Consider the following 72,089-nt stretch of genomic DNA (forward strand, 5'->3'; position numbering starts at 1 on the left):
TTACGGGGGATGGGAATCCCAACTCGAAAATAGAAGGCAATTAATGTAGGTTATAGTGCAGGCTGACCTCGCACTCTACGAAAGTATAAGTTCATATGGGTTGTGGTAGATAATCTGACAGAATCAACTCATTTTATTCTGGTTAGGAAGATATATTCAGCTAAGGGTTATGCGAGATGATATAGCAAGGAAATAATAAGATTTCACGGGGTTTCCATATCTGTTATCTTAGACAGGGAAGTTTAATTTACAACTAACCACTAGAGATCATTTCGGTATGGATTAGGAACACAGGTGAATCTTAGCACGACATTTCGCCCTTCGATTAATGAATAGGCCTAGAGGGGATCCAGTAAATTATTGATGAATTAAAGTTTATTCAGGGATAAGCTATCGATTAACAGCCTAGAGTCGGCAAGAAGGGGATACATTGGTCCTTCTCAAGTTATTCGTAGAATAGATAAAGCTACTTATGATTTGGACCTACCGTCTGATTTGAAATAATACATTCAATTTTTACAGATCAATGTTCCGCGAATATATAAGCGACCCTTCCAGAATATTCTTCATGGGTGAAGTCCACATAAAAGGAAAGTTATCCTATGAGGGGCAACCTATTGCCATCTTGGATCGGCAGATTAAAAGGTTGCGAACTAAGGATGTAGCTTCTGTCAAGGTGCTGTGGCGGAATAAGAATCGTGAAGAAATGACATGGGAAGCTGAAGAGGACATGAAACATAGGTATCTAAACATATTCCCGATGTCTACAGGAAACCCCCACTCCTGGAACTCGTATATTAATTACTTGGATGAAAATGTATGTTATCGCAAAAGAAAGGAATCTCCCTATAGTTTGTATAAAGTGTTAAGGAAAGTTTTATTCAACATTCAGGGATGAATGTTCTAAAGTAGGGAAGGATGTTACACCCCACACTCTTAAGTTCGGAATGTCTTCTTAAGTTCCTTAGACATTATCATATGATCCGGATAAGTTACGACACTATCAAACGAATTTAAGGAAGGGAGAATGTGATACGATACCCCAAAGGAGGGAAGGTTGGAAATGAGGTCATGAGAAGTCTAAAGAAGTTGGAGGCCAAGTAAAGAGTCGTAGGACTCAATTTACCTACGTAAGCTAGTAATTTGGAAGCCTTACATACTTAAGTTACGTGAGTACGTACCAAGCTTACGTAGCAAGGACTACATAGGTACGTAAAATAAGACGAGATTACGAATGCACGAGGTAAAGGGAAGAATGACACGTGACAGCATAGGGAGATGACATGTGGCAGCAGATGACCCACCTACTTGGGGTCAAGTAGGTGACCCACCTTCTTTGGGGGGGCGGACCCTACTGCCACATGGCAGCCCCTAGTTGGCAGCATGTTACGGTGGCCAATCATGGCTTGACACGTGTCACCCTAAGGGGCTGACATGTGTCACCTCCAAGGCAGCCCATATATACATGTTAAAATAACTCTTAGCTTCATTTAAGTTATCCAAAACCTGCAGCAAAACACAAAAACTTCAGCAACACAAAGAAAAAAAAACTCTAAGCTAAGAGAGAAAAGGGTGACGGCCTAGGAGGAAAAATAAGGTAAGTCATGATTTTGTTCCATAGATTAATTATCTAGTGTATACCATGATGGTATGGAGGTATTAGAAGTATAAAATCATGGCTTGGTGCATCCAAAATCGACAGCAAGCAGTCCATGCAGTTTCAGCTCGACTAAAGAAGTTCCGAGGCGCAATTTTGGCGAGTTTTGGCCAATTTCGGGAAAGGTAAGCTCTTCCTTTATAATTTGAAGTTTATGGGGTTTTTATGTAGTATATTATATACCTTTATACTTCTTTAAGTATAAATAAGGTCTTGGAAATGCTCGATGATAGAAACAATCAAAATTGAAGTCGTCGTAGTTAAATTATAGTCGACATGAGGCGTTGTGTGTGTGGAGGCTATTACTGGTTGTGTGGTGTGTGTTGCAGGGCATAAATGTTTCCTAAAATAGGTTGGGGAGCTTCTTTGTTTATCCACATGACCCCCCTGCTTCGTACGGTTAAAGGTTTCACAAAATAGAAACTAGAAACCCTATTTTGGATATCGTAATGTCAGGCGAGTCGTTCGAAGGTTGTAATGTATAATGTTGCCATGTTTTATATATATAGGAGTTACTGGTTATGTTGTTGGTTGGATGTAGGTATTAGGAACGTGATTGGGAATTCGGATAGGGTACATTATAGGGGAGGTGCTATCCGATTTTCGTTAACGCCTTAACTAGTTAAAGAACTAGTCGAGAAGGCGAGCGAGGAAATGGGTGTTATGAATACTCGTAAGTAATGTAAGATGCTGAAAGATCTAAGTATGTTGATACTCATATTGCTTTCATGTTACCTAGGTTCACGGGACAATGAGGCGACCGGGATAAAGAATAACCCGTAAGAGGTATGTAAAGCTATTCCTTCTCTTTGCATGTCTTTGGCATAAGTATGTAAAGTTTATCTCTTCTTTTCCTTTGGGAAGGTCTTAATCTTAAGCGGATTGTGTATGTAACGTGGGAATAATTCCATTTCATAGAACCCCGAGTAGGGTTCATCAATCTTATTCACTTTTCGATATTAGAACCCATGTGATAGTTGAGTTATGGACTTGTAAGTCTTCTACACAACGAAAAGTAGTACACGTGAAACCTATCCCTTCCTTCTCTTGAAAAAGTTTAATGTAAGTGAAGCGATATATGATATGAGTTAGAGGTGATTCCATTTATAGGTTTCGGGTATAACTCATGACTTGTACTCACTTCTTGAGGTTAGGCTTCTTAAAATGGTTAAACTCCTATTCCTTAGAACCTTTTATAGGCTGAATAGTGATCGGATGTGTAAGCTCCTATACCTAGGGGCTCTTGAACATACTTTATGATAATATGTTGAGAGATATATATAGGGATCGGGTCGAACATTCCTCGGAACTAACGTGTTATATGTATAGGGATCGGGCCGTACGTTCCTCGGCACTAACCTGTTATATATATGGATCGAGCCGAACGCTCCTCGGCACTAACTTGATATATATGGATCAGGTTATACGTTCCACAATGCTAACAATATGCATATGCCTTTCATGATAGATAATGTATTTATAATACTGAGTCCCCGAGAAGGCCGGATACGGTACGTGATACTTGTATACAAGAATTTATTTTATAAGGTGCAGGTACAGTACCCTACTAAATGCTATACTTGATTTCCTGCATCCCCATTTCAGTTGTTATCTCAATTATGTTATGCTTTATATACTTAGTAGATATATCGTACTGACCCACCGTTCTTCGGGGGGCTGCGTTTAATGCCCGCAGGTATAGATGTTTATTTTGGAGATCCGCCAGCTTAGGGTTTCCACTCAGCGATGTTGGGAGCGCTTCACTGTTCTGGAGCCTAACTTTTGATAATAGTCATGTAATATGTATATATTTATTTGTCTAGGGGTACGGCGGGGGCTCTGTCCAGCCATATATTGTTGTTACTATTCTTAGAGGTCTGTAGACATATGTATATGTGGGTTGTTTATAAGTTTGTTTCGATTGTGCCTATACGGCATGTTGTAAATGTTTTTATGTTATGGAAGCCTCATCGGCTCGCCTACCCTTTCATGATATGATACAAATGAAAGAGGCTACATGTACATGAAAAAGTTTTAAACTATTGAGGTTTTTGTGTATAGTGTTACATCACACACGGTTCAACTTAAGTGTAGCTGGTAGATACGCATAAGGGGGTCCAGATCGGAACCCAGTCGCGGCTTACGGGGTTGGGTCATGACAAAGTGTTACCTAGAAAACCTCTTTATATGCGAGAGTTTTGAGCACAAGCAAATCGCCTAAATTACTTTTCCAAGTTCTGTATGGTCAATTGATTATTTCGAACATCTGTAGCTAAATTAGCCTGATTAAACATAGCCTAATAGCCTCCTATTCATAATTATGGCGAGCTTCATACATATGACCAAGACTCTATTTAACATGGCATGTTAGACTCCTTAGGACATATTAAACCTTGTGCTTTGATACCAAGTTAGTCATGACCTAAGCTGGGCCCTAGGTGTGACACAGAGATTAGAATATCGAGAGACTCCAACCAAGCCTCTTAGCATATCATTCATGGTCATACATAAGGTAAGTAAAGCAATAAATCCAAGACATAGATGCAGAAATAAAGTCTTAACAAGAACCATCTCAAAATCAAATTTGAAAGGACGACATAGACTCCATGATATCCAACATGCCTCTACTATTCTAGATGGGGGCATAAGACAAGCTCCTAGCTCATTCATAAGAACATAAGGAAAATTAAATTGTTGTGTCCTTGGAACATTAGGACTCACCACAAAATGGGAATAGTAAGCTCAACTCTAATCACGAAGCGGAGGTGCACGATGATCCTTGGTCCCTACATTATGATACAATGTAGGCAAAAGTATGTGTTAGTAGATGGAATGCACTAACTATGTGAGAAGTATGCACGAACAATGAAAATAGGATATAATTGATATGAACATGGGATGCATGACCAATATTTTAAAAGCATGAGTTAAACCTTGAAAACCTTAAAACAACATAATCATGTGGTGAATGCATCAAAACATCATCATGAAAACCTCATACCTTTTCATAAACCTTTTGGGTGGAATATGACCTTTAACCGACATGTAAGACCATGCTAGCTATAAAATGGAATCTGATGTAACTCCCACATCGACAAGGAAAAGGCTACTTTGCCAAGGTAGACTCTGTGAGAACATCATAACATTATGAGCTATATATGGATTCACTAGCTAGTCTATATTAACATAATAAACCTACATGAGAAACGTAGTTAGGGACTAAAGGTTGCTACTAGGATTCACTTGGGTAGCTACTTTGCTATCGGACTGAACCCCACATTAAAGTCCTCTCGGTGCTTAGTCATTATCCCAATAGAAGTCATAAATCATGGTCATTAATCATTATTAGGAAATACAATAAAAGATATCAATCCTCATCATAAAATAATCATAAGATCATTAACATGATTGATGTATAAAAATCCATGAGTTGGTGAGAATGTCCTTTCACCTCTTTAACATGATTGTCTGAGAATTACCTTTCACACTATGATTATTCGCTTGAAACATCATTCATAACCTTTCATGAATCATTCATAAACCTTAGTAATCATTCATAAAACATTCATTGAAATGCTTAGAAATTCATGATTGTAAATCTTTGAAATCATACTTGAATATAACATATAACATCGATAATTGAAATTCAACTTGAAATCATGCGATATAATATGAATTATGCATAATTTGATCAATAATCATAAGATAATCATAACTAAGAAGATCCAATGCAAATTCATGAAACTAAGGCTTTTAAAAAAGAAGTTCATAAAGAGAATTTGGAAAGAACCTTAGGATCCATGGGTGAACGGACCCATGGATGAATTCCAGCATAACTTAGACCCTAGAAGCCCTAATTTTCTCTTGATTTGGAGACTTGACCTTAATTTCTCTTGGAATTAGCTTGAAGAAGAAGAAGACCCTTGAGAGAGAACTTTAGAGAGAAGATTTTGGGATTTGGGTGTTAGGGTGAGAATGAGAGAGTTAGGAGGGCTTAGGGTAGTTAATATGATAGAATAAACCCCCTAAACCCGTCCATATTCATTTATAACTTTATAGGAAAAAGACCAAAATACCCCTTAACTTAACTGAAATAGACAACTATACGGAAGGGCCACCACAGTCCATGAGGCTCACTATGGCCCAGGTGATGGTCGTGGTGAGGAGGGGTGACTTCCACGGAGGCCATCATGGCTCGTGGTGCCTAACATGGGTTGTGGTCTCTATTGTGGTCCTCACCCTACCCAAGAGTATAAGGGGGAGGGTCAAATTCATGGAAGGGATTACGGTCTGTGGGGTCCACCACAAATTGTGAACTTTCACCAAACTTCCAAATGCACCAAGGCTAGACCATACTACCTCTTCATGGCTCGTGGTCCCCTTCACAGCCTGTCTCCATGAAGTCCACCTGGTGCCCAAAAAGCTGCAATTTCCATAGTTTCCCTTTTTAAACTTCATTTCCCGTATCTCCAACTTTCGAAGTCCTACAATACTCAATTTGAGGCACAATATCTTGCAGAGCCGCTAGTCACCTTTGATGGTGCAAGAAACGTTCAGGCTCAGCCAATGGCTCTATAATTTCCCCATCTCCTTCTAGTATAGTTACGCGATTTTCCTGCAAAGAATGGCAGCTAAGATCAAGTTGTCAACACTATGCACATATAATCTCGAAACTCAAAATAAACTTCTGTTAATTTTAAAAGTTCCTGGCAACGTCGCTGAAAACTTGTTGCATCCAAATACACACACCAGTGTATGCGATGAACCAAGTAATGCATGACTTTTTTTAGCCTGATTGTTGAACCCAAAGGATTTTAAATTAGTAGATAAATGATTTTCGTTGTCACCAAATTTAAATTCACATGTGCGAAAAGAGTTTGAATAATTTATTCTACTAACAATTTCAGTAATTTAAATCAACTAAATAAGTAGAAATGCTCCATTTCAATTGAGTGTTTATCACAGACTTAGAGAAATTCCATGGTTGTAGCTTAGCATGAGTTCAAGTACAATATCTTCCATTTTGGAATCCGATAGGTTTTCAAGCTATTGATTTACAAGGTTAATTTTATGATCATAATCTCTCGACCTCTAATCGCCTACCATAATTGTCAGTCTAACTACATCGTTGAGCGAGGATAAACTAAATATATCATGGAGCATTAGGTTGTCATCTTTTTTCGTAACCAAACGTGGTATACTAGGTATATCTCTATCCAAAATATAAATCATTCTAAGTTCTAGCCTAGAATGAACACGTTTCTTGCCTTCCCCGTTCTATCCTCATATTCCTATCTCGAGTTCAAAAGAAGACAAGCGATGTATTCTAATGTTGATCAGACATTAAAATAGTAAACTAAGAACATAAGAACAACTTTAAACGATAACCCATCTTCAACCAAAGCAATTGATATTACACCATCACTCGCAGATACAACCCTAGAATAAGGGAATTTGGCTACTCATAATTCGATTTACAATGTTAAATTGTTCAATATTCATCCAAGAAATTAAAAGAAGAAAAAAGTAGAAATAAACCCTTAGGTTAACGAAGAAAAGTCGCCCAAGTTGTCTCTCCACGAATTAGAAAAAGAATAATCTAAAAATAATATCAATTAGTCTATTTATAGTGCTGGAAAAATGCGGTAAAATTTCAGGTTCCAGGTCCATGACGGGAGACGCTTCCTTCATGCATATGTTGTTATTTCCTTCTCCAAGATGCAAACCTGTCAAGGACTTTACTGATTGCAAATTTCTTCTCGTGCCAAATTCCTCCTTCTAGCTCTGTGCAAAGCTGCCACAGACTTCACTGTCGCTTTATAATTTTGTGGCTTTTCCTTGGCTTTCGCTCCCGCTTCATCACTAATTCCATGTTGCCCCTTTTTGCTATTTTTACATGCTTTCCACCCTACAAACACCTAATCACATTGGTTAGTATAAAAAACATAAATATTATTGAAACACTATCAATAAAATGGGATTTGCTCTCGAAACTAGCCAAAAACATGAGTTGCTTTTGGCTTTTAAGTGTATAAATATGCCTATGATCATGCATATTTCTCATATACTTGGAATGTACTAACACATACTTTTACCTATATTATGAAATAATATAGGTCACGACAATCTCGCCCATCCACGTGGCTGGTTTTGGTTCCCATTAGGAGTTTGCTATATTGGTAAGTCCTCATGATTCAAGGGCGAAACCGCTATGATATTTCTTTATGTTTAGATTACTTTATTTTCTTATGTTTTGGGTGATCTAGAGCTTATCCTACGCCCCCGTCTAAGTTTAGTAAAGGTGTTGTCGGACTGTAAGAGTATGTTTAGTTCATTTTGGCTATTATGTTCGAATTCTCTTATATCGAGATTCATATGTTTGATACTATCTTCCGCATTTAAAAGTTTACTTCTGATTTCATGTTTTGTATGCCATGTTATGTATGCTAAGAGGTTTGGTTGGAGTCCCTCGAAATTCTATTCGCCGTGTCACATCTAGGGTCTAGCTTGGATCGTGACAGAGAGTTTTGTCGACCATGACATAAAATTTTGGTGGACCTTGTTGCATGCCTATGGTTATTCTATCGGTCATGACTGCTACTTTAAGAATACATGGGAGGGGAAGAAAAGGATACATCTTGATGAATTCTATTATTTTGTGTCCATTTGCATCTAAATTCTATAGGTCCAGGAAATGGATACTCTTCCTCCTGGTTATATTAAAGATGAAAGTATTTTTTTTCTAGAAGGTGTCAAACCTATAGAGATTTTGTGTTGTCCTCAACCATTCTTGAATTACTTCCACCCTTATCATAATTCAATGAATTAGATTTGGTAAACATGGGGTTCTCGGGGGAAACAACCCATCTTCTAAGTTCACTAACGACATTTTTTCTCTCCTTTGAAATCCTCAACGAATTCTCTGCAATGACTTTTTTTTGTGTTTTTTTCTCCACAAGGAAATGAAACGCTTTTGGGTGTGAGAGGGAAGGATTAAGAGAGAGAGAGAGAGAGAGTGAGGTGAATTAGAGTGAAAGAGTAAATTAGGGAGATGAATGTGAGATTGATTTGGACTAAAAGCTGATTTATGGAATAAATTATCATGTGATTTATTATTCTAGGCTATTTTTTAGGGAGTAGTGTATCTCAATTCAGTTATGGTAAGAAATTCTTAAATAACCGGATATTAAGTAATTAGTTGAAAGTGTAGGTAATATTAATATATATGGTATGTAAGTATGTTTATTTAGGTAGTTTGGTCTTACAAAAATGGGTAAATTTAGCGCATCTTAATAGTAGCAAAAGACATATTTGATCTCAATTAGACAAATTTATTCTATTTCAAGATTGTGTATTTTATCTTTCTTTTTTTCTGGAGGGGCAACTTATGTAAAGAAAGGAAAACAGAAGTGACCAAGGAAGCATGAAATGGGTAGAATTATAGTTACTCCTTCTTGATCAATCCCAGAAGATGATTGATCCAAAGGAAGCCCAAAACTGTGAACGATTCGCCATGCTTTGAAGAAATCGAACCCTGTTTCCATTGGTTCTTCATCTTTCCCATGGCGAAACCCGAGAATATGAAGTCAAATTCATCGAAGCTACCCCCAAAAATCCACCCCTCTAATGATCCATCTGAATTCAACCCTCTTTCCTATTCCCTCGAAAAGTTTCGCCTCTACGAAACACGAGCAGTACGTTACAATTTCACTTCCTTTGCCTTATTTTATATTTTTTTGGGAGAAAAACCCAATTCCTTGTGAAAATCTCAATTCACGGTTCTTTTATTTTATTTATAGTTCCAATGAAAACCCAACTGGTATTGTTTTTTGATTGATTGCGATTTGGGTGTTTGCAGAGGTTTTATTTAATAGGGAGTGATAGGAATAAGCAGTTCTTCAGAGTTCTAAAGATTGATAGAATGGAGCCTTCAGATCTTAACATAAGTGAAGACCCAGTTGTGTATCCCCCTCAGGAAGTAAAAAGCTTACTTCAACGGATTGCTGAAGGAAATAGAGCTACTGGGGGCTTGAATTTTGTGGCTAAAGTATATGGCATTGCTGGTTAGTCTTTGTTTCATCTGTCTTGCATGTCATAGTTTCTATTTGAAATTTTAGGCTAACTTTTTGTACCTGTTAATGGGATTTATTTAGGTTGCATTAAGTTCTTGGAGTCGTATTATCTTGTATTAGTGACAAAAAGGCGACAGGTTGGATGTATATGTGGTCATGCCATATATAGTATAGACGAGAGCCAAATTATTACAATACCTCATGTCTCGGTCCAAACTGATGTTGCTCATTCAAAAACTGAGTTAAGGTAAGTGGTTTATTTGGTTGAATCTTTGGAATAAGAAGCTTTTGCTGCATACTGTTTCTATGTCTTTTGCTCTAGTGATACAATTTCCTTTCTTTTAATTGCTTAATAGTAAAATGTTGAAACTTTTAAGTATACTCGGAGTGGTTGTGTTAAGGTTCTATTCTTTTGTTGGATATTTTAATGTACGGGTCATTTCAAATCCATCCGCAACATATCTATTTGGGTTTCAATTGTGATAATTTTATTTGCTCTATAGCGCAAAGAAGGTACAAAGATGTACAAAAAGGACCATGCTCTTTAAGGAGTACATGAAGTCCATCATTGTATCCGTATCCATATCATTACATTGTTCATCCTGGACAAAAATGTCAAAAAATATAAACACATGTACTTTATACTGTGCACATCCTCAAATTTATCCCCAGAGCATCTGGGGTTGCATAGCCTCAAGTTTACCCTAAAAAAAATCTATGATTGGTTACTTCCACGCAGTCCATATTATGCTTGCAGGATCAGTTCTCCGAAAAGTTTACCTTGCGTTGTTGATCTTTTTCCCTCGTCAGCTTTCAAACCATCTTTCACTTATTGTAGCATAATTGTACTACAAATAAGTTCAAGAATAAGCACCGAGTCTGCCAGGTCAAGAAAATTTCCATTGCTATGTTCCTTTTAGAGATAAATATTCCTTAAAAATAATGATGGCAAAGCCGTATGTCACTGTTGTACCCCACATGAAGGTACTCGATCAACACCGAGTTTAAGATGTTAGTTTTATACTAGTGTTAATGGAAGAAAACATTAAAATAGTAAATTGGTTAGTTAGTTTGGAAAGGAGTTTCATTAGTTAAATGAATTTGAATATTTGGAAGTTGTAATTTGTAAATACTTTTTTGCTTTCTCTAAAAATAAAAATAAAAATAAAATAAAATAAAATTTTATAGAACAATATTATTGCTTAAATAGTGTTAAATATTTGGAGTGTCCAAGATAGAAAGAGCATCATGTAAGTTTGTAAGGAGAAAGTAGATCACTGGTCACTTTTTATTCCTGTTTACTTTTTAAAATGTTCATATTTCTATTTGGTATGTCTTTTGGGTCTGGTACGGATATTATGAAGAAATCATCATTGCTTTGTCTGGATTTATTTCTCTCAACTTGAATTTTGTTTATATTTATTTGCTCGAAGTTTGTGCCCTCTGTTTGATTTAATGAACGAAATTTTGGCCCTTAGATTGTTTCTTGGATGACTAATTTTCAACAATTGCAGGTACAAGAAGCTTTTGTCCAGTGTTGACTTGACAAAAGATTTTTTCTACAGTTACACCTATCCTATAATGCGAAGCTTGCAGAACAATGTCTTGTCTATGGGTGAGGATGGGATGCTGTATGATAATATTTTTGTCTGGAATTGTTATCTAACACATACAATTCGAGCGAGATGCAAGAACACAATGTGGACAATTGCTTTAGTTCATGGGCACTTTAAGCAGGTGTTTACTTACATTTCCATTACATTTTGATAACTGAGAAATCCTCCGGGGGCCGGTGATGCACGGTTTAGAATTCAGTAGATAATGGGCCACTTCTCTACCTTCTCCACTTAATACTAGGCTTTTGTCTGTGGTAAGGTTCGAATACGTCACGTGCACCTAACTGCACATCACATGTTGCGCTCTTACCACTAGACCAACGCCCGGGGGAAAACATTTAGACTTACTTTTCCATTAAGTATGTAGTTTTTATCTGCTGATACATGTAGTTACAAGCATATTGAATTTTATTTCTCAAGCTTAAAATAGCTATACTGATACCTCTGATTACAAGCACTTTGGATTCAGTGCTCAATATTAAACTAGCCATACTCTCTAAGCCTCCTGCTTGTTGCTGCATCGGCTTCTTTTCCATGATTTTCCTATGTGATCTTGCTGCAGTTTCTTGTTTGCAGAGCACATAAATTGGTCATTTTAAAGGGAAATTAGCATGTTTTATCTTTTTGTATATCTTGTATAATATGTGGCGTACATTAGGGTGATCAAGGACATGTATGAGGGTGCCAAAATCCGGGTAAGGAAAGTAGGAGGGGACTCAGAGCACTTTCCAGTTGTAATGGGGTTGCATCAAGGATCAACCCTTAGTCCGTTTTTATTTGCCTTGGTGATGGATGGATTGACGCGACAAATTCAAGGTGAGGTGCCATGGTGTATGCTTTTAGCGGACGACATAGTCTTGATCGATGAGATTCGTAGCGGAGTTAAAGCTAAGCTGGAGGATTGGCGACATACCTTGGAGTCTACAAGGTTTAAGCTGAGTAGAACCAAGACAGAGTACTTAGAGTGCAAGTTCAGTGAGACACCTCAGGAGGTTGGCACGGAAGTTAGGCTTGGTGACCAGGTCATCTAAAAGAAAAGTAGTTTCAAGTACCTTGGGTCTATCATGCAAGGCAGTGGGGAGATTGACGAGGATGTCACATATCGTATTAGGGTAGGGTGGATGAATTGGAGGTTCGCTTCCGGTGTGCTATGTGACAAGAAGGTGCCACGACAACTTAAGGGCAAGTTCTACAAAGTGGTGGTTAGATCGGCTATGTTATATGGGGTGGAGTGTTGGCCAGTTAAGGTCTCTCACGTTCAAAAAATGAAAGTAGCCGAGATAAGAATATTGAGATGGATGTGTAGGCATATCAGGAGTGACAGAATTGAAATAAGGCTATTCGGGACAAGGTAGGAGTGGCCTCGGTGGAAGACAAGATGCGGGAAATGCAACTGAGATGGTTTGGGCATGTGAAGAGGAGAGACACAAATGCCCAGTGCGGAGGTGTGAGAGGTTGGCCATGGATGGTTTTAAAAAAGGTAGGGGTAGGCCGAAGAAATATTGGGGAGAGGTGATTAGACAGGACATGGCGCAGTTACAGCTTAACAAGGACATGACCTTAGATAGGAGGGTGTGGAGGACCCATATTAGGGTAGAAGGCTAGTACATAGTCTCGTTATTCTTCCGTATTAGTAGGCGCATTAGCGCACTATAATTTCTTTTGCTCTAACTTCTGTTATTATCTCTTTATTACTTTCTGTACTTTGATTAACTTATTTTATCTGTGTCGCTTTCATGTCGCTATCGTTATTTGCGTTATTCATTATTTGCTTTCCCTTATCGCTTTGAACTTATCAGCCTTATCTTACCTCTTTTTATGCTTCTTTTGAGTCGAGGGTCTCCCGAAAACAGTCGTCCTACCTTGGTAGGAGTAAGGTCTGCGTACACTTTACCCTTCCCAGACCCCGCGTTGTGAGATTTCATTGGGTTGTTGTTGTTGTATAGCTTGTATAATAAACATGGATAAAAGCTGCTTCACATTAATTGATTGTGGAAAGATACCACCGGGTGGTTGGAGTTTCTCGATCAACCTGAAGGTGAAATGATGTATGTTCAAGGATCCCTCATTGTATGATAGACAAAGGCTGCTTAGTAGGAAATGAGAATCAAAGATTATATTATAGAAAAATTGACGCGACAAATTCAAGGTGAGGTGCCATGGTGTATGCTTTTAGCGGACGACATAGTCTTGATCGATGAGATTCGTAGCGGAGTTAAAGCTAAGCTGGAGGATTGGCGACATACCTTGGAGTCTACAGGGTTTAAGCTGAGTAGAACCAAGGCAGAGTACTTAGAGTGCAAGTTCAGTGAGACACCTCAGGAGGTTGGCACGGAAGTTAGGCTTGGTGACAGGCCATCTAAAAGAAAAGTAGTTTCAAGTACCTTGGGTCTATCATGCAAGGCAGTGGGGAGATTGACGAGGATGTCACACATCGTATTAGGGTAGGGTGGATGAATTGGAGGCTCGCTTCCGGTGTGCTATGTGACAAGAAGGTGCCACGACAACTTAAGGGCAAGTTCTACAAAGTGGTGGTTAGATCGGTTATGTTATATGGGGTGGAGTGTTGGCCAGTTAAGGTCTCTCACGTTCAAAAAATGAAAGTAGCCGTGATAAAAATGTTGAGATGGATGTGTAGGCATACCAGGAGTGACAGGATTAAAATGAGGCTATTCGGGACAAGGTAGGAGTGGCCTCGGTGGAAGACAAGATGCGGGAAATGCAACTGAGATGGTTTGGGCATGTGAAGAGGAGAGACACAAATGCCCCAGTGCGGAGGTGTGAGGGGTTGGCCATGGATGGTTTTAGAAAAGGTAGGGGTATGCCGAAGAAATATTGGGGAGAGGTGATTAGACAGGACATGACGCAGTTACAGCTTAACGAGGACATGACCTTAGATAGGAGGGTGTGGAGGACCCATATTAGGGTAGAAGGCTAGTACATAGTCTCGTTATTCTTCCGTATTAGTAGGCGCATTAGCGCACTATAATTTCTTGTGCTCTGACTTTTGTTATTATCTCTTTATTACTTTCTGTACTTTGATTACCTTATTTTATCTGTGTCGCTTTCATGTCGCTCTCGTTATTTGCGTTATTCGTTATTTGCTTTTCCTTATCGCTTTGAACTTATTAGCCTTATCTGACCTCTTTTTATGCTTCTTTTGAGCCGAGGGTCTCCCGAAAACAGTCGTCCTACCTTGGTAGGAGTAAGGTCTGCGTACACTTTACCCTTCCCAGACCCCGCGTTGTGAGATTTCATTGGGTTGTTGTTGTTGTATAGCTTGTATAATAAACATGGATAAAAGCTGCTTCACATTAATTGATTGTGGAAAGATACCACCGGGTGGTTGGAGTTTCTCGATCAACCTGAAGGTGAAATGATGTATGTTCAAGGATCCCTCATTGTATGATAGACAAAGGCTGCTTAGTAGGAAATGAGAATCAAAGATTATATTATAGAAAAATTGACGCGACAAATTCAAGGTGAGGTGCCATGGTGTATGCTTTTAGCGGACGACATAGTCTTGATCGATGAGATTCGTAGCGGAGTTAAAGCTAAGCTGGAGGATTGGCGACATACCTTGGAGTCTACAGGGTTTAAGCTGAGTAGAACCAAGGCAGAGTACTTAGAGTGCAAGTTCAGTGAGACACCTCAGGAGGTTGGCACGGAAGTTAGGCTTGGTGACAGGCCATCTAAAAGAAAAGTAGTTTCAAGTACCTTGGGTCTATCATGCAAGGCAGTGGGGAGATTGACGAGGATGTCACACATCGTATTAGGGTAGGGTGGATGAATTGGAGGCTCGCTTCCGGTGTGCTATGTGACAAGAAGGTGCCACGACAACTTAAGGGCAAGTTCTACAAAGTGGTGGTTAGATCGGCTATGTTATATGGGGTGGAGTGTTGGCCAGTTAAGGTCTCTCACGTTCAAAAAATGAAAGTAGCCGTGATAAGAATGTTGAGATGGATGTGTAGGCATACCAGGAGTGACAGGATTGAAATGAGGCTATTCGGGACAAGGTAGGAGTGGCCTCGGTGGAAGACAAGATGCGGGAAATGCAACTGAGATGGTTTGGGCATGTGAAGAGGAGAGACACAAATGTTCCAGTGCGGAGGTGTGAGGGGTTGGCCATGGATGGTTTTAGAAAAGGTAGGGGTAGGCCGAAGAAATATTGGGGAGAGGTGATTAGACAGGACATGACGCAGTTACAGCTTAACGAGGACATGACCTTAGATAGGAGGGTGTGGAGGACCCATATTAGGGTAGAAGGCTAGTACATAGTCTCGTTATTCTTCCGTATTAGTAGGCGCATTAGCGCACTATAATTTCTTGTGCTCTGACTTTTGTTATTATCTCTTTATTACTTTCTGTACTTTGATTACCTTATTTTATCTGTGTCGCTTTCATGTCGCTCTCGTTATTTGCGTTATTCGTTATTTGCTTTTCCTTATCGCTTTGAACTTATTAGCCTTATCTGACCTCTGTTTATGCTTCTTTTGAGCCGAGGGTCTCCCGAAAACAGTCGTCCTACCTTGGTAGGAGTAAGGTCTGCGTACACTTTACCCTTCCCAGACCCCGCGTTGTGAGATTTCATTGGGTTGTTGTTGTTGTATATCTTGTATAATAAACATGGATAAAAGCTGCTTCACATTAATTGATTGTGGGAAGATACCACCGGGTGGTTGGAGCTTCTCGATCAACCTGAAGGTGAAATGATGTATGTTCAAGGATCCCTCATTGTATGATAGACAAAGGCTGCTTAGTAGGAAATGAGAATCAAAGATTATATTATAGAAAAATTTGCTAAGTATTTTTCCATGCATCTAATTCGGAGATAGCTGATTGTAATTACAGTGACACAGGTTGTACCTAATAGTGTGGCCTAGTGGTCAATGAAGTGGGTTGACAACCATGAGGTCTCAAGTTTAAATCCCAATCGAAGCCTTGGTGGATAGAGTTACTTGGTTCCTGAGTTACTTGGTACTTGTGTTGTTGGGAAATAGAAAACATGTCTTGGAATTAGTCGAGGTGCACAAGCTGGTGATGATAATAAAATAAAATTACAGTGTCATGGGTCAACTTGTGTAATCCCCTCTAACTACAATCATATAAAAATAGCCAATGATTATATTTGAATCTCAAGTCGCCGTGGACTTTAATTCTGACAAACCCTAGGATATGATTTGAAGTAGATTCAATTTATGGTAGGCGTTGGAAGATTAGGAATACTGAAGGAAGTGCTCCCCCAAGTTAAACTTACAAATATTGTGCATTCTTTCTTTATCGGAATTAAGAAAAAGAAAGTGCAAAAGAATTGTATGGAAGATTCATACCCATAGGATAACTTTTTTCTTTTACACTTGAAATATTAAGTTGTATATGTGCTTAAATTTTTGTATGAATTCATGTAGATGTATTTTCATGTACAAATAAATGTGTATAGTATGTGTAATTTTTGTGGTTAATCCATTTTAACTAGTCTTTATGAAAAGGACATAACCATGAGACAAATCCATTTCCCGTACAAAAACTCTTTGAAGAAATACCTCAGGAATTAGGTCCAAATCAGTGTAGTTATTGAATGGGATTTTGACTTGTTGGCTTGAGCGGGTCTTTGAAAATGAGACTATCTACCTGCACTCTTCACACTTATGGACCAAGTGCATAAGGATGAGAATGGTGAAGTGTTTGGTAGAAGATGCACAAATTAGACGAGATGACAAATGTATTTTCATAAGCTCTTAAATGAAGAAGGGGACAGAGATATCGTGTTGGGGGAGTTAAGAGTATCTCGAGAGTTAGAGCGATTTTGTGTATTGCAGGTGCATAAAACCTGCAGATGTTGAGGAGGCACTATTCGTTAGATGAGGAGGGGAAGAATGACCGGGCTAGATGAGATCCCAATGGATTTTTTGAAGAACGTAAGTATAAGGAGTGTCCGACTGGGTTGTTTAATGTCGTATATAGGACGATTAAAATGCTAGAAGAATGGAGGTGGATTACAATGGTTCAAGAACTAGAGTGATATTCATAATTGCTACAACTATAGAGGTATCAAGCTACTAAATCATGTTGTGAAAGTTTGGGAGAGGGTGGTAGAGATAAGGTCGAGTAGGGATGTGTCTATCTTAGATAACTATTTTGGATTCATGTCGGGGCGATCAACTACCGAAATCACTCATCTTGTAAGAAGATTGTTGAAGAAGTATAAGGATAGAAAAAAGACTTACACATAGGGGGTGTTTGGTATGAACGAAAATGTTTTCCATGGAAAATATTTTCCCAGAAAATGTTTTTTTGGAAAACAAGTTGTTTCTAACTTATTTCCTTATGTTTGGTTGGTGAGTATAAAATATTTTCCTATTTTATAGAGTAGAAAATATATTTTAGAATAATAATTTTTGACATGAAAATCAATCCCATTAAATCGATTCGGGACCTGACACCGACACCCGAATCAAAATCCGACCCAACGACCGATTCAAGATCTAACCCCGATGATTGATCTGGAATCTGACCCCAATCTCTGACCTAGGACCTGGGGGTCGGGGTGGGGTAAAAAATGAAATTTTCAAAATTTAAAATATTTTTCAAAAATAAATTTTTAAATTTTTATTTTGTGTGTGGAGGGGAAGGGGGGTCGTGGTGGTAGGGGTGGTTAGGGGTATGAGGTGGGGAAATTGATTTTTTAAAAATTTAAAGTGTTTTTCAAAAACAATTTTTTAAAATTTTAATTTTTTTGGAGGGTGGGGTGCTGGTTTGGGGGGGGGGGGTGAAATTTTTTTGAAATTTAAAAAAAAGAAATTTTTTATTTTTTTATTTTTTTGGATTGGTAGGGTCGAGGTGCGGGTGGGGTAAAAAAAATTTGTAATTTGACGTTGGAGGAGAGTTTTGGAAAATGTTTTTCTTAATATTTGGAGGGAAGTCATTTTCCTTGAATTTGAGGAAAATAAGTTGATTTGGAAAACATTTTCCAAAATATTTAAGCCAACCAAACACGAGAATAAGAAAATATTTTCCTTCATACCAAACATACCCATAGTGTTCATCGACCTTGAAAGGCTTATGATAAAGTCCCTAGGGAGATTTTCTTAGAGATGTTTGGAGTTTAGAAGTGCACCCATGGCTTACATTTGGGCAATTAAGGATATGTACAATGGAGCAAACAGGTGCCTCAAACCACTTCTTGGTTGTGATGAGATTGCATCAGGGGTCAGGCCTTCGCCTGTTCCTATTTTCCTTAGTGTTGGACGAATTGACAAGGCATGTTCAATTGGAAGTGCCGTGGTGTATGTTATTCGTATATGTCATAATATTGATTGATGAAACACGTAGTAGAGTTAACGATAGGATGTAAGTTTGGAGATAGGCTCTAGAACCTAAACGTTTTAGGTTAAGCAGAGGAAGTTACAAGTATCTTAGGTCAATAGTCCAAGGAGACGGAAGACTGCCAATGATATTGCATATCATGTGGGAACTGAGTGGGTGAAATGGAGACTCGCATCCATGGTATTGTGCGATATGCTATGTTCTCAGACTCTTTAAAAATGTCGACAGGTGCGTGTTGGATCCTTCAAAAGTAGTGCAATTTTGAAGGATCCAACACGGGTGCGACATCATTTTTGGAGAATTCGAGCAACATAGGCTATTAGAATGTGTCGCCAAGGCTTAAAGGTAAGTTCTATAGAATAATTATTAGACCAACATAGTTGTATGGGTTCAATGCGGACCAGTCAAGAACACACACATTTAGAACATGAAGTTAGTGGAGATGAGGATGCTCATATAGGCATGTTGGCATACTAGGGGAAATATCATTAGGAATGAAGTTTTATGGGATAAGGTATGATAGGAGTCTATGGCAGACAAGATGAGGAAAGCAAGACTGAGGTGGTTCGAACATATGAAGAGGAGGTGCGTAGATGTGCTAGTAAGGAGGTGTGACAGGTTGGCTTGTAGTAGGAATTAGGAGAGGTGGAGGTAGGCCAAAGAAGAACTAGGGGAGGTGATTAGATAAGACATGACACAACTTTAGTTTACTGAGGACATGACCCTAAATAGAAAAATATGAAGGTCATTGATTATGATAAAAGGTTAGTAGGTAGCCGAATGTTTTCGCCTACGTTGCTCAGACTCGGGTGCGGGTGACTGATACGTGTGCGGATTTAGAGGTTAGATTCTCTATAATCTAAATTTTAAGATTCGGAGATATGGATCCATAAATGGATACGGGTGCGGGAATTCGGTTAAAAATAATTCAAATATATAAAAATAGAGTTACAAAAACTAAATTATGCGATATTATGTGGAGAACTTGAGGAGAAAATATTGGTCAAAAGGAGAATCCTAGGAGATAAAAGGAAAGGAAGTGACAATAGAAACCTACATATATATATAAATATTTATAATTTCACTTTATTTTTTGTTTTGATGATAGAAATCATTGAATCTATCCAGAATTTCTCTCTCGAGTTTGGTCAAAGTACCCAAAACTGGTTGACCAAATCGTGTACGGACCCCACACCCATGTCGTGTTGACACAGGTGCACCACTAGAAGTGAAGAGTTTGAGCAACTTAGGTTTTCACACTTTATGTGGGAGAGGTAAGGGGCTAGCCGCCTCCTCTCTTTATTAGAAATATTATTTAGTAGTCACAGTCTCTTATTTTTCTATGTGAATTACTGTTTTTTGTTCCATTTGTACCATACTATTTTGCTGTTATATTTTTGTTGCAATCATGCTTCAAAAGCTTTCCTTTTGAGCCATCAAAAACCTCTCTACCCCCCACAAATGCAGGGTTAAGGTCTGTGTATATCCTACCCTCTTCATACCTCACAAGTGGGACTATACTGGGCATGTTGTTGTATCGAGTGGTGGTTAGACCGACTATGTTATATGGGGTAGAGTGTTGGTCAGTCAAGAACTCTCGTGTCTAGAAGATGTTAGTGGCGTAGATGAGGATGCTGAGGTGGATGTGTGGACATACTAGGAGAGATAAGATCAGGAATTAAGATATTCGGAAAAAGGTAGGAGTGACTGCCATGGAAGATAAGATGCGAGAAGTGAGGTTGAGATGGTTTGAACATGTGAAAGAGGAGAGATGCAACAGATGCCCCTGTTAGGAGGTGTGAGATGATGACCCTAGTGGGTTTGAGAAGGAGTAGAGATAGGTCTAAGAAGTATTGCAGTGAGTTGATTAGGTAAGATATTTCAGCTAATCGAAGACATGACCCTTGATAAGAAGGTGTGGAGATCGAGGATTAGTTATTAGTTTGGCGAATTTTTTTCCCTTTCCCAAAATTTAGAGTTAAGTATTATTCCTTTCTTTCCCTTAATATTTTAGATTTGTGTCACTACTTGTTGTTTCTCCTCGGTATCTTAATATATGGTTGTTGTTTTTGTTTGTTGGTATTGCCTCGTTTTCACTATCGTTTCAGCAGAGGGTTTTTTGTAAACATCCTCTTTACCTTCTCAAAGATTGGGGGGGGGGGGTCCATGTACACTCTACCCTCCCTAGACCCACTTGAGGGATTACACTAGGATTGGGTTTGTTGTTGTTATATATCCCTTCAATGAGAGTATTGCAGACCAGTTGATGATAAGTTGCTCGGGAACCTAATATGTTGCTTTTGCTTAATGGTTGCAGACTAGGCTATCAATATTTGGAAAAGACTTCAGTGTTTCTCTGGTTTCTAGGCGTTCTCGACATTTTGCAGGAACACGGTAGGCAAAGTGCCCTTTTCTTTTTTTATTTCCTCTCATAATTTGCCAAAGCTTTTCTTTTGCTTGCCAGCTTTCTTAAATCGACTAACTGTACAAACTAAGAAGTTGTAAAAAATAAACTTATCTTTCTACGCATTGGTAGAAGAAAACTGAAACAGAAAACAATAACCTGTCTGAGGAGAAGTTAAGTGAACAAGGTCAATTTCCGTACTTTTCTATTTATCTTTCAGTTTCTATTTGGTTTTATACTGCGAGTTGCTTGAAACTTATTACTCCTCCTTTGTCCCACTTTATGTGACACAATTATGGTTTGGACAGTTAACAGAGTTTTTCTAGGACCGTGATATTTTCATATGTACGCAAAATATTTTGAATTGTTAACTATTGTAACTGTTACATGTTATGAAGTTTCTAAATATGTAACTTTTTATTTCAAAACACTTGAATATTCTGTGTTTGAATTCACACTGAAAATTAGATAGTTTGAATTGTGTCAGATAAAGCGTGATGGAGGGAGGATTAAGCTAATAAATGCTGCTAATGTTTGAAAAAACATAAATATATGTGCTTATGAGCTAACAAGCACCCTTCGGGGTGGCCTAGTGGTTTAGGCTTGAGACTTTTATGTTGAAGGTTTCATGTTCGAAACCTCTTGCCTGCAAAAGCAAGGGGTTTGCCTTCTGGGTTGAGCTCGTCGCACCGGGCTTTCCTAGTGCAGGTTACCTCTCCTGTGTGGTTTGTGGGCTATTGCATAGGAGCGAGGGTTTTACCCCGTGCACACCCAAAGGGTAATGGCTGCGGGTTTCTCTTTGTCATCACAAAAAAAAAAGAACATGAGCTAACAGGTTTTCATGTGTCTAGACTCTAGAAGATTAATTTTAGAATCTTATATGCAAAGTGGCTTAAATCGTGTTGCATCAAATTGTAGGATCGCTTAAGACCTGAGCTAATTACTCTTCTTTATTGATTTAATAAGTAACTCACTCACTATATTTGTTCTATGTATTAGTTGGGATAAGAGTTTGTTTTTCCGTTCTTTTTTTTAAAAAATAATAATTTTAACTGCAGTAGGGATAAGAATTTTTGATGTCAAGTTATAGGGAATTTCACTTTTCAGCAAGATGTACACTATTAAATTGCAAGTTTATTTTTTAGGGCTCAACATTTAATATTGTCAATACTTTAGTTTTGGTATCAGCTTCTCTTTCCAGTTTCTCTTTTTATGTCTCTGAGTGTATAATGATACTTATATTTGATCTTATAACCTATCATATTACTTGGATCATTTGGCGCATTTTATACCTGGAGGGGAATTCTGTGAAGCGTTATTGGTTTCCTGTGTTATTTGAGACTGTGGAATGGTCAATCATCAATTTCATTGCAAGAGTTTATCACAATTATTCAAAAATTGAAAAGATAATTACTACATGAGATAACAGATAAGATAAAGGAAAGAATCTTTCTTCCTAAATGTTGAAGTATGACCTAGTTGTTCGGATGGGTGTTCACCCCAAAGTGTTCCCGAACCACATGCATACATTCGTAAGTAACTTAGTACAACATGTGAAACTTCACTGAGAGGAGTCAACATAATCAAAGAGAGATTCAACAACAAAAAGAAAGATTAGGTGATAAAGAATAAAGAAAGCTATGGTAAAGACCCCGGACCTAATTTGCAGTTGCGTATGATTAATGATGTAACTGAACGCTATCTTCTATTGGCACTCCACTATGGGTCTGTATTTTTACTTGGTGATGTAGATGATATAATTAGCATGGGTAGTGCTCAGTAGGGGTCGGCTAAATTGAATCATCTAGTTCCATACTTCCAAGCCAAGAACCTTGGTAGATTCTGTACTTTTTGGGGATTAAATGGCATGCCCTGAGCCTACACCCTGGGCGTGGATGGTACTCAAACCTTATTTTGTCCCAAACGAACCCTTGGCCTGGCTTACTACTATACTGAAGGCTATTATACATATGCAGAAGCTTTTTAAAAGATGTACATGCAATTAATTTTAAAAAAACAAACTCAACAACTTCATTTGAAAATCTGTATAATATATACATCTTTGTAAAACAATGTTTAGAAACGTTCCCCTTGATTAGAAAAAGAATGAATTGGTCTTTTTTTTTTGTTCAATCATTGGATAGGAGGGAAACAATGTTGAAAGTGATAACTCGACTGACTCGTCTATAAAGCCTCTAACATACTAAAAATAGGTTACCGGGACAAGACCCCTCACTACCTGAAAACTCTGCTAACAACATATACTAATTACTAATACTCTAGATAAACTGGAGCCCTCCAAAAGCAAGGAGGTCTCACCAAAGCTGGAGGAAAGTGATCCTAATGATGTGTCTGCTATCGTGAGTACCTGAACCTGCATAATAAAATAATATAGCGCCGAATGACATCTATACATGGAATGTATGGGGTATGCAAAATAGCTGAATGTAACTATTGACTAAAGCTGAGCATACTGAGCTGAATGAATAATTCTGAAGATAAACTGAAATAAAGTCAATTGAATAGTAAAGCATGCATGTGTACTTTAATAACAAAACTTTATGACTGAAAATATGTATCAATGGCAAATACTGAAAATAATATAACTTTACTTATCTTGGATAGTTTCTCTAACCGACCACCATCACGCGAGTACAACGTCTTGCCCACGTTGCCAGAGCCATCCTATACCTTGCCATGGTAAAGGGCAAACTTAACTATTGGATCCAATCTTTGAGCTTGTACTAGGGGCTTTCTGAGGAGTCACTCGAATCAACAACACGATCTTATCATATGTTGGCGGTGCAGTTTTAGGGTTTGGATTATCTGAACCCTTATCCAACTCGATGTTCAATACTACTCCCAAAACATGCACTATTGCTCTGTAACATTAAAGTTATCCCACTTTAGGGTGAAAAATTGAAAATCTCTTTCTTTGAGTCCTTGCTCAGATAGTTATTTAGAACTAAATTAAACCTGCTTTAAAACTGATTATGCTTTCTTTAAAACTAATTATGATTTTCTAAAAATGTGACTATGCTTTCTCAAAGCTGAAATATGCTTTCTTTAAAACTGACTATGCTTTCTTTTTGAAATTATGCACTTGAGGAAAATTATACTTTCTAGAAACTCTTTCTGAAACACTGCTTTAAAAACAACATACCCAATGAAATCCTACGAATGGGGTCTGTGGAGGGTAGAGTGTACGCAGACCTTACCACTACTTCATGGAGGTAGAGAGACTGTTTCCAAAAGACCCTAGGGTCAAAAGTATATGTTTCGAGAAAGAGAGAACAACAATATATATACACTATATCGGCTAAAACAAGAAGCGTTGCAAATTCTACAAGACAAGAACAAAACCAAATATAAAAAATGATAATCAGAGGGCACTAACAACATAACTAAGCTAGCACGCCTAGACCTAAGACCAACCCTAAACTATCACAGGGCAATACAACATTCTACCCCTGCTAGCCTTCTACCCTAATACCCGACCTCCACTCCTTTCTATCTAAGATCATGTTCTGGGTGATACGAAGTTGCGCCATATCCTTTCTAATCACCTCTCTCCAATATTTTTTCGGTCTACCCCTACCCCTCCGCACAACCCCCAAATCCAACCGCTCGCGCCTCCTAACTGGGGCATTGACACACCTCCTCTGCACATGCCCAAACTATCTCAATCGCGATTCTCTCATCTTGTCTGCCACAGAGGCAACTCTTACCTTCTCCTGAATAAACTCGTTCTTAATCTCATCCCTCCTAGTATGTCCATATATCCATCTTAACATCCTCATCTCCGCAACATGCATTTTCTGAACATGAGAGTTCTTGACTGACCAGCACTCTGCACCATATAACTGTGACGGCCTAACCACTATTTTATAGAACTTACTTTTAAGTTTAGGTGGTACCTTCTTATCACACAGGACTCCAAAGGCAAGCCTCCATTTCGTCCATACTACCTCAATGCGATGCGTGACATCATCATTGATATCCCCACTACTCTGGATGACGGATCCAAGATATTTAAAGCTTTCTCTCTTGGGGATAGGTTGAGTGGCAAGCCTCACTTCCATGCCCTCTTCATCCAACGTACTACTGAATTTGTACTCCAGGTACTCTGTTTTGGTCCTGCTCAATTTGAACCCTTTGATTCCAAAGTTTGTCTACAAACCTCCAACCTATCATTGACTCTGTCCCAAGTCTCATCAATCAAAACTATGTCATTTGGAAATAGCATACACCATGGAATCTCCTCCTGAATAGATCGTGTCAGCTCATCCATCACAAAGGCAAAAAGAAAAAGACTCGGCATGGATCCCTGATGTAGTTCCATCTCAACAGGAAAGTGCTTCGAGTCATCTCCTACAGTCCTAACCCGAGTCTTGGCTCCAACATACATATCCTTTATCGCCCTAATATAAACCATTGGAACATCTTTAGTCTCCAGACACCTCCAGAGAACATCCCTCGGATCTGTCATAGGCCTTTTAAAGATCAATGAACACCATATGAAAATCCCCTTTTTTTCCTAAATTTCTCCACCAGTCTCCGCATAAGATGGATTGTTTCAGTAGTCGACTGCCCCCACATGAATCCAAATTGATTCTCTGAAATTGACACTCTTCTCCTCAACCTCATCTCCACCACCCTCTCCCAAATCTTCCTAGTGTGGCTTAACAATTTGATACCTCTGTAATTATTACAGTTTTGGATATCACCCTTGTTCTTGTACAATGGAACCATAGTACTCTCCCTCCATTCATTGGGCATCTTAGCTGTCTTCAAAATAGCATTAAACAACCTAGTCAAGCACTCTAAACTTGCCTTGTCAGTGCTCCTCCAAAAGTCCACCAGAATCTTGTCAGGTCCAATCGCTCTCCCCTTCCTAATCCTACTAATAGCACGTCTAACCTCCTCAACCCTAAAGCACCTGCAACACCCAAAATCCCGGAGACTATGGGAGTGCACTAAATCACCCGATACAATATCTCGGTCCCTTTTTTCATTTAAGAGTTTGTGGAAGTAGGACTGCCAACTTTGCTTAATAGAGGTCTCATCCACTAGTACTTCACCTTCCTTGTCCTTGATGCACTTTACTTGATCCAAGTCGCGGGCTTTTCTCTCTTTTGCTTTGGCAAGCCTATACAATCTCTTATCTCCACCTTTTTCCCCTAACTCAACATATAGGCGTTCAAAAGGTGTCGTCTTAGCACTCGTGACCACCGACTTTGCTTCCGTCTTCGCCGTCTTATAAATACCGCTAAGCCTACACTTCATAGCTTCATCCACACACTCCAACCATTCCATATAGGCCACCTTCTTAGCTTTCACTTTGTCTTGAACTTCTCCATTCCACCATCAATCTCTTGGGCGACCACCAAAGATACGTCTCGATACCCCTAGTACCTCAGTAGCTGCATTTCTAATGCAATCAGCAGTCGTGTCCCACATGTTGTTCACATCCCCGCTACTACTCCAAGCCCCCATACCAATTAACTTCTCCCCCATCTCTTGAGAAAGGGCAGGGGTTAGCCCCCCCCCCCCATCTAATCCTTGGTCGATCATAAAGGGTCTTCTTTCTCTTATCTCTCTTAAGCTCCAAATCTATCACCAAGAGCCTATGTTGAGTAGTAATATTTTTGCTCGGAATAACCTTGCAATCCTTACAAAGGTCTCTATCCCCCTTCCGAAGGAGTAGGTAGTCAATATGCGTTCTAGCTACTGTGCTGCTAAAAGTAACCAAATTAAAAGCTTTAGCAAACTCTAGGAGAGATGTCCTGCCACCATTTCTTTCCCCAAAACCCAAAGCTTCAATGGACATCATCAAAACCACTAGACGTTCCGATATGACCATTGAAGTCTCTACCGATGAAAATCTTTTCGGTGCTCGGTATACCTCTCACTACCTCATCCAAATCCTCCCAAAAGAGCCTTTTGACTTCCTCATCCAGGCCCACATGGGGTGCATACACACTCACAACATTCACAATAAGCCTGCCTATAGCCAGCTTAATAGTCATCATTCTATCACTAATCCTCTTTACCTCCACCACATACTCTCTTAGATTCGCATCAACTAGAATACCTACTCCATTTCTATCTCTTGAGCTTCCCGAGTACCACAATTTAAACCCGTCCACATCCCGTGCTTTGGTACTTACCCATCTAGTCTCTTGAACACAAGCTATATTAATCTTTCTCTTTTTAAGAATCTTCACTAGCTCTATGGACTTCTCCGTAAGTTACCCTATGTTCCACGATCCTACTCTCAACCTAAGAAAACCCTCCCCCCTCTTACCACTATTTCCCCTTGCCTTCCACCTCAATCGAGGACATGACCCTAATCCACCATCAGCTTCTAACGCCACTAAAAAAATGTGAACTTCAAAGTGATAAACTGAGAACAATAAATCAAGAGAATACAAACAACAAGATAATAAATAACAATATATAATGTAAACTAGAGACAACACTCACTAACTAATAAGCAAGTATGCGAAATCAAGAACACTAGTCAACAAGTGACGAAAGAGGAAAGAAAGGGAAGAACAATAAAGGCAAGCAACCTGAGCAAAGGCCAGAATAGTAGTTGGGCACAAGGGAACAACTAGGATAAGGAAAGGGAAGATAGAACCTGGACGTCGCTGGAATCTGCTTGGGCCATGTGGTTGAACAAAAATGAACCCTAAATCAATCAAAAATCACCAACAATATGAAGTACAATGATTTCAGTAGTAGAATCAACAATGAGCTATTTGAAATAGAGAAATTCGAAATAATAGGCACTGGAGTAAAAGCCCTCGTTTATATCTTACTAATTGAAACTATAGATGTAGGGTGTAAGGACAAATTAATTTCCTCACTATAATAGCCTTACATACCTCGAAGAGTAGACAATAATCTAGAAGGGAGGACTCTTACTGGACTTGCTTGAACAAAACCCTAGGCTTGAATCATTGAGAGATTTTTGTGTCCTAAAGTTCTTGGAAGAAAATAATGCGAACTCCCCTTGATCTCCTACTTAAACAAGACTTAAAAGTTGAGTGAGGAGGTTTCCTAAGAAGAAAGTACCAAAATACCCTTAGTTAGACCAAGTCGAATGCGTTATATTCATCTAGGAGCCCGGGGGTGGGGGGTGTTATCGCTCACTCTAGGGGTGTGCCCCGCGGGCCCCATCGCGGACCTAAGGTTGTTTTTCAGCCTTCGAAGTTTGGTTTGCTGACAGTTGCGGCACAGACCTCAGCACAATCCTCAGTAAAATCGGCACAATTCCTTTCTCTCACATCGGATTAATGAATGGTTTGTTGCATTGGAAACTAGACTCACATACCTTTAATTCGATAGGTTATGGGCCACGTAACTCTTCTTATTCTAGGAGATATGCTTGTTTGAAGTTAAGCCTTGTTTGAACTCACTATAAAAAAAATTGTTAGGGAAGCTTTGAACCCGACTTAGTGCTAGAGGTTCCGTCTGACCCTAATTCACATTCAATACACTTCCCACACTTAGGAATTGACCTTAGCACCTATGCACAATTAGGAAATCATCCAGTTCGGACCTATAATCATTTGAAGAATGATTCGGATCTATCACGCCCCAAACTCAAGGGGCGCAACTGACACCTAATGCCAAAACTCAGGTCTGAGCCGATCCTGTTGAACCATTTGCTACTAGCGCATTGTAGCCACACGAAATCAAGAAAACAAGCAAGTATATCTCGGCTTAAAAATAAACCCTCGGCCAGCAAGGCCCCTCTCAACAGTTCTATAAAGGAAATAGCTACTCACAACAGTTCATATGAAGAAATAGCCAGCTAGCACACAAGTCCTGTTTCGGCCGTCGAGGCCACCATGATATCTATGAAACACAAATGCTATATGGGTCGTCAAAGCCACCATGATCTCTATACAGAAGCTGAAAGCAGGCATATATCAAGACAATACATCAAAAACCTATCAAGCCTCAGCTAACCAACAAACCAGGCCAATATGGCCATTAACGTAGCTATACAATCCACACACTAGTTTGCAAACCTCTAAGAGTAGTAAAGCTTGGCGAGACAGGGCCCCGGCCTACCCAAAACTATATACAACAAAAGCTAACAATCCTCGGAATCTGGCAGCTCCGGAAGAAAGGTGCTAGCCAACCTGCTATATCGTTCTTTGTCTTTTATTTCTTGAGCATAGAGATGGATTGATTTCTCATAGCAACTCACGTTTTATCTCTTCAACTGGGGTAGGAGTTCTGTTTTGGTTCCTCTTGAACTCAATACTACATGTCAAAACTTTAAACAATACTTGACTACTAAGCTTATCAACTTTTTCCATTAACTAATATATAAGATGAATATATATCTACCCAGCAGCATTCCCATGTGACAAGACATAGGGAAAAGTTAGAGAAATTAATGATTTGTCCTTATCTCAAAAAGTTAATATTAATTAATCTAAATATAATAAACCAATAAATATTCTAGAACATCTATTCCCTCCTTTATGGGCCCATATCACATATGCACTCGAGTGTTACATAGGTTTGTGATAAAATAAATTTAACTTTTTGAATATATCATAATTAATAGAAAATTTATTTTGAGTAAAGCTTACCCCATATAATAATAATACTTTTAACATGACTAGACTTACTATCTCCGTGAAATATTAACAATTTATGAAACTCATTTAAAAATAAACTCATATTCAAATATGTCGTAACTAAAGAATTATCCATAAATATTTGAGGCATTTTAGGAGGAAACTAAAAATATGCTCTAAAATTTCAATTTAAAATTGATATTCTCATATATGAGATGTGTCATAACAAAACTCTCAAATTTAGGTTCGCAAGCCTTTGACACAGGACAAAGGACAATCGTAAACACCAGGGGGGTTACAGGATCTTAGCGAAGAATTTGCGGGGTGTTACATTATAGTTGCCTAGTCTGCATCGTACATTGTTATTTTACTGCAGAAGTATGCTCTTAGCATTCTCTAGGATATAAAGATGACCATTGCAGATCGATGACACTGTTGTGAATTCAAGTCTTAATCTTCTTCCTGTTTCTGTAGCCTGAGCTCCCATTCTCGGTAATGCAATCCATCTATATTAGTTTTTCATTGCATGTATCATTAGACTCTGTTTATATTGAAAAACAAGATGAATCTTAATAGAACGGGTAGACGAAATACCAGGAGAGATCTCCCTTCTATCATCTTTTACTTTGAAACCTATCTGGAACCATAAGGCTCTTCCTGGAGTTGAATTCTCTGTCGTGAATGCAGTGCTTGAGGCTATTTTGACTCGAGACAATCTTCAGAAGAGGGGTAGGAAGTTCACTGACAAATGTCTTCTGTGTGGCTGAATGTCAAGTCTGTCAATCCTTATCTACTGGACTGCCAAGTTACCATACTTTTGGCACATGTTTATCTCTACTTTGGCTTTCAATGGGTACACATTCTCTAATATACACTTGCATGAACTCTTGAATTAAAGTTGGGCTGATTGGTTATACACCCAAACTGCATTGTGTGGACCCTAGGGAAACCTTGAAGGAAAGAGACAGTGGATGTTTCTAGGATTTTTCGTAGTTCCAAACTGATATTGTGATCTCTGTGACAACTCCTTTTACAGATAAAGAAGTCTGTGCAGAGGGAATTGCAGATGTTTTGCAGTATGTTTTCTTACTAATCCTAAATAACACTGCTGTATCAATTTTAAAAAATAAAAATAAATTCAATTTCAAAAAAATTACACTGTTGTATCTTTGTTCTTTCTTGTTTCTAAATGGTTCATGTTTTCATGATTTAATTGGCTGATCTGGGATTGGCTATATATGCTAAGAGCTTTGTAGTTGGCTGGTTGTTAAAACATTAAAGATAAGTTTTTAGTAGTCTGGGGTATCTGTCTAGGGTCTGTCCTAAGAGTGTAATGGGAGTTATGGAAAACTAGCCAATTTTTAATATATACTTCTTTGAAAAAGCCTTGCCTTACTAGAAAACCATCATGCTTCTATTGTTCTCAAGTAAGAAAGCTGAATAACTGAATTTTCCTGTTAATGTTCGAATTGGTACTTCTGTGATCTTTCGTGAGTAACTTCAGTATCTGTCGTGAAAGTCTTACCAGTGAATATTCATGCTGCAGTTACTTGAAAAGGGGAGTTAATGATCATGGAAGAGTGGCAAATGATGTTGAAACTGAACAAATTGTGCTTGACGAAGAGGCTGGCTCATGCAAAGGAAAAATGAGCTCTGTTGTTCAAATGAGGGGCTCAATTCCTCTTTTCTGGTCACAAGAAGCTTCAAGATTCAGCCCCAAACCAGATATAATCTGTAAGAGCAACTAAATTCTTCTACCTGATTGTTACTAGAAAATTTTGAAGGTGGAGTCATGCCTACTTCCGTTCTGACTATAATGAGCTTGCTTGTCTCCTTTCTGACCCAAGTACAAAGATATGATCCTACTTATGAAGCAACCAGACTGCATTTTGAAGACCTTGCAAGGAGATATGGAAACCCAATAATCATACTTAATCTGATCAAGGTTTGTGCAAAAACGAATCTGGTGGCCTCCAGAAAATTTACATTGTGTTTGCTTTTAAGTTGATCAGACTAACTTTGGTTTGTCCGCCTCTTGGGCACTCACTATTTGCTTCGAATGGTTCTGGTCTTTGAATTCCAGTATTCAGTATTTCCCTTCCAATTTTATTTTTTTAAAATTCTGTTCTTAATGAATTCAATGACTGCAGACAGTTGAGAAAAGGCCACGAGAAATGATGCTGAGGCGTGAGTTTGCAAATGCAGTTGGGTACCTAAATCAGATACTTTCTGAAGAAAATCATCTAAAATTCATACATTGGGATTTTCATAAGTTCGCAAAAAGGTGTAGATTATTTTCCCCTGATTATCCTAATAAGTTAATCTTTTTAGTCCTTTTTTTGGCTAATTTTTCCTTTTTTTCCTGTGTTGAGCAAATCTGCAAATGTATTAGCCGTTTTGGGTGGTGTGGCGAGTGAAGCACTTGATTTAACTGGGTTTTACTACAGTGGAAAGTCAGTGGTTGTTAAGAGGCGGACTACACAACTCAGCCGTACAAGCACTGCGAGGTATGCTTATGCATCTATTAAGATGTGTTGGAACAATCAAGTATCATAATTACTAGGCATGTAATGGGTTACTTTGAGTCTAAATTTGTTGTTTACTGAACTTGATGGTTTAACTTGCAAAGGCTAAGGTGATGCTAGTTAGTTATACAACATGTAACTCAATTCTTTCTCTATTCCACGCTACTCATTTTGTTCTTTGGTCTCTCTTTCTCCCCTTTATTAAGTGTTTTCCGCCCTTACATGGAGTTGACAATAAGGGTGTTCTGAAGCTAGTATACTATTTTCCCCACTCCTTTTTCTTCTCTCTCTCTCCCCTTTCTCATTTGTCTGTTTTACTACTTGTTAAATTATGTCTTAGGCCTAACTCATACCCCAAAAGTTAGCTCAAGGGGAGGTGGATTGTCCAAGCCTTATAAGGAGTCCATCCATCTCATTAACCACCAATGTGGGACTTTTGTCATTCTTCAACACCCCACATCACACCCAATGCTTAACATCTGGTGCGTGGGGAATTTTAATTTCAGGGGCCCAACATTGGGTGAGATGAGTCTTGCTCTGATACCATGTTAAATTAGGTCTTAGGCGTAATTCAAACCCCCAAAACTAGCTCAAAGTGAGGAGGATTGCCCAAGCCTTATAAGGAGTCCATCCATCTCATTAACCACCAATATGAGACTTTTGTCATTATTCAACACCCCACTTCACGCCCAATGCTTAGCATCTGGTGCGTGGGGAATTTTAATTTCAGGAGCCCAACATTGGGTAAGATGAGTCCTGTTCTGATACCATGTTAAATTAGGTCTTAGGGCTAACTCACACCCCAAAAGCTAGCTCAAAGGGAGGAGGATTGTCCAAGCCTTATAAAGAGTCCATCCATCTCATTAACCACCAATGTGGGACTTTTTTCATTCTTCAACACTACTGTTGCTTCTCAGAGTGCTTCAAAGAGAAAGAGGAGTACTAATTGATGGAAAAGGAATGTAATATTGAAATTGGATTACCTCTCTATATGTGAACCAGTCTGTATCAAAGAGGAGTAAAATGTCTATTCCTTCTTTTTTCCTTTCAAAACGTGTCTAGTGAACTATTTATTTGCTGAAGGTAGGTACCTATTGAGGTTTTAAATCATCAACTTATCATTTAAATGATATAGCTGAATGAAGTTTTAGATCTAAATAAGATAAGATGTAGCACCAGAAGTTAATGGAGAAAAGAAGGGTGGGTGGGGGTAGGTTAGAATTGATAATAGGAGGAATTAGAGAAAAATAAGAGATGTCAATTTCAGAAAGGTTGTTAATCAAGTCAACTTATTGTTAAGTTTCCAAATTAAAGTATAAGAGGGTTTTATTTGTATGATAGTGAGTTCTGAATAAGTTAGAATTCATAAAATTACTAGAACTCTTAAATAAAAAATGAATCATGCACCCAAGGGTGTGACCTAGTGGCCAATGAAGTGGGTTGATAACTATAGGGTCTTCGGTTCGAATCCCAATGGAGACAAAAATTACTAGGTGATTTTATTTCATCTGTCCAAACCTTGGTGGACAAAGTTATCCGATACATATACGGGTGGGAGGTAGCAGGTACCCCATGGAATTAGCCGTGCACGGAAGCTAGTCCGGATACCATGGTAAAAAAAGAAGAAAAGAGTCATACTCTTTTCGTAGATTATCTGGTCTTATCTTTGTGGATAATTATTTCTTTATGTGGATTCCTTTTTGGTACACCTTCCTGGGCTTTTCCATCAAAATTATACTATCCCACAGTAAAAAGATAAAGATTATTTCTAAATGATAGCAATGTTATCAAAGGCTTGCCTAAGGCATACTTAAAACCTTCAAGCAAGAGTATTACAATCTATATTTGACTAAATTATTCTTCCTTAGTGAAAATAGCTCAATTCCTGTGAGTGAGATTGTTTGTCGAACTCCAAAAAATATAGCATCAAGAAAGATCCTAACTGGATAAGATTTTTCTACAAAGCATCAGCCGAGAGTATACTGAATTTCTGTTGGTCGTGGAATCCTGCAAAATTATAACAAGGGAAAATGCATAAGTTGCCCCCCAAACTTGTCCAAAAATTCCATGTATACTCGTAATTTATGGGCGGCCTCTTACCCCTTATTCTTCAAAGTGGAACTAATACCCCGTTCTCAAGACAAACCCAAATTTATATGTAGTGGTGTTTACCAGCGCCTAACACGTGTATAACACATCTACACTTCTTTTTAATTTTTTTTCCCCTTGTTTCTTCTCTCTCACCATTTGACATTTGGCTAGGAATTACCATAATTAAGTGATTTCTTTCACCTCACCATTCTTAGAACAACCAAATCACACCTTCTTCCTCATCCACCATTTTCAGATACACACAGAAGACCTGACACTTCATTATTTTCTTCCATCTTTTTCAAGATCTTCTCCTCCAACTCCACCAAAATTGCCATTATCTCTGCAATTATTTTGATTCTTAAGAGGTCAAAGTTACTCAACATACCCAGTGGAATCCCACAAGTGGGGTTTGGGGAGCGTAGAGTCTACACGGACCTTACCACTTCCTCGTAGAGGTAGAGGTGCTGTTTCCGAAAGACCCCCGGCTCGAGTGGAGTAAATCCAAGTACAAAGTAGAAGAAAGCAATGTAGAAAACATAGCAACTAACATGGTGAACCAACACTAGTGCGAAAATTGAAACACAGTAAACTACTGATGATGCGAGATATCAAATGTAAGAACCACAGTAATACCAGGCGATAACAGGTACAAAAAGCCAAAGACTATATGAAAAGGCTAGTAATGTGACAACCCCTAACTACGTACTAACCATCTATCCTTATCCGTGACCTCCAAACCATCCTATCTAAGGTCATGTCTTCGGTAAGTTGAAGACTCACCAGATCATGTCTAATAACCTCTCCCTAATACTTCTTCGGCCTATCTCTACCTCTCTTCAATTCCATTATATCTAGCCTCTCACACCTCTTCACTGGGGCATCCGTGCATCGCCTCTTCACATGCCCAAACCACCTCAGCCTCCCATCCTTCATCTTGTCAACCACAGAGGCTACTCTTACTTTATCCCGGATATCCACATTCCTAATCTTATCGCTCCTGGTATCCCCACGCATCCATCTCAACATCCTCATTTCCACCACTTGCTTCTTCTGGACATGTGAGTTTGACTTTGACTGATCAACACTTCTCCCCAGACAACAAAGAGGTCAAAGTTACTCATGACTTACAAATAATCTAGCTACAAGCAAGTAGAGAAGGATACCAAACACGCAATTTCCCAATCGCCACTGGAGTTAGTTTGCCAGTAACCATAAAAAAGACGTATAGCAAAAGGGCAACTTATTCTCCTAAATTTAGGTTCAATCAAAATTACAGTACACTATAATAGTAAATTTTTGATTCTTAAGGTGAAGAAAAAGTAAAGTAACTACTGAAACCGCCCTAATAGAGAGGCCTCTATCACTGGCTCCATAGGCCTCACGACATATATCCTCAATAGAACGAGCATGAACCACTATCTACAAAAGATAAGAGCCCAATGCAACCATCTGCTCTGTAGACAACCTCAGGGGAAAAGATAACCCTCTGACAAACCGGTGCACCTGCTCGTTCTCTTTCGGCATAATCATGGTGGCATGCCTAGATAACTCATGGAAACGATACTCATACTCGGTGACTGTTATTGAACCCTGTACTAGCGCTGTAAACTCATCCCTTAGCCTTTCCCTTAAACCGCGGGACACATACTTCTCCTAGAAAGACTTAGAGAACTAGGTCCATGTCATTGACGGCGACCTCGTGGGTTTGCAACTAAGATAAGACCTCCACCACTGCCTTGCTGGCCCTTCCATCTGGAAAGCAGTGTAATCAATCCCGTGGTACTCGACCAACCCAAAGTTATGCAGCCTCTCCTGGAAACTAACCAAAAACTCATGGGCCCAATATGATAAATCTCCCCAAAATCTTTCGCTCCTTTGCAGTCATAATAGGCCCGGCTTCCATGTGTTGAGCAACTTAAGGAATAGGATGAATCACCAGATAGGGAGTTGTAGTAGTAGGCTATAGAACTGGGGTCCGATCATATTCTGCCCATGTCTGGGCCGAAGTTTGTTCTTACCCTCGGACCTGGGGTCCAGCAGAAGTGCTAGGCAGGGTCCTTGGTCGGACATACCCTCCATAAAGCTGAGGATCCTGGCCAAAGTATTTTGTAACACTAGTGTGGCCACGAATCCAGGTGGGGGGTGCACTGGATCTACCTCCACCGGCTGATGCTCAAACTACTCAATCACTATATCTGGCTCTGACGCTAGTGTTGTGGCATGGGCTCTTCCTCGGTCTCTGTGTCGACCTCGACCTGGTGCTCTATCTGCAAGCGCAGGAGGTCCTCACCCTCCCTTGGTAGATCTCATCTGAGGAAGAATGAAACAAACATGATACAAATATTTGTGTCATCATTATCGCACGATCAAAAATAAGAATAGTGACTTAATTCCTAACAATGCCTTGTAGCCTCCTAAAGATTGGATACATACATCATCATACTAATCCGCGGGACTCTACTAGACACTTTCTCCTCTACTGGTGAGACTGGTGAACCTACGCTGTAATACTACTCTGTCACGACCCAAACCTGGGTCATGATGACGCCTACTATAACCTCCGAGTAGGCAAGCCACACCAAACCCAAAACTTGTGGAAGCTAAACATTTAATTAAATATCACTAATAACATAACAACGCGGAAGAAGGAATATATAACAAAAGAGATCGAGCAATTGTATAGATGTGTAAATATGATACAAAATATACAGAAGGCCCAAAAGTAACCAAAATAATGAACTAGCGCTAGACTAATTCCCGGACCTAGTGTAATATATATATACCTAGAAAATATAGAACTGAATGTCTAAAATACAAATGCAAGCCAATACATAGGTCAGCCGGCCCAGAAAGAACAAATATATAAATAAGCAGTAGGATGATACTAATAATAACAAAAGTGACTCATAAACTACAATTAAGGGTGTATCGGGGTACAGGAAGAATATACAACAACCCAAACAGCTCAACAACAAATAAGTAGCCACAACAATTGACACAATCACAATATACAGGAATGAACACTGAAGAAGTCAAGAAATGATGAAGCAAATAACCCACAAAATGTCATGGGACGCCTGGAATAGCGTTCGAGCTTATCAATATTAAGGAACTAACCCAGAAGTATATCAACGAGTCACCTGGAATTCATAGTGAATATAACAGTGTAGCCCAAAGTCAATAAAAGGGTCGCCTGGAATCATACCTCAGCTCATCAATAATAGCAAGCTCCATTAGCAAATAAGATTACCAATATTTCCAAATCCTTATACTTATCCATTAACCAAAATCTCAATCTTTTCATTATTCATCCAATTCAAGGGAAAATTTCCGATTTTAATCAACAATGAAGAAAACAAGGCAAGTAGCATACCAAATGGTCATGTATCAGTCAAACTGGGGGAAATACGTGCCAAGGGCATCAAATTACTAACCTTCTACTCCAGCGTACCAACCGCACGACCTAGGGCCCAATATTTCAATAACACAATCAAGAAAAATACAATTATATCCCAAATGCACACCAAAAGAGGGCAAACGTAACCAACAAAGTCAAGCAAGTGGCATCCTAAGTTTCAAGTCACCTATAAGCAAATTCTAAGGATACTGAATGGTGCAAACAAGATAAGAAAGTACCTAAACTAAGGCTTCAACGGCTAAATCCAAACTAAATTACCAACGATGGCCATCAACTCCTAATTTGCTCAAAAAGGCTACCAACACCTAGAAACCAACCTAATCATGCAATATTACTCATAATATACAAGTTCTAACAGAGCCAAGTCGAAAGGGAAGAAATTGTAGCCTACCTCAAGGCCTAAACTGCACACGAACCGCTAAATCAGAGTTTTTCCTTTATGGGTCGCCTCCTAATGATGGCACTCTACCATTTTATTGAATAACACATTAAAACAAGGCCAACGATACCCATATTTCCACAATTAAAAATGGAATCAAAATCAGGTCATAATTCGACATTAGGACCCGCGTAGAAATTGAGAAACCAACTCCGTCACCAGTTCCCAAATAGCTCAAAGAATTTGTTCCACAAAATGGACGAAATCAAAGCACTAGAAAGTTCAAGATCTAAGAGAGTCAAAAATGGAAGAAAACCACAAATTTGCACAAAATTTACAAGATTTTTTGGCTAAGAAAGGATTCGGAAACGTCCCCGCAAGGGTTTCCAACACAATGCAACAAGAATTGGTGATTTTGGTCAAGAATAACTCTCAAAATCCCAATTTTTCTTACTCCCAAAATAGGACTTGAGCTGCTAGAATGGGCATTTTTATTTCATCGAAGCTAGTGAAATTGTTCATTGTGATTGTGAGACCTGGCCAAAATACCTTTCGCAATCGCGGCAATCAACTGCGCGATCGTGGTGACCAAATGACCCTTACCTTCGCGATTGTAGAGATGGAGCCCCCGATTGCGATAATCACCATTCTAAACCTTCGCGATTGCAGCCCCTAGCTCGTGAATGCGGAAAGGAATGGATGCTGCACCAGCAATTCAGCTGGTGCTGAACTTAAGGAATAGGAATTTCCACCAATGGGGGTTCAAAATTCATTCAGAACCCTGTCGACACAAACAGACCATGCTACCCTTTTGGAAATGGCATTCCGGACACAATGGAATAAATAAAATGACCAATGGAGGTCGTCTCGTTTAATTGTTGACCAGAGTCAACACTTTCAAGGAAAACATATAAAAAACCCAAAAGGCCAAAAACTCATTCTAAGCACCTCGAGGACCAAGCCAAAGGTCGTTCTAGACCAAACTCAGCGTTCCAGAGCTAACCGATCTGACAGAATTCTCATCTAAGTGCGTTTACCCAAAATGTTGACCAAAGTCAAACTTGGCCAAAACTTTAAGGCTAAAACGACAAAACCACAACTCAAAATGAAGACTCCAAAATCCAAAACAACCCTTCTTCCAGACCAAAATAGACCTTTTGAGACTAATGGAATCATTAGAATTTCCATACAACAATCAAATCTCCGGATATTAACTAAATTCAACTCTTTTCACTTTAAATCTCTAAAAAGGAAATAAGTCACACCAAGCTCACCCAACCACCTCGAGGAGAGTGCCACCTATTCCATCATCACACAAAGGCTATTAAAAAGCTATGAGGAGGGGTAAAATGGTAAAAATATGCAAAAGCACGAAAATGACCTTGGAGGTCATTACAATGTGTGATCACCTTACCATGTTGCAGCAGAGAACATCACAAACCAACACCAAAAGCGTCAATACATTGTATAGAGCTCTAAATCATCTAGTAAGGATAGAACTGGTGTTATGTCAGCCTGTCCATCAGCTCTTGGAAACTATGCTCATGAGCCTCAGTTCACTAAAACTTAGCTGCTTTCTGAGTTAGCTTCATCAATAGTGCTTAAAGTGAAGAAAACCCTCCTTGAACCTTCTGCAGTACCCAGCTAACCTTAGGAAATTAGGAAACTCTATTGGAGTCGTGGGCTTGGTCCAAGTCTTCATGGATGCAATCTTCCATGAATCAACCAAAATGCTCGGATAAGATTTAATATGGCCTAAGAAAGCCAAAAAGCTTAAACAGAATTCACACTTAGAAAACATTGCATAAAACTCCTGGTCCCAAAAAACCTGATGGACTGTTCACAAATTGTCACGACCCAAGCTAGGCCCTAGGCGTGAAACAAAAATTAAAATTCGAAAGGACTTCAACCAAGCCTCTTAGAACACATAGCATGGAAACTCAAAGCATGAATTGAAGATAAACACTAAATGTGGAAATAGTCTCAAAATAAAGAATCTTGAAATAAAGAGAATTCAATAATAAAAGTCAAAATGGACAAATCATACTCATAGAGTCTATACATGCCTCTATGACTATAAACGGGGGGCGTAGGACAAGTTCCTAGCTCACCAAATCATATAGAAATAGTGTAAAACATGAAGAAAAGTCATAATAGTTGCGCCCTCAAAACATAAGGACTCACCAATCAAAGCTAAGTAGAATAGATGGTCAACTAACCATGTGGAGGAGAAGGAACATTGTGACCAATATTATGAGACAACATAGGCAAAAGTATGTGTTAGTACATGGAATGTACTAAGTATGTGAGAAACGTGTATGAACATGAATAACGGACATAATCAATATGAACATATGATGCATGACCAAATGATTTGAAAGCATGAAGTAAAACATGGAAACACTTGAAAATATTTAATAAGGTCAATAAATAAATAAAAACATCATTAAAGAGCTTATAAGAATAACTTAATTCATTTGTGGATCTACTAGCTAAGACAAATAAGGCAACTTATGGAGGCAACATAGTTTGGAACTAGGGGTTGCTACTAGAGACTCCCTTATCAAGTCTCCGCCACAAATTTCTCTCGGTGCTAACTTAATACCAACGGAATAAGTAAATTGTTAATATTAGGAAAGGCAAACAAGTACCAATCCACATTTATAAAATATATCATAAGAATAGCTCCTTGAAAATCATGATCATAACATACTTCATACATACACTTGCCATTCTAAGAATATAAACCATGATGTCTTTATATTGTGAGAAAACAATTCACAATTCATTCATTCATACTTTGAAAACATATTTGAAACATAGTTCATAGCTTTTCATAGATTATTCGTAAATCATTCATAACTTCATGATCATAAATTCATAGTTCAAAGTTGAGAATCATAGTATAACGCATGGGTCAATGTGAAATCAATTTAAAATCATGTGTCATAGTAATTTCATGCATAATATAGAAGAATAATATTAATTGAAATTAATTGAGAAAGACTCATGAAGAATGGACATAAAACCCTTTGGAATTGGGTGAAATCAAATTGGAAGAATTGAGTTCTTTTGGGACCCAATGGATGAAAGAAATCCATTGGCGAATTCTAATATACCTTAGCTATCAAAGCCCTAATGAAATGGACCCTACTAATACGGAAGAATAACGAGACTATATACTAACCTTGTACCCTAATATGGGTCCTCCACACCCTCCTATCTAAGGTCATGTCCTCGGTAAGCTGTAACTGCGCCATGTCCTGTCTAATCACCTCTCTCCAATATTTTTTCGGCCTACCCCTACCTCTTCTGAAACCATCCATGGCCAACCTCTCTCACCTCCGAATTGGGGCATCCGTGTCTCTCCTCTTCACATGCCCAAATCATCTCAGTCGCATTTCCCGCATCTTGTCTTCCACCGAGGCCACTCCTACCTTGTCCCGAATAGCCTCATTTCTAATCCTGTCGCTCCTGGTATGCCCACACATCCATCTCAACATTCTCATCTCGACTACTTTCATTTTTTGAACGTGAGAGACCTTAACTGGCCAACACTCTGCTCCATATAGCATAGCCGGTCTAACCACCACTTTGTAGAACTTACCCTTAAGTTGTGGTGGCACCTTCTTGTCACATAGCACACCGGAATTGAGCCTCCATTTCATCCACCCTACCCCAATACGATGTGTGACATCATCGTCAATCTCCCCTCTGCCTTGCATGATAGACCCAAGGTACTTGAAACTACTTTTCTTTTGGATGGCCTGGTCACCAAGCCTAACTTCCGCGCCAACCTCCTGAGGTGTCTCACTAAACTTGCGCTCTAAGTACACTGTCTTGGTCCTACTCAGCTTAAACCGTTTAGACTTCAAGGTATGTCTCCACTCCTCCAGCTTAGCGTTAACTCTGCTACAAGTCTCATCGATCAGGACTATGTCATCCGCAAAAAGCATACACCATGGCACCTCACCTTGAATTTGTCGCGTCAATCCATCCATCACCAAGGCAAATAAAAACGGACTAAGGGTTGATTCTTGATGCAACCCCATCACAACTGGGAGTGCTCTGAGTCCCTTCCTACTATTCTTACCCTGGTTTTGGCATCCTCATACATGTTCTTGATCACCCTAATGTACGCCACAGGTACACCTTTAGCCTCCAAACATCTCCATAGTATCTCTCGTGGAACTTTATCGTAAGCCTTTTCTAGATCGATGAATACCATATGCAAGTCCCTCTTCCTCTCCCTATACTGCTCCACCAGTCTCCTCATAAGATGGATGGCTTCTGTAGTTGAGCGTCCCGGCATAAATCCGAACTAGTTCTCTGAAATAGACACGCCTCTCCTAACCCTCATCTCTACCACTCTTTCCCACACTTTCATAGTATGGCTTAGAAGCTTGATACCTCTATAGTTGTTGCAGCTCTGGATATTCCCTTTGTTTTTGTATAGAGGGATCATTACGCTCGACCTCCATTCTTCATGCATCGTTGCTGTCTTAAAGATGACATTAAATAACCTAGTCAGCCACTCTAAACCTACCGAGCTCGCGCTCTTCCAAAATTTCCCAAGAATCTCGTTAGGTCCAGTCGCGGCTGGCGAGCTTCCTTCTATCATGAGTTTTCGCCCCGTAGATAGGAAGGGCTGTCAGCTCTTGTTTTCCTAGGTAGCGGATGCCTTAGAGAGCATATCTTATGATGCAAGCTCTTGGGCAGTACTCCCCACTTGAGCTTTTCCCCAGCGCATCCTACGCATAGCACCCTTAACCTCTTCGACTGAAATACTCCTGCAACACTCAATATCGTGAAGCCTCCCTATGTTCCAAATCTCCCCACACAATCTCTCTGTCCCCTTCTTCATTCAAGAGTCGGAAATTAAAGTCTACAACTCAATTAGATTACTCGAATTATGTGTCCATACAATGTAGGCAAAACAACACTTCAACAATTTGACATAAAATATCACCGAAACAGTGGCTCTACAACTATTATATTACCATGTTTATATGCTGATTCCTTATGCAAACAACCCAGTACTCTATTTTTATATAGATTTATCCTCAAACATCATTACTTTACTTATCATGAATCCCTCCTCATCATTATCTAAACATTGGGTTGATTAGATGAAAGCTCAGGCACTAGAAGTATCACTGTTTCCTTCTTCCATAGCAGCAGGTATCCAGTCCAATACAAAAGTGATTTCTATACTAGCTTTCCATATTTATATAGCAAAGTAAATCTCACCAATTCTCCGAAGCATTATATATATATTTTTCTCAAGTCATCATCCTATCATTGAGTAATTATTGAGCCAACATTAATACCTCTTTGACAACAGCACATGTTGACATATAGTGATACTATATAACTAAAGAGACAAGGTAACTCCCAATTCCTGATTTTATAAATTCTTTACTGCTGGTCTGCTATCTTTGATTGCCCCAAACTTCCTCCTGTGAAGTTATGTGCTTTGTTCCCAAAATACAGTAATGAATAGCCCTAATTTGTTACTGCTTCAATCACTCAAATGTGGTGCATGAGATTAAGGTAATGGGCTGGGCATACTTCTCGTTATTCCTCTTTATTATTATTATCATTATTATTAAGGGTTAAAATTACTAATTTACCCTTCATTAAATAAAAGGGTTATTACAGTAGTAGTTTCACTTTGTACAAGAATAGGGGATAAGAGGTCCCCATAAGTTGTGTAAATGGTTATTTCTGACAGCTTTAGGGGTAACTGATGTATTATCCCTTATAATTATGGTTCCAACTGTTTAAAGAGTAAGAGATTAAGCTTCGTCGTTGTGGGTTCCACTTGTTTGATCATGAGGCGTCGGTTCAATATTGAAAAATTTGGTAATTTCTCGAGTGTAGATGTAGTATCATATTAGTACTTGGTGCTAAAAGTGGAGCACTGTAATTAAATAAGCCCGAAACCGTGACACCAAGATTCAAAGTGGAAATCTCGCATTTTCAATTTTTTTTTGGACTTTTCCCCCTAAGCTTTGGTCTAGTGGTAGGAGCGCAACACGTATGTGTAAGCTAGGCGCACGACATTGGTTCAACCTTGTCGCAAACAAACACCTAGTATGGTATTTAAGTGGAGAAGGGTTGAGGGGCAGGTCCATTATCCATCGAGTTTCTGATGGTACACCACTAGCCCTCAAGAATTTCTTGATTGAGAAAGGGGTAAGAAGGGTCAAGGGGAAAAGGGAGAAGAACGTAGGAATAGGAGAAGTGAGAGAGATGAATTCATGAAGTCTTATTAATCAAGTCTAGTGGTATTCTAACTCTTCCAAACAAGGTATTTGATTTATAGCCATACAAATATCTCTTTCTTGCTTTAGAGTTCAAGTTTCAAAAGTCCTCCTTGTAAAATTGTGAATCTGAACTAGTTTGAAATCTAACCCTAGTAGAATTTTAAAAGCTTATTAATAGATGGAGCCTTATCTACAAATAAGAGAGAACATTACCTCATCTCTGTTTCTAAATAAAGATAAAGAAAATAAAAATTAAAGATACTGCAATCTTTTATTGAGCTATATCAAGATACCAAGTATGATAATAGTCTTTGCATTGTTGATTCCTTTACCAATTTTTGGGTAATTGTAATTTCTACTTAGGTAAAATTTCCTCCATCCCAATTTTTATGATGCACAAAGTTTAAGAAATTGAGACTTTTGAAACTTGAACTCTAAAACAAGAAAGAGATATTTTTGTGGCTATAAATCATCTCATTAAGGATAAAATGAGAAGTTTAAAGTTATATTGTTTCTAAATATAGAAACATATCATTCTTTTTGAACATACTAAAAAGGAGTGCATCATATAAATTGGGATGACAGGAGTGATATACTTTTCAATAGACAATTCTAACATTATTCTGTCACTTGGACTTTTGTGAGCGAGGAACTTTGTAAAATGGTATTCAAGTAGTTTCTTGAGTTTGAAGCAGTTGGCATCCCGACAGATATAAGTTAATTATCATTATTCTAGTCTCAGCCTTTCTATGACCGTTCCACATTATTTTCTGTTAAATACATATCTGCCCTAAGTCATAAGATGATGTTGCTACTCTGTTGTGGGCCTTGTGGCCAATATTTTTCTTACTCTCCATGTAACATTCAGATCTTCTATCAGGTACTACATCTTTTAGAGTGAATGAGTTTCTAAGGAGACTTTATCCTGGTGAATTTTGTCTGGATCATGGACATTTGACTGCATTGATGCACAATTGATTTATGTCTAGATATAACTGTAACTGATTCATGGTGTTTCGTGCAGGGATTCTTCTCTTAGAGATTTGAGAGCAAATTCAGGAGAGCTCTCAAGGATTGGAAGCAACAACGAAATTCTGAATTCACTGATCAAACAAGAAAGAGAGGCGGATAATAGTCAACAAATTGGGAAAGTTAATGATGAGGATGCAGTACCGAAGTTTCAAAGTGGAGTGCTGCGGACCAACTGCATTGATTGCTTGGACCGAACAAATGTTGCTCAATATGCTTATGGTCTTGAAGCTTTAGGTCGCCAACTCCATGCTATGGGCTTGACTGATAGACCTAAAGTGGATGCTGACAGTAGCATTGCTGCTGCTCTCATGGATATGTACCAGGGTATGGGTGATGCTCTTGCTCAACAATATGGTGGCTCTGCTGCTCACAACACCGTATGTTCACTGATTTTACTCTCTGACTAATAAATCGATTTCTCTTAATGTTTTTGAATAAATGTTGATTCCTAGTAATTATTCATATTGTTGAATAGTTATTTTGATTAAACTAGGTGTTTCCAGAGAGGCAGGGCAAGTGGAAAGCTACAACTCAGTCCAGGGAATTCCTCAAGTCTATCAAACGATATTATAGCAATGCATATACAGATGGTGAAAAGCAAGATGCAATTAACTTGTATATTCATCCCCTATACTTTTAACTTCCATGTAATTTTCCTTGTAATGATGCATGCATCTAGGTGGTTAAGAATTTCCCTATCTGAAGTTGTGGAATTCTTGATATATGCGTTTCTGTTGCATTTTTGGTGGAAAATTTTGATGCTTAACAATTGTGTCACTCTTTCTTGTTTTTTATTTTTTTTCATTTTCAGATTCTTGGGATATTTCCAACCTCAGGAAGGGAAACCTGCACTTTGGGAGCTAGATTCTGACTATTATCTTCATGTATCTGGCATAGGAGACGATCTCATCCCAGAGTATGGATACTTTATTGCAAATTTTATTGCTTGTAAAATATCTATGGAAGATTCTGTCTATTTAAATTGTTGTCCGAAGACCATTTCAAATGGCTACTTTTGGGTAGGTCAAATCACAACCAAGTTTTTTAGGAAGTTTGAATTTCCTCTATCAAGTGTATTCCTCTTTCCAGTTCATCCTTCTTTCTTTTTTTATTTTGGGTGTTCGAAAGTTTCGTCCATTTGATAAAGGAATTCTTTTAACTAGACTATTAAGAATTTTTTCAATATCCTACCATTGAAAAGGTACCTTTTCCTGCTTTTTCAATAAAGAACTTTCAACTTTATCAAGAGGCAACTTTCTCCATGGACAAACTGGAATTTCAATAATATAAAACTTGAATTCGCAACTTAATGCTCTTGTCAATCAGACTAGGATACTTAAATTGGAATGGAGTAGTAGTAGAACAAAAAATATGTCTTCCTTTTGTCGCGCTAAGAGCATGATGAGTTGTGACTATTGAAATGCTGCACTCAAATTAGTAACCTTTGCGGGAGTAAAGAGGATGATGATTCTTGGCTGCACACATGGACTCCTTTTCCTGTCAAGCTACAAATTTGCTTGCCTTTCTTGAGTAACGTGAATGGGTTTCTTGAACAAACAATTTTTTTCTGAAGTGGATTTCAGGACCAGGTTTTGTTAACTGTGTATTTGTAAATAAGGAAATTTTGAAGAAGAAAATTCTCTTCTGACATATATGCTCGTCTGCTTACTAATAGATCCTTTCTTAATTCATGGCACAGTTTGTCATTTGATGCCAGTGCTGTTGGACATGGAACCACACTAGCCCCTGTTCCAGCATGCAGGGAGGATTTCTTGCGCATAAAGTTGACATCATTTGACAAGTTGCTTGAAAGAACATGCTGTCATATTAAGAATGTACGGCTCTGTAGTGAAACTGACCAAAAATCAGGGAATTCTGGAGTGGCACCTGATGCTGCGTAAGTGTTAACTGTAGTGTAACATATAATTTAGTTTGCCGTTTCATTTTCAACTTTTTAGTCTTCTGTAGTTTTCATTTACATGCTCAGAGAGTTATAACCACAACTTCTATCTTTGTACATTAAAATGTTTTCCCTTAAAATCTTGAGTTATAACTAGCATGACATCTGTCAATAATGTGTCCGGACATAAATTATTTCATACTTATACCAAGAGAAAATGATTGGACATAGGGCATGATATAGTGCGGGTGTCAGTACTTATGATTAAATTAAACAGGAAAAACACTATTCTAAGTCAAGTTTATAGTCTCCCAAACATCTCCATCTTCACTGAGTAATTCAAAACGGAAGTTTGAGTCTTGAAGTCATTCTTGCCTTCTTTCTTTGAGATTTTAAAGATTGTTTTTGTGTATTTTGATAAACTAGTTTATTTTTATTTTTGTCTTCAGTATATTGATTCTTTTCTTTGTAGTGTAATTTTTTCAATAGCTGATAATTTTGAGTTTTTGTTACAGTGAAATACAGCTTAGGAGCCCAAATTGGCTTTTTGGACAGAGGAAGTATGATGATAGTAATTCTGCATCCAAGGTGTCTTCACATGCAGTTTCTAATGGGGCTTCAAATGGTGAGAATGAAGTTGATGGTCTTGGTGACCTTAGCTGGATTTCTGGTGTTCCTGATTTGAATCAAGAAGATATCTTTGAAAGGTATTTTACCCTCATAAACTTGTCTTGTGTTCTCTCGTCCATTGTGTTTTTCAATTCTCCTTTTCTCGGTGCACAAGCAACAACAACAAACCCAGTGTAATCCCACAAGTTGCGTCTGGGGAGGGTAGATTATATGCAGACCTTACCCCTATCTTAGGAGGTAGAGAGGTTATTTTTGATGGACCCTCGACTCAAGGAAAAGCATATCAAAGTAGATCGAAAAAGACAACTGAAGTGAAGGGATCATGGAAAAATACTATAAAACGTATTGCATCAAGATCTACATCAAAAAAGTGCGGTAATCGAAGTACAAGAGATAGTAGTTAGCTGTGTTTTAAAAGGCATTTTCGTGGCGAGTCCCAGGGCAGGGCAGACCAAAAACGCTCTGGGGCACAAATTGAAGGCGTAGATCCATGGGGTGTAAGCCCTATGATTTGGGGTGTAAGTCCCGGATGTAAAAACATATGCCTTGGACGTTAATTTTGATTTTATTTTTTTAAAGTATTTTTGCTATACTTCATAATTTTATCAATGGTGTAATGATATTTATACTTTATACTATTGTATTTTTCAGGTTGTGATTTTTTCTAAAATATAAAAATAATAAAGCAACTCAGAAAAACAACACTGCCATAAATAATTTCTTAAATAATCGTGTCTAAAACTGATAGGATATAGATTTCATAGCCCCATGTTTATCCATTTTTGTCATTACTCTTACACTTTTTATCCTTTCCTTCTTTGAAATATATAACCAATAACCAATGCAAATATTGGTTGCGGATGGGAAGGACTAGTAAATGTGGAGATGGATGATGATTTTATTTTAAAGATAATCTTGGTTATTATCATTTTCTGTGTTCTTACCTTTCTCAAATAATAATTATCATATTTTTTTCTATATTATAGGTGATTTGTTTAAATTTAATTACAGAATTATTAAAAAAATTACTTTTGTTTATTTTAATAATAATAAAATGACAAAATTGAAGATGTATCAGATATACACCCTGTAGATCTATGGGACTTACGTCCTGTGTCTTGGGGCTTAACCTTCGCCCCGTATTACATAGAACGCCTCGTGTGAGGCTCCTGCCTTTTAAAACACTGGTAGATAGTAATAGAAATTGATGGGGAAGAAACTACAGGACAAATACTATGACTATTAATATGAAAAGGTCAGTGCGACAACATTCTACTACTTACTAACCTTTTAGCTTAATTTGTGTCCTGCACAATCTCCTATCTAAGGTCATGTCCTTGCGTCATATCCTGTTTAATCACCTCTCAATACTTTTTGCCTTGCCTCTACCTCTCCTGGAATCATTCATAGCCAACCTCTCACACCTTTGCATTGGGGCATTCATGTATCTCTTCTTCACATGCCCAAACCATCTCAGTTTCGCTTCCCACATCTTGTCCTCCACCGAAGTCATTTCTACCTTGTCTCAAATATCTTCATTTCTAATATTATCTCTACTGGTATGCCCACACATCCATCGCAACATTCTTATTTTCGCAACTTTCATCTTTTGAATGTCAGAATTCTTGACTGGCCAACACTTCGCCCCATAGAACGTAGTTGGTCTAATCACCACTTTGTAGGACTTGTTTTAAATTTGGGCGACACTTTCTTATCATACAATACTTTTGGATGCAATCCTCTATTTCATCACCCTGCACCAGTACAATGTGCGACATCATAGTCAATCTCCCCATTTCCTTGTATAATAGACCCAAGATACTTTTTTGATGAATTTACTATTCATAACAGAGTTAAATATGATCAATTCTACGGTTCATCATCAGCTGTATGTGTAACGTCATGACAAATTATAGTGTTACCATTTTATCAAAGTTGATTAGACCGCCTTTTTAAATGATGATGATGCAAATAGCTTGGAGGTGACATTAATATCTGGTCGTTTGGGTAATATAAAGTTTATTTTGCATGTTTAACCATCTTATGCTGGAAATATTACTTCTTACTCGGTTTGTTTCGGAAAGTGCAATTGGAATTGTACAAAACGAAAAAGTTACTAAGCTAACATACGGAATTGTTTAAATGTCTAAAGTTTTTTGTCTGAGGCGTCATTTTCTAGTATTCCTTTAAATGGTTTATCTATTTATTCTAATATGTTGTAGAAAAACTAACTGAATTGCCGTTCGATTTTTTTAATTATATTAGTCAACGCTAGTGCCCTACCTCTAGTATACGAGACTTCAAAGCTTTACCTTATTTATAGAAGAAATAATATTCACAATTGCAAGGTCCAGGGGTTCAGTGGTGAGCCTTAATTGGCCCGCTCTGTAGCTTCCCTTAGAGTTGTCCTTAACTTCTCTGGAGTGCTGTAGTTTTAAAAAAATTCTCGACAAAACTTTTCTATTTTAGTTCACCACCTTCTTTTTCCCTTTATTTCAATCTATTCATCAAAGTTGTTAAATCTCTCTATTGCATAGGTGGATTTAGGAATTGAAATTTATGGGTTTGTTCAACGACCTCAAGTTAGTATACAATAAAATTGGATATACCGTCAAATATTTATAGATATTTAGTACATATATAGGGTCTGGGAATGGATTCACGTGAACTCATAGGTTTCATTGCAGATCCGCCCTGTACTGCGGTCTAAGGATTATTTAATGCTGAATAGTTTTATGGGTTAATTTCTAATTATGCTTAAAAGAATCAGCGTCCTTGGACATGGTTATTGTATGTTGTGTATATCCCCACTGTTAGTTTGGCTGCAGCCTAAGCACTGATAGAACTAGGTACTTTGAACAACTATGCAAGAAAGTGAATTACGGAATATAAATCACACAAGTATTTTACGTGGAAAACTCCTTGCTCAAGGGAGTTTAAAACCCTTTATAGGACTTCCTCCAAACTCTTCCACTAAACTTGAGTCCATAGGTTTATAACCGTCCTTGTAACACTCAAAGAGTTGTTCCCAACAGCTCATCTCTACCCTCTTAACTCTTCTCTTCAATGTCTATACTTAGTCAATGAAGTCCCTTACAAGACCACCTGCTACAATCAACTATGAAGGTACTCAAGATTCTGCCTTGGAACCACTCCAAGAAACTAACTATTACAACTAAAGAATAGTATGGATAAAACTTAATAGGATCAAGTTCTTTGTCGTAGCAGCAACTTTTCTCTTCGAGACTGTGTCTAGAACTGGGAACACTTTGAGGGCTATGTCTTTGGCATGTGGTCCAACCTCAAAGTATAAATCATGTTGTACATATTCCGTAAGCAGCCGCCTTCCGGCTCTCCAATCCAACTTAGAATACGTTCAAGTCTCACCATGACTATAATCCTAATTTGACTTTGTCTCGTACAGGCTTCTTGATCTCTTTATTCCACGCTAATTCTATGTGCATATTTTATGGTAACTTTCCTTGTATAGATTTCAAGTTCTTTCTGGCAATTCTCAAAAAGATTCTGGGTGCACGTGTGAAAAAGCTTCATCTTGACAATCTCTTTTTTGCTCAGAGGAATGTGCTTTGATGAGTTCCTCTAGCAGTGTTGCTAACTTCTTAGAGATCTGTGCGGACCGGGTGCTTGAATCTTCATTCTTCAGCATATAGATTGTCTTTTATACACAATGTCTCAATCATCAAACACCATATGATCTTGTGTGTAGATTCAAAGATCATAATGCTTCAGCAAATTCCTCCTTTTTGATGATGACAAACCCATATCAACTTCATGTCTTTACGTGCACTTATGTAGCATCTTCAATATTCATAAGCTCGTGACGTGCATCTTCGCCTTAAGCTCAACTTCTTTGATGACAATCTTCCCCGTAAGAATTAGCTCCTTTGTTGTATAACACTTACAGCTTCATGTTGACACACCGGCTCACTATACAGGGTTTGTAAGCTTGCAGTAGTTCACCCTCCATCCCAACAAGGTTTATAAGCTTCAGAAATCGGTAGGCCTTAGAAACTTCAGCCTTTCCTAGCTTGTACAAGATAGCTAGATTCGAATGACTAAGCAACGTTTTTAAGCTTACTTAATCTTCTATGGGGACTAACCTTCCACTCATTACAAACCATTAGATGACTAGGTTGACTCACTAAGTAAGAGTTCTCACTTAATCAGCTGCAGGGGCTTACCTTCCACTCATTGCAACCCTATAGATGACTAAGTTTGAGAACCTAATCATAACTATATGTTTTCTCATAAGAACATTCTCCTGTATGTCTTCTTCGAAAGCACTTCTTCATCTTCTGCATAGGGACCAAGTTCTTCAGATGCAACTTTTGGTCTTCAATTGACCTGCAGTTAGGTGTATATGATGCAGTGGCAACTTTTTTTTTTGTCTTTCTTCAACTACTCTGGACATTGTATCTTCTTCAGTATAACCGGTGTTTTTTTATAGATATAGGTTACTTTAAAAAGGAGAACCTGTTTCTTTACAATTCATCCTATATCACATGAATGCATTGGGTTGATCTATGAATAGAATCTTTCTGTAAATAGAACAACTCTAAAACTCCCCCCTTTTGGCATCATCAAAAAGTAACAATGTCAATTTCCCCCCTTTTAGTTTGTTCTTGGACTTGAGAATAGTTTGAGTCATACCTTTTAGATTGTTCTTAGACTAAAGTGTGAATTTTTTCCCTGATCTTTGAGAAGTACTTTGTTCAACTTCTGAATCAGAGTTAGCCATCTCAGGTAAGAGTGTTCTCTGTATCAGGTTTTTCTTTGATAGTAAAGGAGTTACCCGTTGAGGCCGACACTTTCTCGTTGTCACTCAAGGGTTGATCATCCTCTTCTTCATAATTTGCATGTAGAGTATCCCATATTTGCTTTGTCAAGTCTCAAGAGAGGTTATGATCATATATGGCAGGAGCAATACTTTGGAGAAGAATTTCTTTGGGAAATTGGGAAGAGCACTGAATGATTGGGAAATTGGGGAAGTGGCCAGTCTGCTGGAAGTACTTAACTCACACCCTACTCTATCCATTGGGCCTGACAAGCCTAGATGGAAACTACACAACAAGGGAATGTTTAAAGTGAACTCAACAATACAGAGATCACTACTGGGAACTCAACACACTACATACAATGCTAGACATATGGCCTTGGAAGCTAGTGTGGAAGATCAAATGTCCTGCTAAGGTAGCTTGCTTTACTTGGTTGGTATGTAAAAAGGCTTGCCTAACCCATGAGACTCTCCAGAAAAAGGGCTGGCAGATATGCTCAAGATGTGCCTTGTGTGAGCAGGATGCAGTGGTCAATGCTCATTATTCATGCACTGTAAGGCAGCTATAAGCAGGTGGGAAAGTATTGGGGAACAAAGGAAGAAAGGAGCACTGGTGGAGAACTACCTCAGCAAGTATATGGTAGACCTTATGGAAAGAAAGAAATTCAAGGTGTTTTGATGGTCAAAACAGCAACTTACAGAAGATTAGAATAAATTGTATAAGCCTTCTGTTTTTTTGGTGCAAACAGAGAGAATTTCTTTGGCTTTGGCATCTAGTTGGGTATTCTCTACATCCTCCCTTGTGTTGTGTAGCTCACAGGTTTTGAGACCAAGTCTTTCTCTTTTCTTGTCCTGGGACTGAGGGATTCTTGGACCATCTTAAATTATATCCCAAAACTCTATGCCCTTGTAGTTAAAAAGTCCTGCATTCTTGTTTTCCACCATTAATAATGAATTCCATTGAAGAACGGGCGTTGATAAGCCTTCTTGAACTCCTGGGGTGCAACCATCTTCAGTCTTCTAAGCTGTTACTCTTTATTGAATATCTAGCTCTGATGCCAATTGTAAGTTTGACTGTGACCTAATCACTCGAAGAACCAGGCTTTGAACAATTATTTAAGAAAGTAAATTGCGGAATATAAATCAACACAAGTATATTATGTTGAAACTCTTTGCTCAAGAGAGTTATAGGAGTAAGAAACCGACTTCCAGATCTCGAATCCAACTTACAATCGGTTCACGTATCACCAAGACTCTGATCCTAATTTGACTTGGTCTTCTACTTCTTCACGCGTACAGGCTTCGTGATCTCCCTATTCCAAGCTAATTCCATCTGCATAATTAATGGTAACTTTCCTAGTATAGATTTCCAGTTCCTTGTGAAACTGAATCCTCCCGTATTGCAATTCTCCGAAGATTCTTTGTGCACACGTGAAACATTTCATCTTGACGGTCTCTTGTTCTGCCCAAAGGAACAGGCTGATGAGTTCCTCTGGCAGTGTTGCTAACTTCTTCATTTCTTTTTGAAGATTTGTGAGGACTTAGTTCTTGAATCTTGAATCTCCATTCTTTAGCATATAGATTCTCTTGTACACAATTTATCAATCATCAAAACGACATATTATCTTGAATTTAGATTTAGAGATCATAGTGCTTCAACATACACCAACCCTGAAAAACAAAATTGATATGAGTAACATGTGGTAAGTGTCACACTCCAAAACCTTGGTCAGACGGACGGCACCCAATGCCTTAACCTTTTTGAGCAGACCAACCTTACATGTATCAATAAACGTGAGTTGTGACATGTACATAATGGCGGAAATGAAAGTTTTTCATGAAAAATTCTTACCTTCTATAAAACATGAAATCATAATTACAATGTAATACTAATTCGTATAAGCCATGGAGTTCCTCTATTCAATCCTTTTAGTAGCCCTACATTGTTATTGATACATAGGTCCTCCACCCTAGTTCATTCAAACACCTTATGACCTTATTACCCTCGGGGGTCCCACACTACTGGTTTTAGTGTGACCTTAGCATTTTTGAGCTGGAATTGGCCGAATTTGAAGGTTCAAATTTATTGGGCCTTACAGAAAGAAAAGGGAGCTGGTAGTATTCCTCATTTTCCTTCATGTGGACACTCATTAGGAATTGATTAATATGTTTGTTTTGGTTCCTTTCAAGGGACTATATATACCAAATCGTTTTCCTGTTGTAGTACTCTTTCGGTTCAGTTCACACTCCCTCACTGTTTTAATCCTCTTCTAGATACCTTACAATGACGGCGACAAATGAAGCTAATGGCTGGTATGGTGGTACATTGCTTGGTGATCAAGACGAGAGCAGTGAAATCTACCGACATTATGCAGAACTTATCCAGGTACAGATATGTGCAACTTTTGTCTGTAGTCATGCTTTGCAATATTCTGGTGCGTGGAAATGTTTTGCTGGTTAAGTCGCTCAAGTGTTTCAGTTTCTCTCAAAATAAACTAGATTAGATTCTTATCATGTTGGAGGACTTTCAATCATATTTAGGACTCACCTAAGCATGAGGCTGAAAATTTAGGTATTGCAAATTTTAATAACAATTGGCTTATGGCTTTGAGGAAACTTTAGACCCAGATCCATTTCAAAAATTGTCTTTCGGCTTCAATGAGCAATATTCCTCCATGATAGTGGCAATTGTTGTTAAGTACATGTTTTTCTGTTACAGAAAATTGCCTTTGGATTTGCCTTATTCACGTGATATTGTGTTATCAAGCAGGGTCCTGCAATGGAACCTTTTGAACATGATTCTGAGAATGAGAAGTATTACACCGAGCTTCTCCTGAAAGGCTCAGCTGATGCCATGGACGATACAGCTATTGAAGCAGAGATGGAATCTGCTTTCAAGGCGTATGACCAAATTGGTGCAGATCTTGGGATATTCCCCAAGTCGTGTAAGGCACTGGCTGCTGATCCCAGCCAACTAACAAGATGGCTAGTTGGTGAAGACAAGCTGCCCAACGTATGAAAAAAAAAATACACAGATATGCTGGCATGTATGCATTTTGCCATGTTCATATATTTTGTCGTAATATTTGAGGAACTCTTTTTGAACATTTTAATTTAACAGATAAAAGTGGGTGATTGTTTGTGAGCAGCAGGATTTACTGCTGAAAAGTGAAAAGCATGCTGCTCCTGTACAGTATGTATTTTACATGAAGAAATGTGATCATTACTATTTGTTTCCTTAAGAAGCACAACTTGGTCTTCCCTTTCTTTTCTTATTAGTTTCAAATAAGATGCCAACATTGATGTTAGAATTATATTTTATATCTTAAGAGTCATTTTCTTGAGTTGGCAAGTTTTATGCATTACGGTGCAAAAAATATTCACACGGTTGATTATTATGTGTTGGAGTCGTTTTCTTATGGAATGAACGTAAGTTTTATGCCATTACAGAGCGAAATATATTTACATGGTCCCCTAAAGAAAACACATGCTAAATATTTATATAATTAGGTTTCAAGTGCTCTCTTATAGGTGACCTTTCTTCGTTAAAAAATATGGGGTGGTCAGTTTCCACCATGAAATTTAAGTTATATTTTTTTTTTAATAAAAAAGTATTTAACTTGTAGTTTGTGTTGACAAACTTTGCACTACTAAAAGAGTCCAAAAAGTGACAGAACAAAAAGCGACGGACAGCGTTGTAAATAAATTGTGACGGATAAAACAACGTTGTATGTCGTTTTTTTTTTACTAAGAGCGACGGACAGGGACGCCTAGTCCGTTGCTTATTTTGGCGGTTTTTTCCGCTAAAAATAAATATTATTTTTCTATAAATATTTTATATATTTTATTAAAAAATAATTATTTATAAATTAAATATTACGACGCTGTTCGTCGCAAGTATTTATTTTTTATTTATTAATATTTTTTTAACATAGCGATGAACAAGGTCGCTAAGTACGTCGCTATTGGTCAAACGATTTGGTCAAAAAATTTAAAATAGCAATGAATTGGATCGCTTTGTCCATTGTTTTTTGGTCAAAATGGCGGTCAAAAATTTTTAAAAAAGCGACGGACTTAGAGATTTGTCCGTCGCTTTTATTAAAATATGTGGGAGACAGAACGTATTTTTTCTGTTTTGTCTCTCTCTAAACTCTCTCTTCTCTCTCCCTTCTCTCTACAAATCCACCACCTCCGTTGCCGCCCCGCCTCCCACCGCCGTCCCCCCACCCCCATCGCTGTCCCCCGTCAGTCCCTTGCCTCCGCCGCTGCGCCGCCGCCGTCCTGTGGTGCTTTAGGAGTATTATTAATCTTTAAGAGGTTAGAGCTTAAACCTTATAAAAAATCAATTTTTTTATTTGTCATTTGTTAGTTAGTTAATTAGTTGATTACATTTAGTTTGTTGTAGTTCATTTGTATATTGGATTGTGAAATTAGTGAATGTAGTTATAGTTTTGATTTTAGGACTTAAGTTAGATTTGGGTTGTTGAATTAGATTGTAATTTTTTATAGTAATTTGTGATGTTAATTAGTTAATTAGTTTATGCCATTTAGTTTGTTGTAGTTTATTTGTATATTGGATTGTAAAATTAGTGAATCTAGTTATAGTTTTGATTTTAAGCTTTAAGTTAGATTTGAGATTTTGTATTAGATTGTAAATTGGATAGTAGTTTGTGATTTAGTAGTTACTTAATTAGTTTATTTCATGTAGTTTGTTGTAGTTTGTTTGTATATTGGATTGTAACTTAGGAAGTTTTGAAGTTTGAAACTTAGAGAAAAATATTGGAACTTAATTAGTTTCTTGACTTTTAGGACTTTAGAACTTATAATTAGTATAATTTAGATACTTGAATTTTAGGATACTTAGATTTAGAAACTGAACTTAATTAGAACTTTGAAGTTGAATTGTTTGTTAACTTTAGAAATCTTGTTGAAGTTAAGCTTCCTTTTGAACTAATTAAGCTAATGTTGAACTTTAGAATAACTTAAATACTTGAATATAGGAAATTTTGAAGTTTGAAACTTAGAAAAATATTGGAAATTGGATACTTGAATTATAGGACTTTAATTTAGAACTTATAATTAGAATGACTTAGATAATAATTTTGAACTTTAGGTTTGTATAATTTTTGAAATCTTTAGACTTTAGAATTAATTAAGCTAAGTAAAGTTAGATATTTAAAGTCATGAAGTTGAACTTTAGGACTTTTGAAGTTAAACTTAGAATTTTTTTAGGTGTGTATAAATTTTGAACTCTTTAGACTTTATAGCTAATTTAAATAACTTAGATACTTGAATTTTAGAATATTTTAATTTAGAACTTCAACTTGAATGTCATGAGGTTTGAAACTTAATTTTTACTTGAATTAATTATAAATTGAATTAATTAGAATATGAACTTAATTATAAGTTGAATTAATTAGAAATTGAAATTAATTATAACTTGAATTAATTAGAATATGAACTTAATTATAACTTGAATTAATTAGGACTTGAACTTAATTATAACTTGAATTAATTAGAACTTGAACTTAATTATTATATGAATTAATTAATTATAACTTGAATTAATGACAGTTGTAGTCTCGATGAATTGTAGTCTTTATGAACTAATTAAGCTTGAATATATATAATTTTGTAGATGGATCATCGTTTGTGGATGTATAACATGCATTATGAAGTTGGTGGTGGTTTGACACCTTAATTTATTGACGGTGTAAGAAGTTTTATCGATCATACAATGACACTTGATATTTTTAAGAGAAATAGATTGGTTAGGTGTCCTTGTCGTGAATGTAGGTGCTTGAATGATCCTTTTATCATTGTCCAAAATACTAAGCAAGTCTATTACGCTCCATATCCATTGCGTAGAGATAAGGCTGATTGGTGGGTTGTTATTAAGACAAAGCCTGTGGGAAGAATTGAAATTGAGAATGTATTAGATGTGGCGTACCAAAATGATGTTGCACTTGTTCAACAACAAGTTGATGTTGAGTTGGAAGCCACACTAGAACATCCTCAACACATACTAGAAGAGGTGTCCGATGATGAAATTATAATGCCAAATGTTGAGGAAGAAGTAAACGAGGAATATGAATCATTTGAGGAAGAGGAATGGAATGACAATGAATATGAAACAACTGAGGAGGAGGAATGTAAAGATGACGAAAATGAAACAAGCGAGGAGGAATAGAGTGGTAGATTATAACTAGTAATTTATTTAATTTATGTTTTTATATATTGTATTGTTACTTTACATACAGATGACATATGATTATGGTGATAGATCCCGGGATCATCTTGGGGTTATCCATTCTGGTAGGAGTACAAAGAAGTCTAGGAGACCTGTTGATCCTGAAGATATCCCAGGACATATATTTCTTCAGTGCGGGAGATGCAGCGCTGCCGAGCTAGTCCTACACATATTCATGTTGTGCCTTTTGGGACTATGGATCCTTTAGTTTACCATAGTCAGTTCTGTAGACCACGCGATGCTTCTTCTTTTTCACAGATCCGATATACTTCATTTGATCAGACCTACCATCTACCCACAGAGGTTATTGCTCGACCCTAGAGAGTAGCATCTTCGTCTACTCCATCTCTCACATCTCAGTCACCTCACATATCTACTCTGAGACTTAGAGATTCTAGTGTTGAGACTGACACTCCTACAGCATCAGCTTCACCTTCTTCTGCTAATAGACTAGTGGCAGCACATAATGTGCCTGGGTTAGCTCTTGGGCAAAGGGACAGACTTGGGAGAGTCATGATTGAGCCTGATGGATCCTCGTAAGTTTAATATTTTATTTATTTATTTTTGCTACATTAATAAATTATTCATGAACTAATTACATGTTTATTATGTGTCTTGCAGGTGGCATCCTTCGAAGGAGGCTGCTAGGGTTCTTCAGGAGAGTGTTAGGAGGCTATACACTGAGCCCTATCACTCTTGGCGGGAGATTCCAAACAGTATCCGTCAGGCGATGTTTAATGAATTCAATATATATATATATATATACATATGTTTAAATCTATTTTTTTAAGTTACGTTTAATATTTTTACTATACTTTACTTAACTAATTATTTAACGTTATTCATTTTTTCAGAATTTATGTACTTGGGAGCCAAGGTACAATATGGTCATTGCGATCACTTTTGAAAGAAAAACGAGCGCCAGACTGTCTAGCTGGTTAAAACAAGCTAGGGATGATCGGGCACCTTCGAGTTGGATGCTGCCTCATATATTTGAAGAATTATGCCGGTATTGGGATACCGAAGAATTCAAGGCTGTTCGAACAAGGAAAAAAAATAAGAGCCAGCCTAAAGGGTGGCTCGTTGCACACCGGAGGTGCAAAGAGTGTTGGTACGATTCAGAGGGAGATGGTAAGGTTTCTAAATTTTAAGTTTAAATTTATTTTCTTAAATAAATTATTTGACAAAATATTATTTCATTAATTGTATTTTTATTTATAGGAAAAAGAATTGGGACGCACTCCCTATCGTCACAAAGTCTTTAAAAAAACTCATGTAAAGAAAAAAACTAATGCGTCGGATCTGGATGAATGGGTAGAGAAAAGGATCGAAGAGCCTATGTAAGTTATTTTACATAATGTATAATATATTTTGATTCTAACTTTTATTTTTAATACATACATACATACATATATATATATATATATATATATATATATATATTGATTATAACTTTTATTTTTTAATATGCAGCAAGATTATGAGCGGAACATACGTGATATGGGAGATTCGATCCAGCTAACGCCTGAACAGTCCACTCAAATTTGAACAAAAAATTGGTTGGAGGCAGCCACAAGAGCCGAATATATGGAATGGGCTCTAGGAATAATATACAACGACTCCAATCAGGTTTAGAAGGTATTGGATCGTCGCATCAAACCGAGGCCGTTGACGGGGTTCAGATAGCTGCTATGTCTCAACAAATTGCAGAACTTACATGCGCATTGACAAAATCATAGAAAAGAAGGGTCGAGGAGCAAAAAAGTATGAATGAACAAGTTGAGCAAATTAAAGAACAAGTGCTCAACCTCGCCCGTCAACCTCCGCCCCATTATACAAGAGGGTCCACTCCGGATGAATTCGAGGATAGTGATGAATACATAACAAATAGTCCTTCGATTCCCTATGTTAGTTTATGAACATTTTGAAATCTTTTGTTAACTTTGTAACACTTTAAATTATTTTAAATAATGACTTTATACGTTTTAAGTATTTAATTATATTTTTTATTTTGTATTTTGCATATTTTATTTGTTGTTATTTGTGTTTGAATGGGTTGAATTACTATGAAGTGAATTGATTTTTGATTGTAGGAGGGCAGCAGAAACTGCAGGTTTCTACTGTCAAAATTTTTCTAGAAAAGCGACGGACAGAGACTCTAAGTCCGTCGATTTTCTAAATTTTTTTAAGAACTCCAAGATCAAACAGCGACGGACGGAGACCAATAATCCTTCACTTTATATTAAATAATTATTTTTAAAAAAAAATTAAAAAGAGGAAATCCGTCGTTTTTTATATATTATTTTTAATTAAAAATTTTTAGGGGCGACGCTGTCCGTCGCTTTTTTAAAAGCGACGAACAAAAAAGCGATGGAAGTGACTGCGTCGCTTTTTCGTCGCTTTTTTATGTCATTTTTTCATATTTTTTAGTAGTGAATTGGATAAAATGTTTCTTGTTTATTGCATCAACTTGAAGATTAAATAGTGATTGAAAAACTGATTTGCATGTTGAATTGAAAAAAGATAAATTTGAAGAATCTATATATCTATCTATATAAAGGTGAAATATAGGCCAGCTGATGTGGCATAACTGGAAAGCCGTCATTTCTATTTATCTTTTTTCTCAATTTTTTACATTTTTTATTAATTACTTATAGATTATATAAAATTTAAAACCCCCAGCAATCTTATTAAATGGAATCAACGTTACATAATAAAGAAGCGTAACTGAACTTTCTACAAACGTCTCGTTTCTCCAAAATGTGTAACACCCCTTAAAACGTTGTATGTCGGTATTTCAATTCTCGATGAAAATGATAATGTCTCTGTATTTTGGGCATAACGTTTCATATAATAGTCCAAATTAGGTGATTTAAATTTTGGAGTAACCACAACATCATTACCTACAACTTTCATGAGAACATATCTTAAGATTTGGAGTTTAAGTAGATCATATAAATTAATCTTTGCAAGATAAAGTGCTGTGATGGAATGGAGTATTTGTAGAATAAAATTCATATCTCGATGTAGCATGCTCCAAATTGGATTATTCTTGAACTAACTGAAACTAGACTTCTATATCTATAATTCTTATGGGACATCAAATCCTAATAAGGAATTTATCTTGTTCAAACGCAGCTTCGAAAATGGATATTCCGTTAAAAGAGATCTCATCTCACCTACCATAGAAAGATCTAGACCCATTTGACATCATCCATGACATCAAAAGCCTCCATTGAATTTTCAAGATCATCCTTTGTAATTAATTTTATTTATTGTTAGGTCCCTCCTCCACACCTATAAATATCCACCTTATTTCCTCATTCTATTCATCAAGCTTTCTTACGAAACTCTTCTCTCTATACACTTCTTTACTTATTCTCAAATATAGTTTTAGTAGTATAAAAATACTATTTCGGTGATTCTTATACTCTGGGTAGTACACAAAATGCTCCGACAAAAAGAAAAGGCTAGGGGTCCAAGAGTGTTCCAATTCGGAGTAAAGCTTCCGATTTAAGGTATGTAAGGCTTTCATAGCATCAGATTGAGTTCGTACATGCGCCCAATATTTAAATTAATTATAATTGAGTTATAGTTGAGTTTTATCCAAATCTTGAATTCTAAATGAATTAATTCTTCTTCTATTGAGTTAGATATATTTATGCATTAATATTATTATTATTGTTATCTCTCATATTATTGGAATTATTGTTCATGGCTACTTTCCCATGAATCCTAATTGATTTGATGTTCATAAATATTTTTACACATGTTTTGAGTAAAGATGTTGACTTTTTAATATTTTTATTGATAAAAAGAGTGATATGAATTAATACTATATATATATTTTATTGAGTTTTGAAAGAGCAAAAGAGTTTAGTTTAAATGAATTTGAGTAAATGATGTTTTGAGCAAGATGTTTTGATGAGATGTAAATGATGTTTTTGAAGTATAATGATTGATGAAGAGGTAATGAATGAGTTTGATGATTTAAATTAAAGTCCAATGAGACTAGATGATGAGATTAATATGAGCACATATTCTGGGAGTAGTATTGAGCACCGAGTTGGGTAAGAGTTTAATTGACTCAAACTCTAGAACTACGTAGCCAGCGTAGGATGGAGGCTATGCCTCTTAAGTCCCAAAAGAGGACTTTGATGAGTGGATTCAAGATAGTGATGTACTTTACCCTGGCAAGGTATTGGATGGATGTGGCAACAACATCGCTTCGTTGTATCATCGATAGCTCATATGTGATGGTTGTCGGTTAAAAAAACTCCCAACTGAGTAAGCATTTCTTATTATTATTTTAAATTTGCATTACATATTAATGTTGAGATGATGTTGAGTTCTGAGCTGAGTTTTTCTGAGAGGAATTTCTTTATATATGTCCTTACCTTCCTGCCATTTTACATACTTGTACATTCCACGTACTGACATCATTCGACCTGCATCATTTTATGATGCAGATACAGGTGTTAGAGATCCTCAACAGGCGCATCATTGAAGATCATTATTTTTTAGCTATTTGGTGAGTCCTTCTTGTATTCGGAGGAACTCTCTATCCTTTTATTATTTTTGAGTATTATGTTTCTTTTAAGGTAGCCATGTACATGTCATTGGCACCATCTAAGAGTATTAAAGGCTTCATAGATAGAGTTTGATGATGTAATCGGAGTAGTTCTCCTTAGAAACTATTTCTTTTAAGAATTATCTATTTTTCCTTTGATGTTGATGATGACAATCCCACATTAGTATTCTTAAGTCTTCTGCTAATGAACAAATGAGTAATGAGACCAAGTAGTTTTCTCATAAGCCAGAGATGGTTTCTGAGTGTCGGCCACGCCTAGGGTACCCTCTCGGGGCGTGACAAACTTGGTATCAGAACACAGAGTTCCAGAGTCCTAGGGTGTTTATGAAGCCGTGTCTAGTAGAGTCTTGCTTATGAGTGTGTCATGAACCACACTTATAATCAGGAGGCTATAGGACATTAGGAATTATTTCACTTCTTTCATAATCTGAGTTCGTGAGATAGAGTTTAACTCTATAAAATTTTCCTTTCTAATCTCGCGTTTACATGTTTCAGACATGCCTCCTAAATGTTCAACTAGTCAGAGGAACACTGCCAGCATTGAGGTTCCACAGTCAGAGATTCCACGGAGAACTAGGGGCCGACCTACAAGGTCTACTGAGGTACCCCAAATACCTACTGTTCAGACCACTTCTACTTCAGAGAAAGATTTTCGAGGAGCGATTGCTATGCTCACCCAGTTGGTGGCTGCTCGAAATAGTAGCCAGAGTTCACCAACTCCTAGCTCTAGTTATCAAGAGCCATTTGCTGCCACGAGGATTAGAGATTTTCTGAGAATGAATCCGCCGATCTTCATGGGTTCCAAGGTTGATGAAGACCCCTAAAATTTCATTGATGAGATATGGAAGATACTAAAAGCGATGCATGCTAAGAGATCGAGGGGGTTGAGTTAGTGTGTTATTAGCTCAAGGATGTGGCAAATGTCTGGTATAACCAGTGGAAAGAAAGTAGAGGTGAGGATGCGGAGCCTGCTCTTTGGGATGAGTTTGTAAGAGCATTCCTTGATAACTTCTTTCCCCATGAGCTACGTGAAGCAAAAATTGAGGAGTTTATGAACCTCAAGCAGGAGAGTATGACTGTGAAAGAGTATAGTTTGAAGTTTATTCAGTTGTCCAAATATGCCCCAGAAATGATTCCTCATATGAGGTCTAAGATGAGGAAGTTTGTCTCTGGCCTAGGCAAATATGTAAAGAAAGAATGTAAGGCAATGCTAATAATTTCTGACATGGATTTTTCTAGATTGATGGTGTATGCTCAGCAGGTTGAGAATGACAAGAAAAAAGACCGAGAGGAACACCTAATCAAGAAGGATAAGTTTGCTGGGCATGAGAATGAGCAAAAACAAGAGAAGGGTAACAAGTCCTTCTTTCAGAAGAGGTCTTTTAATTATGTACCTTCCTCAACAAATGCTTTTACACCTAATACTAGGTATGATCAGAGGTCGTTGAGTCACCAAAACTTCCAAGCTCAGGGTTCTCAGTCCCAATTAAGTGTGGAAAGACAGGTCACTTCCAGAATGAGTGTCCTTCAAAGAGATAGGGAGATGGAAGTAGTAGAGCTCAGTTTTCTTCTGCAGCTCCACAGAATAGAGGTAATCATAGAGGTGCAGCTTCAAGTATAGGCGGGGGAACCAACCGTCTGTATGCTATGGGTAGTCTCCAAGACCAAGAGAATGCACCCGATGTTGTTACTGGTATGCTCCGAGTCCTTTTTTTTGATATGTATGCATTACTTGATCCAGGTGCTACGTTATCTTTTATGACTCCTTACTTGGCTAGTAAATTTGAGATCCTTCCTGAGTGTATTCTTGAGCCTTTCAGTGTGTCTACTCCTGTTGGTAAGTCTATCTTAGCTGAGAGGGTCTATAGAAATTGTACTGTGTCAATCTATCAAAAGGATACCATGACTGACTTAGTTGAGTTAGACATGGTGGATTTTGATGTGATTCTTGGCATGGACTGACTTTATGCTTGTTATACTTCAGTTGATTGTAAAACCCAAATTGTCAAGTTTTTATTTCAAAATGAGTCTATCTTAGAGTGGAAGGGGAGGGTAAATTTATTTCCTACCTTAAGGCCAGAAAATTAATCTCCAAGGGATGTATATATCATATAGTCTGAGTCAAAAATATTAATGATCAGGCTCCATCTCTTGAGTCAGTTCCCATTGTGAATGAGTTTCCTGAAGTCTTTCCTGAGGATCTACTTAGAATCCCTCCTGATAGAGAGATAGACTTTGGTATTGATGTCCTTCCTGATACACAACCTATCTCCATTCCTCCTTATAGGATGGCTCCCGCTGAGTTGAAAGAGTTGAAAGAACAACTGAAAGACCTCCTAGATAAGGGGTTTATTAGGCCAAGTGTCTCACCTTGGGGCACTCCTGTCCTATTCGTGTGAAAGAAAAATGGGTCCTTTAGAATGTGCATTGATTACCGGCAACTAAACAAGGTCATCATAAAGAACAAGTATCCTCTTCCTAGAATAGATGATTTATTTGACCAACTTCAGGGTGCCACATGCTTCTCTAAGATAGACCTCAGATCAGGCTATCACCAGTTGAAAGTGAGAGAATGTAACATCCCAAAGACGGCTTTCCGAACCCATTATGGTCATTTTGAGTTTCTTGTTATGTTATTTGGATTGACAAATGCTCCTGCAGCTTTTATGGAATTCATGAACCAGGTATTCAAGCCATACCTGGATACGTTTTTAATTGTCTTCATCAATGATATTTTGGTCTACTCTAGAAGTAAGAGTGAGCATGCTAATTACCTTAGGATTGTCCTTCAAACTCTTAAGGAGAGGGAGTTGTATGCTAAGTTTTTGAAGTGTGAGTTTTGGCTTGAGTCTGTAGCATTCCTAGGCCATATTATATCTAGTGATGGAATTCAAGTTGATACTCAAAAGATTGAGGCAGTTAAGAACTGATACAGACCCACCTCTCTAACCGACAAAAGGAGTTTCTTAGGTTTGGCTGGTTATTACAGGAGGTTTGTTGAGGGATTTTCATCCATATCCTTACCAGTGACTAAGATGACTCAGAAGAAGGCTAAGTTTTAATGGTCTGATGCTTGTGAGAAAAGTTTTCAAGAGTTGAAAGCTAGATTGACTACTGCTCCAGTACTATCCCTACTCGAAGGAACGGATGGTTTTGTAATCTATTGTGATGCTTCCAGAGTTGGGTTGGGATGTGTATTGATGCAAAAAGGTAAGGTCATTGCCTATGCCTACAGACAGCTTAAGACTTATGAGAGGAACTATCCCACTCATGACCTTGAGTTGGCAGCTACGGTATTTGCTCTTAAGATCTGGTGTCACTATCTTTATGGTGTACATGTGGATTTGTTCACAAACCATAAGAGCTTACATTATGTATTCAGCTAGAAGGAGCTGAATTTGAGGCAGAAGAGATGGCTAGAGTTGCTCAAGGATTATTACATGAGCATTCTCTACCACCCAGGTAAAGCAAACGTAGTTGTTGATGCTCTTAGCAGGTTATCTATAGGGAGTACGACCCATGTGGAAGAGGAAAAGAAGGAGTTGGCAAAGGAAGTACATAGACTTGCACTTCTGGGAGTTCACTTATTGACTCTAGTGAGGGTGGTACAATAGTCTGAAATAGAGCTGAATCATCTCTAGTTGAAGAGTGAAAGGAAAGCAAGATCAGGATACCATTCTTCTTCAACTGAAGGATGAGGTTCACAAGCAGAAGGTAATGGATTTTACCAAAGGAGGAGATGGAGTGTTGAGATATCAAGGGAGATTATGTGTTCCAAGTGTTGATGGTATTCGAGATAGAATCATGGAAGAAGCCCATAATTCCAGGTATTCCATCTACCCAGGTTCAACAAAGATGTACCATGACTTGAGAGAAGTATATTGGTGGAGTGGAATGAAGAGAGATATAGCAGAGTTTGTGTCCAAGTGCCCGAACTGCCAATAAGTTAAAGTTGAGCACCAAAGGCCTTGTGGAGTGGCTCAGAATATAGAGATCCCGAAATAGAAGTGGGAAATGATCAATATGGACTTCATTACCAGTTTACCACGAACCCGCAAACAACATGACTCTATTTGGGTGATTGTGGATAGGATGACCAAATTGGCTCATTTCTTGCCAGTTAAGACTACGAACACTGCAGAGGATTATGCCAAACTGTATCTTAGAGAGATTGTTAGACTGCATGTAGTTCCTTTGTCTATCATCTCTGATAGGGGAGCTCAATTCACTCCTCAGTTTTGGAAGTCATTTCAGAAGGGTTTGGGTTCAAGAGTGAACCTTAGTACTGTTTTTCATTTACAGACAGACGACCAAGCAGAGCATACAATACAGACTTTAGAGGATATGTTAAGAGCCTATGTTATTGACTTCAAAGGTAATTGGGATGATCATTTACCTCTTATTGAATTTGCATACAATAATAGCTTCCATTCGAGTATTCAAATGACTCCTTATGAAGCTCTGTATGGAAGGAGATATAGATCACCAATTGGTTGGTTTGAAGTTGGTGAAGCTGAGTTGATTGGACCATACTTGGTTCACCAAGCTATGGAGAAGGTGAAAACCATCCAAGAGAGGTTGAGGACTGCTCAGAGTCGCAATAAATCCTACACTGATGTTAGAAGGAGAGATTTGGAGTTTGAAGTGTACAATTGGGTATACTTGAAAGTTTCACCCATGAAAGGTGTGATGAGATTTGTAAAGAAAGGGAAGCTTAGTCCCCACTACATTGGTCCTTATCAGATATTGAAGAGGGTAGGTAACGTAGCCTATAAATTGGAATTGCCCCCGAAATTAGCTGCTATTCATCCTGTGTTTCACATATCTATGATTAAAAAGTGTTTGGGAGATCCTTCACTTGTAGTTCCAACTGAGAGCATTGGGGGAAAGAGAGTTTGAGTTATAAAGAGATTCCAGTTCAGATTCTTGATCGTCAGGTTCACAAATTAAGAACTAAGGAAGTGGCATCTGTCAAAGTTCTATGGCGAAATCAATTTGTTAAAGAGGCTACATGGGAAGCTGAAGAAGATATAAAGGCTAAATATCCTCATCTATTTGTGCCTTCCGATGATGATGTTCAAGGTAATATTCCTTACTTCTACCTTGGAGTCGAAGTGTATTCTTGAGTTTGAGTCATTGACCATTTGAGTATCAGAGTTTTTCAGAAATTGATGTATTAATGATATTCATTCTGGATGTCTCCTATTTTTATCTTCATTCGAGGATGAATGATCCCAAGGGGGAGGTATTATAACACCCCCTAAAACGTTGTATGTCGGTATTTCAATTCTCGATAAAAATGATAATGTCTCTGTATTTTGGGCACAACGTTTCATATAATAGTCCAACTTAGGTGATTTAAATTTAGGAGTAACCAAAACATCATTACCTACAACTTTCATGAAGAACATATCTTAAGATTTGGAGTTTAAGTAGATCATATAAATTAATCTTTGCAAGACATAGTGCTGTGACAAAATAGAGTGTTTATAGAATAAAATTCATATCTCGATGTAGCAAGCTCCAAATTAGATTATTCTTGAACTAACTGAAACTAGACTTCTATATCTACAATTCTTATGAGACACCAAATCCTTACAAGGAATATATCTTATTCAAACGCAACTTCGAAAATGGATATTCCGTTAAAAGAGATCTCATCTCACCTACCATAGAAAGATCTAGAACCATTTGACATCATCCATGACATCAAAATCCTCCATTGAATTTTCAAGATCATCCTTTGTAATTAATTTTATTTATTGTTAGGTCCCTCCTCCACACCTATAAATACCCATCTTATTTCCTCATTTTATTCATCAAGCTTTCTTAAGAAACTCTTCTCTCTATACACTTCTTTACTCATTCTCAAATATAGTTTTAGTAGTATAAAAATACTATTCCGGTGATTTTTATACTCTAGGTAGTACACAAAATGCTCCGGCAAGAAGAAAAGGCTAGGGGTCCAAGAGTGTTTCAATTCGGAGTAAAGCTTCCGATTTAAGGTATGTAAGGCTTTAATAGCATCGAATTGAGTTCGTCCATGCGCTCAATATTTAAATTCATTATAATTGAGTTATAGTTGAGTTTTATCCAAATCTTGAATTCTAAATGAATTAATTCTTCTTCTATTGAGTTAAATATATTTATGCATTAATATTATTATTATTGTTATCTCTCAAATTATTGGAATTATTGTTCATGGCTACTTTCCCATGAATCCTAATTGATTTGATGTTCATGAATATTTTTACACATGTTTTGAGTAAAGATGTTGGCTTTTTAATATTTTCATTGATAAAAAGAGTGATATGAATTAATACTGTATATGTATTTTATTGAGTTTTGAAAGAGCAAAAGAGTTTAGTTTAAATGAATTTGAGTAAATGATGTTTTGAGCAAGATGTTTTGATGAGATGTAAATGATATTTTTGAAGTATAATGATTGATGAAGAGGTAATGAATGAGTTTGATGATTTAAATTAAAGTCCAATGAGACTAGATGATGAGATTAATATGAGTACATATTCTGGGAGTAGTATTGAGCACCGAGTTGGGTAAGAGTTTAATTGACTCAAACTCCAGAACTACATAGCCAGCGTAAGATGGAGGCTATGCCTCTTAAGTCCCAAGAAGAGGACTTTGATGAGTGGATCCAAGAATCAAATGCGATTGTTGAAGTTTTGTTACCTTTAAAATTTACAATAAGTTTTGTTTTCTACTTTATGGTACGTAATTGATGGATTTTAATTTTGATGGTTACTTATTTATTGATAATATTACTCCTTATTTGAAGAGGCATACGTGTTCTTACTTGACAGCTTCTAAATTTCTTAATTATTTATGTCATGGCATTTGATTTTGATGATCATATTGGGTGGTTGATTAGGAACATGAAAGGATGATGGAGCAAATTGTCTACTTCAATACAAAGGCATCATATTATGATAAATTCTTAGGTGTTTTTATTACATGTTATTTTAGTAGGTTAGTATATCAGTGGTGCAACTGCTACTTATTTAATTTGTGTTACTTGGTGCAGAAAGTTCTGGCATTGGCCGGAGCAGATGCAATTCATCTACTTGCAAAATACAACAAGAATGGCAGGCATTCAGTAGATGTTTGCATATTTGACTTATTTGTTATTGTTTTGTTTTATTGTACCATAAATTCTTACTTGTGAGTGTATATGATAACTTCTACTCCTCTCTTTTAATTTATTTCCTACATTCTTTTTAAACTGTTTTAAACAGAATGTCTTTTTTTCGTTGCTACATAATATATATATATATATATATATATATATATTAATTTAAGATCATAGGACTCAAAAATATTTTTAACTTTCTTAATCTTTGTATCAAGTCAAAACGAGATAATTAATTTAAAATGGGGGGAGTACAAGAAAGGAAAAAGTGGAAAAGAGTCGCCTTTACATATTAACCTGAAGATGTTTCAAGTATAATTTTGTGATTAGTTGATGAAAGATATATTTGTGTGAAGTTTTGTTTAAGTAATCCATTTTTAATTAAGAGAACAAAGATCTTATACTGCAAAAAGAAACATGGAAGAAGAGGAAGCAGGAGGCAGTGGAGTTGTAGAAAGTAGAAAAACAATACTTATACACAGATGAGCTTAAATTGTCTACCTTTTGAAAATTTATTATGAGTTGTCATAATTATCTTTAACGCCTAAGGTTTACGTGTTCTAATTTTGGATCTTTTTAGTCAAAAGAGTTATTATTTATTAATACTTTTTAAAGTTTTACTTAATAGTAGATTTGATATTAGTTTTTGAGATTGCAACAACTATAATTTCAGTTTGTGGTTTTGGCCTTTTATAAACAGTTTGCTTGGCGAGTAAGTTAAAAACTTAAATATTGGAAAAGATTATGATTGTAACGACCTATCCTCTTCGTTATGAATAGTCCAATGGATAATGAATTTGGGCCAGAAAACATTGGGTAGTAACTTTGAAAAAATTGAGACTAGGCTAGACTTGGACGAATTCTGAGTCAGGTGAGGTATAGAGTGACCTTATGATAGGTGGGGAATCGAATCGGCAATCTAATTAAGTTAGCTGATATCCAAGACGATACGGAGCCTTTATGGCTTTACAAAATCACATTTGAATAAGTAAAACTCCCGAAATTGAACTTGGAGTGAAAGGTATATTTTAAGGCGTCTTAGGGTGAGGGTATGTTGTGATATGGGAGACTTGGAGACTCTTTACGAGCTCACAGTCTCCGTATATCCCTCCAGAGCGGGATGGCCTTGTTGTGGCGGGACAGTCATGAGTTAATACAAGGTAAAACCCCCAGAAACAGTTTTTTGCATTAAAATGTTCTTAAGACGTTAGGAGGCGACCCAAGGCACTTTTGTTGATTTTTCCACGATTTCTCACGCCAAAGATAAGATTACTATCCCTAAACTGATAATTTGTTTTCTAGAACCCATAAACTATGGTGGGTGAGCATTGGGGGAGGATTTTGGTCTGAAACTAATGGTGAAAATTAGCCTTAGATGGGG

General features: G+C 37.6%; 1 protein-coding gene across 1 annotated transcript; it reads left to right on the forward strand.

The window, feature by feature from the left end:
* Positions 1-8,988: 8,988 nt before the first annotated feature.
* On the forward strand, positions 8,989-55,981 carry LOC129904391 (phosphatidylinositol-3-phosphatase SAC1). The gene is made up of 16 exons (XM_055979957.1): positions 8,989-9,351; positions 9,516-9,720; positions 9,811-9,976; positions 11,244-11,466; positions 20,989-21,065; positions 31,225-31,412; positions 31,526-31,623; positions 31,829-31,962; positions 32,051-32,185; positions 45,388-45,772; positions 45,889-46,010; positions 46,207-46,311; positions 47,095-47,292; positions 47,811-48,002; positions 54,995-55,106; positions 55,491-55,981. The coding sequence occupies exons 1-16, from the start codon at positions 9,220-9,222 to the stop codon at positions 55,737-55,739; spliced, it is 2,721 nt and encodes a 906-aa protein (XP_055835932.1). The 5' UTR covers positions 8,989-9,219; the 3' UTR covers positions 55,740-55,981.
* Positions 55,982-72,089: the final 16,108 nt, after the last annotated feature.

Source organism: Solanum dulcamara, chromosome 9, assembly GCF_947179165.1.
Source record: "Solanum dulcamara chromosome 9, daSolDulc1.2, whole genome shotgun sequence".
NCBI classification, from domain to species: Eukaryota; Viridiplantae; Streptophyta; class Magnoliopsida; order Solanales; family Solanaceae; genus Solanum; species Solanum dulcamara.

Bases quoted from the DNA above. Each gene is read 5' to 3' on its own strand.
- LOC129904391 (XM_055979957.1), top strand. From the start codon at position 9,220: ATGGCGAAACCCGAGAATATGAAGTCAAATTCATCGAAGCTACCCCCA. The intron at 32,186-45,387 runs GTATGCTTATGC...TGTTTCGTGCAG, and splicing joins AGCCGTACAAGCACTGCGAG to GGATTCTTCTCTTAGAGATT. The intron at 48,003-54,994 runs GTATTTTACCCT...ATCCTCTTCTAG, and splicing joins CAAGAAGATATCTTTGAAAG to ATACCTTACAATGACGGCGA.